Source organism: Cheilinus undulatus, linkage group 2 (genome assembly GCF_018320785.1).
Source record: "Cheilinus undulatus linkage group 2, ASM1832078v1, whole genome shotgun sequence".
NCBI lineage: Eukaryota > Metazoa > Chordata > Actinopteri > Labriformes > Labridae > Cheilinus > Cheilinus undulatus.
In genome coordinates this window covers 52,834,903-52,895,850 of record NC_054866.1, presented here as the reverse complement: position 1 = coordinate 52,895,850, position 60,948 = coordinate 52,834,903, and the positions used below count along the sequence as shown (strand labels likewise).

The 60,948-nt window shown below is 39.0% G+C and overlaps 4 protein-coding genes across 7 annotated transcripts; 2 read left to right on the top strand and 2 right to left on the bottom strand.

Annotated features, from left to right (window-relative positions):
• The first annotated feature begins 255 nt into the window (after positions 1–255).
• Positions 256–10,806, top strand: LOC121523201 (integrin-linked kinase-associated serine/threonine phosphatase). 2 transcript variants are annotated; one of them, XM_041807985.1, is made up of 10 exons: positions 256–573; positions 957–1,121; positions 1,239–1,356; positions 1,443–1,549; positions 2,173–2,266; positions 3,024–3,111; positions 3,199–3,335; positions 5,524–5,643; positions 8,547–8,628; positions 10,577–10,806. In XM_041807985.1, the coding sequence occupies exons 1-10, from the start codon at positions 531–533 to the stop codon at positions 10,715–10,717; spliced, it is 1,095 nt and encodes a 364-aa protein (XP_041663919.1). In that variant the 5' UTR covers positions 256–530; the 3' UTR covers positions 10,718–10,806. The 2 variants fall into 2 exon arrangements, with proteins under 2 accessions (XP_041663919.1, XP_041663927.1); XM_041807993.1 differs by lacking the exon at positions 256–573 and having other exon boundaries at positions 981–1,144.
• Positions 10,807–11,971: 1,165 nt separating this feature from the next.
• zgc:162872 (BAR_ACAPs and ArfGap_ACAP domain-containing protein) lies at positions 11,972–41,120 on the top strand. Of its 3 annotated transcripts, XM_041806816.1 has the most exons (23): positions 11,972–12,381; positions 12,487–12,544; positions 14,942–15,061; positions 15,324–15,377; positions 15,519–15,577; positions 17,055–17,238; positions 17,336–17,380; positions 18,828–18,884; positions 22,314–22,409; positions 22,545–22,619; positions 23,013–23,116; positions 23,233–23,284; positions 25,964–26,064; positions 26,149–26,260; positions 26,543–26,736; positions 28,263–28,332; positions 30,966–31,060; positions 31,270–31,346; positions 31,546–31,700; positions 32,298–32,407; positions 32,491–32,601; positions 32,976–33,037; positions 35,280–41,120. In XM_041806816.1, the coding sequence occupies exons 1-23, from the start codon at positions 12,329–12,331 to the stop codon at positions 35,465–35,467; spliced, it is 2,232 nt and encodes a 743-aa protein (XP_041662750.1). In that variant the 5' UTR covers positions 11,972–12,328; the 3' UTR covers positions 35,468–41,120. The 3 variants fall into 3 exon arrangements, with proteins under 3 accessions (XP_041662750.1, XP_041662760.1, XP_041662770.1); XM_041806826.1 differs by lacking the exon at positions 18,828–18,884; XM_041806836.1 differs by lacking the exons at positions 18,828–18,884; positions 32,491–32,601; positions 32,976–33,037; positions 35,280–41,120 and having other exon boundaries at positions 32,298–32,411.
• A 799-nt stretch (positions 41,121–41,919) lies between these two features.
• On the bottom strand, positions 41,920–43,069 carry LOC121517216 (trace amine-associated receptor 13c-like). The gene is made up of 2 exons (XM_041798820.1): positions 42,897–43,069; positions 41,920–42,739 (listed from the first exon to the last, which is right to left on the bottom strand). Exons 1-2 carry the CDS (start codon positions 43,067–43,069, stop codon positions 41,920–41,922), a joined length of 993 nt encoding a protein of 330 aa, XP_041654754.1.
• Positions 43,070–57,408: 14,339 nt separating this feature from the next.
• On the bottom strand, positions 57,409–58,558 carry LOC121517210 (trace amine-associated receptor 13c-like). The gene is made up of 2 exons (XM_041798807.1): positions 58,386–58,558; positions 57,409–58,228 (listed from the first exon to the last, which is right to left on the bottom strand). Exons 1-2 carry the CDS (start codon positions 58,556–58,558, stop codon positions 57,409–57,411), a joined length of 993 nt encoding a protein of 330 aa, XP_041654741.1.
• Between the last annotated feature and the right edge of the window lie 2,390 nt (positions 58,559–60,948).

The following is a 60,948-nucleotide window of genomic DNA, read 5'->3' as shown; positions in this document are numbered from 1 at the left end:
CATACTATACAGTATATCTACATAATATAGGGTTGTGCGTACATGAGGAGAACTGTGTTTTTTAGTTTATTATTATTATTATTATTATTGGTTTGTTTTATTATTATTATTATTATAACATTGTTTATTGTATTTTAGTGTTTTGTTTCTTGATATTTTTCCGTGCCCTTCCAAGGTAACGTTTTTTATTTTGGGGGGTCTTTTATTATGAAGTCTTCCAGCGGAAATACACATTCGCGTTGTACATAAGTTGATGCTAGAGGCAGAAGCTAACCAAGTGTTCATGCTGGAGCCACCCAGCAACCTATTAACATCTGAATTGGCTTAGTGTGCATTAGAATTGACTCTTTAATTTATCATAAACATTTCTAACGTTTTCCAACTCCGTAACAGACCCCGTTAGCCCACACACAGATACCGAAATACAGGTGTGTGCATCGATGGTGCAGACAGGTAGCTAGCTGACTAGCGTTAGCTCGTCCTACCATTTAGGTCCTTCATTTTCTGTAAACTTGAGATATTTTAGCAGAATGGATCTATTCGAAGATCTACCAGAGCCCACACAGACCAAAGGTGAGTACTAAAAAGTAAGGAAAATGTTAATATTAACCCTAAATATGAATGGGTAGACGTTACTGCTACGTCTGTATAACACACTTTCTTAATGTTAGATACCATATGATGATCTTTGATACAATACTAGCAGAAATCAAATAATATTGGTTCTTGCTTCAGTCACAACAAAAATAAAATTGGACCCAACATGGACCCTTGCGGAGCACCTATTTTAATGCACATGCAGATCATTAGTACTATTTTATGTTGTGTATTTATTCACCACCTGCAAGTTAAAATTAATGTTCTTCATATTTATTTTCTTCTATTGTTCACACTTAAATCTGTCCTTTAATTTTTCAGCTGCACAATTTCTTGTGTTTGTTTTGATTGTCTCTCAGGTCCAGTTTCAGTAGCTTCTCCAAAGTCCACCAAAGAAGAGGAACACAAGGGGGAGGAGGAGAAAAGACTAAAACGAAAGCATGGTGATGCAGACTGCCACAATGACAACAGTGAGAGAAACGAGGCCGAGGAGCAGGGGAAGATCAAGAAACTATGCAAAGAAGGTTTTCCGCTCTTCCACCCCAATGTTTGTTTGCTCTTTTTCCTCAATCTAAGCCTCGGACTAGTTCAGTTATGACCTGATGGCGTGTGTGAAGACTGACATGTTTGTTGTGGTCCAGGCCTCCCTGTGCTGAAAGGATTTGTGGCAGCGAGACGAGGAGAGCGGGAGGAGATGCAGGACGCTCATGTGCTGCTGCCGGACATGAGTGTGTGCCTGTCTGCTCTGCCTGGACACGTGTAAGACATCAGACAAGCTGCTGCCAAACGGAACCGTATCTATAGAGAGTATGTGTGTCTCTCTGATGTTTCTTTTTGTCCTGCAGGTCTCAGGTGTCCTACTTTGCAGTGTTTGATGGTCACGGAGGAGCCAGAGCATCTCGATTTGCTGCAGAGAATCTGCACCATAACCTGGCCAAGAAGTTCCCCAGTGGTCAGTTTTAACGCTTGGTTTTCGTTATCAAAGGGGGTTTGAAAGTTCTCTGATGGTTGCGTTCCGCTTTTATCCTTGTCTTTCAGCGACTGCTTGTAGCCTCATTCAAAGAGTACCTTGTATTAAAGCTGGGTGAAAAAATCATATAATCAAAGTCCAGTATTCTTTATCTAAATGGTTATATACACTCTATGGGAGGATATTTTATTTTTAAATTAATTGGAAATGTTTGTTACAATACCATTTTTTAATTTGACTTGATTGTTGTAAAAATCCACTTAGATAGAAGTTGGAACACCAAATATTGTGTTATTTATTATTCTTAATTATCATTTATTGTAGACAAAGTCCTACACACTGTCTAAATTGAACAAAAACATTGGCAATATTTCTGTAAATCAGATTTGTCAGCCTTTTTTGTCCTCTTCAAATACCATGTGTTTCAAAATGATCACATCTCGACTAACCAAACAAGAGTGCTACCTCATACCTACTCTTTCTCAATCAAGGAAGGTCTACCTCCTAAATTTTTTAGCTTTTTAAGTATTCATTTTCATGGCGATGTAAAAAACAACAACAAAGTAATTCCTTTTCTAAAGGTTAAACTGCTTCCTCTCTTCCAGGAGAAAAGGAGAATTTTGATAAGCTGGTTAAGAAATGTCTCCTGGACACTTTCAAACAGACGGATGAAGATTTTCTGAAGAAAGCCTCCAGCCAGTAAGATTGTGCAGCTTTACATCAATCAGCTTGCAGTAATATAGACTAAAGCTCACAATTATCTGTTATAATTTATCACAAATGAACACACATAAACCACTCACAAATCAGAGGAAAAGGACGCCCCAGATCACACACTTTGAATGGTATTTATATGAATGAATTATCTGCTTAAAAAAAAACAAACAAACTATGAAATTATTTCCTGTTTAAGAAGCGTAGGATCTGTACTTCCATGATTTAGCATGATAGAGCTCCAAAAAAGGAATAAAACAAATAATAGTGTAACACTAAACTGTATTGGATATTAAGAAGGAGAACTGCCATAATATTAAGAGGAATTACTGGATGACTATTACTAGGTAAATGCTTTCTTAATATTTCCAAGTTATTACTTGGTAAAATGCAAACTTAATAGTATGTAATTATCACTTACTACTATAAAATTACTATGTAATTAAGGCCCAGTAAAGGTGCGACCAATGATAACAACCAGAGTAATTTTACTGCCTTTCAAATACTGATTAGGCTGCAAACAGGGGTCATATGTAGCTATTGTACCAACTTTCACCAGATGTTAAAAAATGTGGGCATAAATGGTTGTCTGGGTTTTCTTTTCTCCTCCAGTGTCATCTTGTTTTTTACATCAGTGCCCTCCCTTAAACGGCTATAGCAGCAGATGTTGGTGACATGTCCCTTTTTCTTACTTGATACTGTACTGCAGCATCATTTGCTCTCTGTCCATGTTGTTGAACAGGAAACCAGCATGGAAGGACGGCTCCACCGTGACATGCGTGCTGGTGGTAGACGACATGGTGTACGTGGCCAACCTGGGAGACAGCAGGGTATACTGGGATTGTATTTCTTTATCACATCAGCTTGAACATCAGTTGCGTAGATATGTGAAGGATGCTGTGGTTTTGTGTTTGCAGGCGGTACTGTGTCGGATGGAGGCGACAGCGGGAGAAGACGGGCAGAGGAGGTCACTGACTCTGTCTCTGAGTAAAGAACACAACCCGACCATCTACGAGGAGAGAATGAGGATCCAGAGAGCAGGAGGCACCGTCAGGTACAGAACCCCCCTTCACTAAAAGAAACAGTCCTGCTGAGCCATGAAATGTTCAAATGCAGCTGAGAAATTTTTTTATTTTAATAGAAGAAGAGCGTGGATCTTCAGCCTGGTTATTCATAATCAGTAATGGGATGCTCTTCTTAAATATAGAAGATTCTAAGCATATCAGACTTTCATGCCAGATGCAACCTTTATGTCCTCCTCAGTGACACAGACACCACCAGGAGGAGGGCAAGATATCACTTTGAATCACACAGCATCTGTTAAATATTAGATTTCTTCTCTGTAAATCTGTTTTCTCAAACAGTATAATGCTTTTTATGCTTTTATTTTGAAGGAGGGTGAAGGCTTACAATAGAATTCAGTTGATTTTTCTCTCACGCATGATGAAGACATGCAGTCAGAACACACTGTAAAGTTTTTTTATAGCCCACAGCAGCAAAGATACAAATACTGAAAAGATAATTTCATACTTCCATAAAATCTGATTTATAAAAATCTATTTTAAAACCTATTTTTTCATACAAAAGTTGGCTCTATCCTGTATACTGCTGCAACCGATTTGCCATCCATTCCTCCCTTTTTTATTTTGAGAGACCCCCCTAAAACAGACTGGAATTTATAATCTAGATTTCATAGTAGGGACCTTATGTAGTCATTAAATATGGAGGTAAAACACCTCAAATATTTTATAAATTTGCAGCTCTGTAGAAAATCTCTGAAAAGTTGTGTTTCCAGGATTATTCACATCAGTAATTAACAGATTCGAACCATTCAAACATCAAAATCTTCAACTAAGTTAGGATATTGCCACAATGGCTTTTCTCATTTATATCATTCAAACTTTCTGAGATATTCAGAAATTTTCAAAAAAGTTGGGACTATTGGAATGAATGGATTTAAAGTTCAAAATGGTCACATTCTCACACTTTATCACCCTTAAAAACTCAAGCATACTTACACTAAGAAAATCCATTCAACCTTTAAAATATCCCCAAGACATTAGGCTATTCCAGTATATTTCAGCATTTCCATGTCATTCTGCATTTTTTCACAGAGACCTTTGAAAGTTGATTAACATTTTCTATTCTTTTCAATGGCAAGGAATGTTTAGATGCACCAATGGGGCATGGAATCATCGGAGTGAAGAGGTTGTTGTGAATAACCGTTAACTTAACAAACAAATTACAAATGAAACCACATATATGTTTAAAAAAAAAAAAAAAGCATAAAAGTGTAGGCAATCTTGTCCTGCTTGTGTCGAACCAGTGACCAAAGTGATAGAGTGTCCCTTTTGGCCGGTAGACAGCCAACTGTCTCAGGAAAACCACCAACTCCCCCATGTACCTTCATGGAATATTTTGGCAGATATTTCAGAAGGACACCAGAAGAGAGGACTCCTATGTACCTACATTTCTCATACTTCTATAAACATGAAATTAACAGGACTGTTTCATCAAAGCCCTTTGGTGCTCCTGGTGCAATCTGTTTGATGATACTAGTTCTGGGTTAAATGCAGTGCTTTGCAAAGTTTGAGAGTGTGTCTTCAAATGCAACATTGCTGAAATCAGTTTAGTTGCCGGGCGGATTAGTAGCAGTTACCATCAGCAGCTGTGAGAGATGAGCTAGTAAATGCCCAATAATGAGACAGACATTCTTCAACATTCAACATGACACATTAGCAATTTGGCATCAGCTCTTCAACAAAATATTAAACATGTTTAAAAGATTGTTTCATGGGCACGCAGATGGTTTAGGGGTTTAAGGCGCTGCCCATGTACGTGGGCGGCCCGGCTTCAAATCCGGCCTGTGGCCCTTTGCCACATGTCTCTCCCTGCTCTCGCCCCCATTTCCGACTCTATCCACTGTCCTCCACTATCCAATAAAGGCACAAAATGCACAAAAATAAATCTTAAAAAAACGAAAGATTATATCATTAAACCTTCAGTAATGTGTCTACTTATTCAGTATGTAGTATTCACAGCACAGTTTTTCAGAAACTCTCCAGTTTTGCTTTTTTTTTTTCCCGAACAACCAAATAGCATTTATGAGGAGATTTTTTTAACTCTTTTCTCTCTTTGCAAAATGACTGATTATAAAAATATTCTCTGAGTACTTTCATGTTCATTCACCAAACTAACACTAAATATTTGTGTGTATGTGTGTGTGTGTGTGCGTGTTTCAGGGACGGCAGGGTGCTGGGTGTCCTCGAGGTGTCTCGCTCTATCGGAGACGGTCAGTACAAACGCTGTGGAGTCATTTCCACCCCCGACCTGAGGAGGATTCAGCTCACAGCCAATGACAGGCAAGAATACGTCCTCTAACTGCCCATTGGTTTAAGGATAAATATCACCACCTCCAAGGAGAATGAATCATCAGTCCTGAAATGAGTTTACCTACATCCTGGTAGAGATCTCCCTCCCATCATCTCTGTTCTTCTGATGATGATGAAGTCTCAGCAACCAGCTTGTGCTGTGCCTGTCCATGTAAATGTCTGCTGCATGACATATGAGGGGCACCTTAAATTCATGTGGAATTTTCCTGCTTTATGAGGGCCACATTTGTGCAAGATTCCTGCAATCTCATGCCAGAATCAAGGCCTTGTTCAACTATATTGGGCTTAAAACAAATGAGTTTAAAGACACCTTTACCAGGTAGAGCAGTTGCAGCACTACTCATATGATACAGAGTCAAATCATCCAAGCACACAGTCAACTGTAAACATTTGACAGTAGTTCTGACACAGTGTAGGAGAAGTGTCCTTTGGTCAAACAGTGAGTAGGTCTGCACTGTTGTGTTTGTGAAGTTGGTTGAACAAAGCAAAAAGACGGGACTCAATTTTTGTCGTTTACCATCAGAAAATCGTTCTCTGACTTTAGTTTTATTTAAGAAAATTCCCCTGACACTGCTCAAAAATAGCCACATTTGACTGGTGGTGGGTGCTAATTTCCCACCCTTGGTCTGTACACTGTGTTTGAAACTAGCAATCAACATGTGATTATTTCCTTTCTTGGCCAGGACACTCTTGCAAATGAGATTATTAATCTCAATGAGGTTTTCCTGGTTAAATAAAAATAAATAAATATAATTATTATTCAGGTTCCTCATCTTCTAACCATTCTATATTATAACACACAACGCTATTTCCCCAGAAATTTATATAGAATCTCCCAAAATCTACAAATAAATGTTCAAAATTTCTCAGAAAGTAACTAAAAATTAAAAACCTGCCTCCCACCAAAAAAAATTAAATCAAATTCCCCAAAATGTAGAAATAAATTCTTCAAATTTTCATAAAAATACCAAAAAAAATTTAAAGCAACGCCTCCCTAAAAATACTAAATAAACTTCTTAAAAATTTACAAATAAATTTCTCAAATTTTCATGAAATTACTGAAAAGTATCAAAGCTAATTACCTTAGAAATTTGAATCAAATTCCCCAAAATTTACATAAATGTTAAAAATTTCCATAAAAATACCTCAAATTTCCAAAGAAATTCAAAACACTTTCCCAAAAATTTACAATAAATTTATCAGATTTTCAGCAAAATCCCCCTAAAAAATTCAAATCAAATTCCCAAAAATTTACAAATAAGTTTATCAAATTTTCAAGAAGATGCTATACATTCTCAAAACAAATTCCCCTCTAAAAAAATTCTAATCATATTCCCAACAATGTACAAATAAAATACAGTACAAATACATTTTCAAAGCACCCCCCCCCCCCCAGAAAAAAAACCAAATCAAATTCCTGAAAATGTGACAATACATTTCTCAAATTTCCACAAAAATATCTTAAAATTTCTAAGCAAATTTCTCCCCAAAATTCAAATCAATCCAACAAAAATCTTATTGCAATTATTTTGTCCTATATTGTAAATTTGATATGGATTGTAATGAAGGGGGTGATGATTCTATGGATTTCTTATTTGGAAGAAGACAAAAGTATACAAGGAAAGTAGGAATTTTGGTCAGTTATTCTAGAAAATATTGGCACTTGAATGTTTGCATGATGTGTAGAGCAAAACACCTCTGCCTCAAAAAATATATTAAACTGGTATTTAAAACTCATTTCAGGTCAAAGAAATATTGCACCCTCTGCAATTTGAAAATTACAGTAGGTCATATTGCGATTTAATCTACATTTCGATTAATTGCCCCACCCTATTTGAAACTATAGTGGAAACACGGTTTCAGTCCTAACTTTTCTCCAGTCCCTCATTTATGGGTGCCCCTTGGGACTAGTGTGTCACATGAAAGGCTGCAATTATTTTAGTATTCAGTAGTTCTTGAAAGGTTTACAAAAATGCCTGCAGAAGCAGAAAGGACTTTAAGTTTGCAGTAGTGCTGCTATTGCACTTTGTATAAGTAGCTTTATGATCAGAGAAGATGTTTTTAAAATATGAATTTATTTTGAAAGCAGCATTGTAAAACCTCAAAGTTCCATATATTTATGCGAATTAATATTTGGTTGTTTTGTGTTTTGAAACACACACTTTCACCATTCTCTGCATTTTCCTTGATAACCATGAAGTAGAATCATGATAGCATTTACAGATTATATAGCAAAAATGCCCTGCATAATCACAATTGCACATTACAAACTGTGCAGGATAACTTGGAACAGAGTTAAAGGGTTAGTGGTGAAATCTTCCCTGATGAAACAGGATGACCACTTAAAACCCGGACACGCCATTAGTGGTCAGCATCAGCATTCACATAGCCATCAGTGTTACCCAACATTTCTGGCATGCCTTTCTTCAGCTGTGGTAATTTTTATTGCATGGCTTGTTTGCATTCTTTGTGGTTGTCAGTAGCAATTCAGAGACTTGCAAAGAGAAGATGGCATGTTAAAAGGCCTGGCAGAGTCAGCATGTGGTATGATGGATTTGTGACTTTCCCCTAAACACTTGATTTTAAGCATGCCTCTCTAAATTCTTCATTTGAAAGTCTATGTAGCCCTGGGACTATCCCTGCCCCTACATCTTATCAAGAACCTGGACATCCTACCCCTAGACTCCAGTGAAATTACTCTGATTAAACACGTAGATTGTAGAGGTAGGGCTAAGTCGTAGGCACAAGGGGTACATTGGTGCCGAGCCATTATGTCTCATTTGTAAAAACAGATTTTTCTGATCTTGTCTCTTCCAGAAGCTCATGAGTTTTTTTTCCACAGTTGACCTTCTCTCTGTCTGTCTACTCTGTAGGTTTATCATCCTGGCCTGTGACGGTTTGTTCAAAGTGTTTTCTGCTGATGAAGCTGTGAAATTTGTGCTCAGCATCCTACAGGTTTCTCTTTTCTCTTTCTTTGATGATTCTAACTGTTTAACACCTCTTTTCTAAATGTTGTTCCAGCTTTAAGATAAATACAATGCTATAGTTTGATGGTTGCCAATCTTGAGCCCACCAGGATCGACACAAAAAGAAGTGATACATTTCTGGCAGATCTTTACATCAGTTTTTGATTGCTTTTGTCCTAAACACAGATTTATCTTTATGTTAAATGAAGCTCAGCATTAGTTCTTGCAGGACTTGCTGTGATCAGCTGACGGCCAGTTGATCCCAGTTATTACCTCCCAGCTCCCACAGCCAACCACAGCTCTTTCTCTCAACACAGCGGTGCATTTAAATATAATATATTTTTCACTAATGCTGATGCACCATGCTGCTCATCCTCCTCTACCCCAGCCTTCTCTTTAATAGCATAAAGCTTGCACCTTCATTCATATAAATGCTACTATGGATTAATTGCTTTAGAGCTCATTTAATTCATAGACATTGTTATAAATGTATCAGTCCATATGGGGGTTTCTAGCCACGTGCTGCTCCCTTGAAAGTCAGAGCATGCTGCTTGACCAACCCGTGGAGCTTACTTTGAACAGAGCCTTCTCCACCAACTATTCTAAAGAGAAAAGATGATTAATACATGAATGTTATTCAAGCTAGAATATCACTGTTGCATGAAAGGAGGGAGAAAGAGCAGAAAAAATGTTATTTTAAGTAATTTATTAATTCATAACTTAGGTTTTTATCCAAGAATCAGCCTTTTGATTATGCAGTAATGACTCTACTTTAGACTCTATAACACTGAGTCATGATTTCAGCAGTGTAATCAGGAAGTGGTCATCTGAGAGCCTTTAACTTCATGAAGAACATCCAGAAATACATTTAGTGATTGCCTAAATTGAAGTCAAATTAAGTTCTAGAATTGATTTACAGTTAAAATGATTCAAGACTATGATTAACATTCTTTGTTACTTTATTCTTTTACTGTGGGGATGATCTGAAGATGAAGCACAGGTAAAGTGGGGAAGGAGGATGGATTATATACATAAATAAATGAGTCTATAGGCACTATAATATGGTGCATATTTAATTGAATGGCATTGTTTTGTAAATAAGCATACAAATTAGGGATGGGAAATAATCTAATTGTGATTTTTTTCCCCAATATTGTGATTGTGATTTGATATGCGACTATTCCCTAAGTTCCTCATCTTTTGTATTTTCCAACAAATACAAGCAATAAATCTTTCTATATTATAACAAACACAACATTACGTTAAAGAAGGGCTGAACACTTTTGAAAAATATCTAATTGTTGAAATTTTGACTCGTATTGCAAATTGTTTATGAACTATCGTTTTGAAGGGAATGATCATTTTTATATCATGGTCATATTTAATCAGAAAAATGTACAAAAATGAAGTAGGATTTGTTGTACACTATTGTAAAAAATGGGCCATGAATGATTGCATGATCTGTAATGCTTATCATCTCTGCTGCAAAAAAAAAAAAATTAAATTGGTATTTTGACTTACATTTCAGGTTAAAGATATATTGCAACTTCTGCGATTTTAAAATTGCAGCAGGCCGCATTGTGATTTCATCTGATTTTTGATTAATTGCCCAGCCCTAATTAGATGAAAAATCTCTTTAGAAGTTCAGAACATGCTGGATTGCTCTTTGCTTTTAATTTGTCTTCTGCATTGAAGTATTTCAGTGAAAGTTCTCTGTTAATCTACAAAAAGTAATTAAGCAGAGGTAGAAAGGAACATTAATACACTTCCTGTTTATATCCCCCAGAGCATCATGGTTACAGTAGTTTATGTGCTTTTCCAAACAAATGGCCAAAGAGGAGAGTTGCAATGCTTTTAAATTAAAGTGAATGTTTGGTTTTGTGCAGATTGTTCTAACTGCCTCCCTCCCTTCCTCTCCCGTCTCCCCCCATGTGCAGGAGGGCGGTGTGGAGCAGAAGGAGGGCCTGACGGAGGAGGAGCTGCGGTTTGAAGCTGCCTGCCAACAGCTGGCAAGTGAGGCGGTGAGGCGAGGCTGTGCCGACAATGTCACTGTGATTCTGCTTTCCATCAGCTTCTGAAATTTGCATCTATATAAACGTGACGACACTCTCACAGAAATGTCTCCCAGCTGTTTCATCTGTTTCCCAATAAAAATCCCTTTTCTTTATTTCTGCTGTTGACGTGATTTATTCATCTGTTTGTGTTGTTTTCACTGTTCGAACACTGTACGTCACAGAACAACAGCGGTGCTGTTTAAGATCAGCTTGATAAACAATACTTGAATAATTTTTTAGTACAACGGGGTATTCAATGATGCAATCTCCCTATTTTAATGATCAATAGTATTTAAATGTGCTTAAACTTGACTTCTTTTGTTTTAATCTTTATTATTACGGTGAGCTCACAAAAATCTAGCTCAAACTATTAGAATATTGTAGAAAAGTCCACTTAGCAAAGGATTCCTGAGCCTTCATTCTCTCACTCTGGTTCGGCACAGTCAACCACAATCCAGAGGACAACCGTTAACACCCTCCACAAGGAGGGTAAACCACTGAAGTCCATTGGTGAAGAGGAAGATGAGAGACACCAGACTCAACAATCCAGACAAGCTCCAGGCTGCTATCAGAGCAACCTGGGCTTCCGTTACACCTGAGCAGTACCACAGGCTGATCGCCTCCATACCACACCGCATTGATGCAGTAATTCATGCAAAAGGAGGCCCAACTGAGTATTGAGTGCATAAAAATCAACATACTTTTCAGGCGCCTGACATTTCTGTGTAAAACATCCTTTTTTTTTAATTGATCCTATGTAATATTCAAATTTTTTGAGACACTGAATTTTTGGTTTTCTCATCTGTAAGTCATAATCATTAACATTTCAAGAAATAAATGCCTGAAATATTTCACTCTATGTATAAAAAGTATATATAATATATGAGTTTCAAGTTCAGAAAAGAGTGACAAACAATATTGAACTTTTTAATGATATTCTAATTTTTTGAGATCCACCTGTTTATTTTGAGATAGTGGATTTTTGGTTTTTTTTTTTTTTTTTGAGGAGTAATTTGTAATCATCAATATTAAGATAAAACAAAAAGTCTTGATATATTTTACTTTGTATAAGAAGAATCTAGAATATCTAAAAGTTTCACATCTTGATTTAAATCACAGAAAAAGTGAACTTTTTCATATTCTGATTTTTGAGATGCAGCTGTAATGGCCCTGCAGTACCACCCCAAGCCGAAGGGTGTCTTTGTTTCTCTCTTCTTTGGGCCGTCGCCGAACAACCCGGATATTTGGCGGAAAGGGTCAGTTCAGTATCAACAACAGCAGAAGGCTGCAGGATGAACAGACAGCTGTTATACTAAAAACACAACAATTAGCAATTTTGTTGCAAACTTTATCCAAAAGTTACAACATGCGTGGCAGACAGGAGCTCGTGCACGGAACCTGATCGATCAGCCGTGAGCGGAAGTATCGATTATTCGGTTTAAATTGGTTTCTCGGCCGTGTTTGTGGAGAGAGTTTATCATGAGGAGAGGCGTGAATCATCAGAGAGGGAGTGGAGCTGCTGAATGGACCAGACATCACAGAAAACCCGCTAACAAGCTAACAGGCTAACGAGCTGCCATGGAGAGGTTCCAATAAACTTTATTAACAGTTTAACTCGGTGACAGTATCAAAGAAATGGACGCACTGCTGGACTTTGAGGAGTGTGTCAAAGACTCACCTCAGTTCAGGTAAGTTAAACACGTTTACTCAGAGCATCTCCAGACCGCGCATGTGCAGACGCTGTGATGATGGATTACTAATGTTTTATTTAATGACTTGTTCTTTGCGATCAGGCGAAAGCTGGAGCTGTTTGAGGCTGATGTGTCTACGCTGGAGACTCAACTAGAGAAGGTACAAATAAAAACCACTGAATGAAGTTACAGTAGCAGGGCTTCATACTGACTGTGTTTGCCAGTATCCCCGAGCAATCCTAAAAAACTATCCTAACCACCCTGGAGTTATTCTGAACCGCCTCCAAAAGTTGTCTCTTTATTTAACAGTTAAAAGGACCACTATATAAATTGCCTTTACCAAAGTGTCCCAAACCTTTTAGTTTAGGATCTTGCAGAAATATGTCACGTTTTACCTGCAATCCTGCTTTGTTATCCTGAGAAAATGAGAAAAATACGTCAAAATCCTGAGAAAACCTTAAGTTGCCTGTTAGCAAATAATGATTAAAGACCAAAATATGAAAATGTGACATAAATGTATAGATATGCGTGTTCACTTAGGGCTTCCATACAAAACTGAAACTACAAAACTGTAGTCATGATATCGTATCAGTGGTAAATAACAGCATGAATTTGCTGTAAATATTGGTCTGTATCAACTGGAAATATAAACCTATATATGTACTGTGACTGTGGACCCATATCAGCTATAGATATCCATTATCAGCTGTAAATATTGGCCTGAATCTTCTTTAAATACCTGCCTTTATGACCTATACTTATCAACTATAGTCTGCTGTAAGTATAAGGTTATATCCGCTTTAAAAATAGCCCTGCATCAGCTGTAAATATCAGCCCAGGTCTACTGTAATGTCAGCCTGTATAGGTTGTAAATACTGTTGTGTATCATCTGTTTATGTCAGCTTAAGTCAGTTGAAAAGATCGATCTATAGTGGCTGTAAATATCTGCCTTTGTCTACTGAAAATATCAGCCTATATCAGCTATAAATATAAACCTTTATTCTGCTGTAGGTAATGGCCTTTAAACTGCTGTAAATATCAGCTTACATCAGCTGTAAATATCAGCCTATATCAGCTGTAAATATCAGCCTATATCAGCCTGTATTAGCTGTATATATCTGCCTATATCAGCTGTAAATATCAGCCTTTATCAGCTGTAAATATCAGCCTATATCAGCCTATATCAGCTGTATATATCTGCCTATATCAGCTGTAAACACCGGCCTATATCAGCTGTAAATATCAGCCTATATCAGCCTATATCAGCTGTACATATCTGCCTATATCAGCTGTAAACACCGGCCTATATCCGCTGTAAATATCAGCCTACATCAGCTTTAAATATCAGCCTATATCAGCTGTAATTATCAGCCAATATCTGCTGAAAATTTCTGCCTATATCAGCTGTAAATATCAGCCTATATCAGCTGTGAATATCTGCCTATATCAGCCTGTATTAGCTGTAGATATCAGCCTATATCAGCTGTAAATATCAGCCTATATCAGCTATAAATATCAGCCTGTATCAGCTGTAAATATCAGCCTATATCAGCTGTATATATCTGCCTATGTCAGATGCAAATATCTGCCTATATCAGATGCAAATATCTGCCTATATCAGCTGTAAATATCTGCCTATATCAGCTGTAAATATCTGCCTATATCAGCTGTAAATATCAGCCTATATCAGCTGTAAATATCTGCCTATAACAGCTGTAAATATCAGACTATATCAGCTATAAATATCAACCCGTTATCTGCTGTAAGCATTGGCCTTTAACTGCTTTAAATATCAGTTTTCATCAGATGTAAATATCAGCCAAGGTACACTCTAAATATCTGTGTATATTAGCTGTAGATACTTGCCCATATCAGATGTAAATATCAGCTGTAGTCTGCTGTAAAATATATTCATACATCGCCTGTAAATCAACCTAGATCTGCTGTAATGTCAGTCTGCATAGGTTGTAAATACCATTTCATATTTTCTGTTAATATTAGCTATAAAAACATTACCCTTCATTGGCTGTATTGGCTTTATACTGCTGTGGATGTATATATCAGTCTATATCAGCTGTAATTGTTGTCCTTTATTGGCTGTTAATATTGGCCTGTATGGGCTGCAAATATAGGCCTTCATCAGCCGTGAAATATTGGCTAAAGCTGGAAAAGACAGCTTATATTGACTGTAAATATTCTACATCAGCTGAATATATCTGCCTGTATTAGCTGTATAAAATTAGCCTGTATCTGCAGTAAATTTCAGCCTATCTGGGCTATAAACAATGACCCATATTGGCTGTAAATATTGGCAAGTATTAGCTGTTATTTCCAGCCTAGATTGGCTGTAATTAGCAGCTTATGTCAGCTGTAAATATTGGTCTACTTGATTGAAAATATTGGCCAGTATCAGCTGTAAATATCAGTGATAAATATCAATTTATTCACATATACCACTCCTGCAGTCATTAGTATCCCTTTAACCACTATTAGTATTATTACGGTTTACACTACAACCATTGCTATCTATTAAACTGTTGCTAATCTGTCCAATCAGGTCATGAAGCTCTGCAGTAAGATGGTGGAGGCGGGGCAGGCCTATAATGCCGCCAATCAGCTCTTCCTGAGTGGTCTGGCTGATCTCACCATGAACCACAAGAATGACAGCGTCATCACAGTAAGGAGCTATGTGATTTGAAATGGGGATGGGAGTCATAGGCTCATTCATGACAGCTATCGCTAATTTCTTGTCCTTAGCCAGACCGTATTTGTGATTGCCAAGGATTTAGCTCAGAGCCCCGTCCAGAGTTCAACTTCAGGTTCTCTTTGCTTAAAGGGTGGTGGTGTCAGTCTGATGGCTGGAGGTCGCTGTTCAAGCTTTTCTGTTTCCTGTTTTCCTTTGTAATGTTGGTCGCTGACTTCCTGTTTCCTCCCCTCAGAACTGTCTGAACCAGTTTAACCAGGGCCTACAGGAGATGGTCAGCTTTCAAACTGTAAGCACACATCCTGTTTTCTCTTTATACTGTAATAGTAGGGGCCAGGACATTTGGACTCCTTGGACAGAGGCTGGTCATGAGGCTGCAACCATAGAAGAAGTTTTATTTGTTGTTCATTGGTCTGTGTTTTGTGCTCAGATGTTGCTGGATCAGACTCAGAGAGCAATCAGCCAGCAGCTCACCAACCTCTGCACACAGTAGGTCCAACACTCACACAATGAACACAACACAGGCTCAGCTCTAAAACTCTGACACGATACAAGTAGAAATCAGATGACAATGAAGATACTCGTTTGATACCACAGCAACAAAAACAGAAGTCCTAAATACCAAATACTGGTTTATTTATAAGCAAAGATTGTAGACAAACTCCTGCTTCTAAACTGCACAAATGCCCTGGGAATGTTTTGGTTCTTTTAATTCAAGGGTGTCAAACTCAAGGCCCGGGGGCCAAATCCGGCCTATGGATAGATTATATCTGGCCTGCAAGATCATATCGTATTTGTATTATAACTGGCCCACCAGTATGAGGTCTGCAGATTTCCTCCAGTGTAAGTTGTTAAGCTATAAAAATCTGAAAAAGTAAAGAGTAAAAAAGATTTCATAAGAAGTCAAGAATGTGGGGAAAGAAATTAATTTGTGTTTTATTTCATATTTTCAATTTTGCATCTCAAGATTATGACTCAAACTTGTTAATTTGGCTTTTCATTTCATACTTTGACCTTTGAACTCATGATTTGGACTTTATATGTCACATTTTTATCTTTTAGATTCCCAATTTAAAATTTTAAGTCATATTTTGACCTTTTCAACTCCTTACTTTGGCTTTTTAATCCCATATTATGACTTTTAAACTTATGATTTCACATTTGTTTCTCATATTTTGACATTTTGAATGAAAAATTTTTACTTTTTATATCATATTTTGACCTTTTAGACTCCCAATTTATAATTTAAGTCATATTTTTAACTTTTTAAGTCATCATTTTGAATTCCAGCTCATATTTGGACATTTTCAACTCCTTATTTTGCCTTATTAATCACATACTCCTAAAACTCACAATTTAAAATTTTAAGTCATATTTTAAATTTTAAACTCATGATTTCAAATTTGATCTCATATTTTGACATTTTAAACTTATGATTTCAACTTTCTCCTTGTATAGTTCCTCTTCAAAAATGTTATTTTTCTGTTTTTAATGTCGTGTTCTGATCTTTTGAACTAATTCGTTTAGTAATTTTTTTCTCAGATTTGAGCCTTTAAACTTATCATTTTTACTTTTTTGAATCTCCAAATGATTCATCATTGGTGCTGGTTTTTTGAAATTTTATTACTGGTGAAAATGAGGTTGACAGTTTATGGTTAAATGTTGACCCTGTTAGGCTCTTGGGTTAGACCTGAATCTAGAATCTGGGCCTGCTGTGATTGAGTTTGACCCCCCTGTTTTAATTCTTTTGGGGTGACTGTGTCTCAGTAGGTGTTGTTTGTTGTCTTGGAACTGGAAGGTTGTTGATTCGATCCCCACCTCCTACAGTCATATTTATGTGTCCTTGGGCTGATGATGGAGGACGATGATGATAATGATATAAAGGAAGATGATGAGACTATTTGTCGTGAATAAGACCCTGCTGCTGATGATGATGATGATGATGAAGATGTCCTGTATCTCTGAGGTTCCTGCCTCAGCTTGCGGAGACGAGGAGAGAGTTTGTCCGGATCGGCGAGGATCTGGAGACGGCGGCGGTAAAGAGCGCTCAGGTGTCTCGCCACAAAGCTGCAGACGCCGAGCGGGCGAGTCATCTGCTGCTAGCCACACGGAAATGTTACCAACACTTCGCCCTGGACTACTGCTTGCAGGTAAAGTCCAACCACAACACATTCAGCCAGTTGAAACCACTTAGACGTCAAATTTTCACATCAACTAAAATATTCTTCATGTTTTTTTTTCTTGCAGCTCAACACCTTCAAGACTCAGCAGAGGATCGACATCTTAAACTCTGTGAGTTTAACCATTTAGCTTTTAAAACAAAGCATTCAAACATGCTGACCTGTGACTGACCATGATTCAGAACGCATTGGTAGTGCATCCTGTGGCCTCAGCTCACCCATTTGGAGTCTGTTTTTAATGGGGGTGGGTGGTGAAATAGCAGGGAGTCACTCCCCTCACTGTCATATTTTTTTGCTGTTTTGACCAAGAGCTCTGGTGGATCCTCTGGTAGAGCTCTGCTCAACAGTCCCTATCTGCAGGCTCATGGGCAGCAGTTTCAGGACTGTAGAACCAGGACCCCTGTTTTGTCACAACAGCGCCACCAGTGAAGTGGAGGAGCATTGCAATTAAACAAGTTACAGCAGGTTCAGATGGACTGCAGTTTCAGGACTGTAGAACCAGGACCCATGTTTTTTTGCAGCAGCGCCATCCAGCGAAGTCAGTGAGCTTTAATATTAAGAATACATTTTGTTCTTAAAGCACTTTTCAAAAACTCAAAGACACTGTACAATAATAATAAAATACATTACACAAAAAGAAAAAGCCAAAAACAGGACAATCACAATCAAGCAGAGAAAACAAGCAAGCAAGCAATCAAAGTGACAAGACAGCAACAGAATCCAGTGTTAATTTTGGCAGCTGTTTTTATTTTTAGTTTTAGTTTTGGTCTTTAAATGAAATTTCTTTTAGTTTTTGTCACATTTTAGTCATTTCTATCCTTTTTAGTTTTAGTCTAGTTTTAGTTGATGAAAACTCTAAACATTTTAGTGTAGTTTTGGTCCATAAAAAGTCCTCACATTTTAGTCTTTACTTTCAGTCCAAGCATTTATACTCTTGCCTAAATCTGGAACCAAATAATGGTGGTGTGTTCTCTGCACTCTTCCAAAGCTTGGGTCCCTGCTTGCTACAGCTGAGATCTACAGATGCATTGCATTTTGACAGATTTCCCCACAGAGCAATAAAACAGATTTTGAATGTCTGACGAAAACTACATTGCATTTTAGTCTAGTTTTGATGAAAACTAAACTTAGTTTTTGTCAGTTTTAGTCATCACAAATCTATTTTTGTCAGACTTTGTCTAGTTTTTGTCATGGAAAAAAAGGCTGTCGACAAACATTTTTAGTCATGGTTTTAGTTGACGAAATTAACACTGACAGAATCAAACATTAAAAGCCAGTTTAAAAAGGTGAGTTTTGAGCAGTGATTTGAATGTGGATGAGTCCATACAGTCTTGGATGTGTTTGCATTGCTGTTAAGTTGCTTGAGTTAACATTGCTTTGATTGGCAGGAATTTAAAGTTAACTTGAAGTACTTTTTTGTGATAACTGTTTTGTTTTGTTTTGTTTTTTTCATTTTATAGAACTGTTTTATACATGATAAGCCATCATTTCCCCAAAGTCTTTGATCCCCATTAAATTCACAAACTTTTTTCTCCAAACGTTTCTTTATTTTCCACTAGATACAACATGAAAACAAGAGAACAAACAGAACATTTAGAACAGAACCACAGGATAAGGTGGGTACAGGGCTTGCTGAAGGCTTCAGGGACACCTGAGGGAGGGAGAAATGCAAGGAAATATAAATATACTATTGAGGGTAATGTTACCTAATTTCTAATGACCTGTGTAACATTATTGATTACAGTATTGATAAGACCATTATATAACATGATTGTTGTTTTATCAATAATGTTACCAAATCCCATACTGCAACATGTTGTTCATTTTACTTAGATTAAATATATATCTTGTTTTAAACAGATCAAACTTCTGTATTTAAACAAATGCTCATCAACAACATGCATGTGCGCAAGCAGGGTCCTAGTTCTACAGTCTTGAAACTGCAGCCGGCGAGTCTGCAGATACCCCCTTCTTGCTCTGCCAGCTGTTCCAAGGTTGAGGCTGAAAACCAAGGGTGATCAAGCTTTTTTAACAGAGCCTTTAGACCAGTGTTACTCAACGTGTGGCTCCGGAGCCACATGTTGCTCTTCTGTGATACTTTGTGGCTCTTTTATGGCTTAATTTTAAATATTATTCCCCCAGCAATCCTTGAAAAAGGGGAACTTTTTTGCCCCTTTTTACCATTTTTTGCCACTTTCCCCCATTTAAGCTACCTTTTGCCATTAAAAACAACTTGTTTCATTTTTTTTCCAATTTTTGCCTTTTCTTTTTACCATTTTTTCCCATTTTTTTGCCCTTTTTAACCATTTTTTTTGCCAGTTTTCACCCATTTAAGCTACCTTTTGCCATTACACTGCGTTCCACATTATTATGCAAACGACATTTTTCTCTGATTTTCTAAATATCAATGCAAATGACAGTCATAATATTTTTCAAGTCATCAACAGTTAGAGAACAATTCAAATTTTTTTGAACAAACTTCATAATGATAACCATTATTTTTTTTTAAATAAAATCCTCAAAATGCACTTTTCCACATATTCCACATTATTAAGCAGGCCACAGGTTTTAGCAATATGGGAAAGATAAAGTATCTCTCTGCTGCTGAAAAGTGTCAAATAGTGTAATGCCTTGGACAAGGAATGAAAACATTCGATATTTCAGGAAAAATTAAGCATGATCATCATACTGTGAAGAAATCTGTGGCTGATTCAGAGCACAGACGGGTTTGTGCAGATTAAGGCATAATGAGGAAGGTTTCTGACAGACAAATTCATCAGATTAAGAGAGCAGATGCTAAAATGCCATTACAAAGCAGCAAACAAGTATTTGAAGCTGCTGGTGCCTCTGGAGTCCCACCAACCTCAAGGTGTATGATCCTCCAGAGGCTTGCAGTTGGCATAAACCTACTATTCAGCCCCCCCTAACCAGTGCTCACAAGCAGAAATGGTTGCAGTGGGCCCAGAAATACATGAAGACTCATTTTCAAACAGTCTTGTTGACTGATGAGTGCTGTGTAACCCTGGATGGTCCAGATGGAGGAGTAGTGGATGGTTGGTGGATGGCCACCATGTCCCAATGAGGCTGGGACATCAACAAGGAGGGGGCGGAGTCATGTTTGGGCCGGAATCATGAGGAGAGAGCTGATAGGCCCCTTTAGGGTCCCTGAAGGTGTGAAAATGACCCCTGCAAAGTATATAGAGTTTCTGACCGACCACTTTCTTCCATGGTACAAAAAGAGAATCGTGCCTTCTGTTGCAAAATTTTCTTCAAGCATGACAATGCTCCATCTCATGCTGCAAAGAATCCCTCTGTGTCATTGGCTGCTATGGGCATAAAAGGAGAGAAACTCATGGTGTGGCCCCCATCCTCCCCTGACCTCAACCCTACTGAGAACCTTTGGAGCATCCTCAAGTTAAGATCTATGAGGGTGGGAGGCAGTTCACATCAAAACAGCAGCTCTGGGAGGATATTCTGACATCCTGCAAAAAAAATTCTAGCCGAAACTCTCCAAAAACTCACAAGTTCAATGGATGCAAAAATAGTGAAAGTGATATCAAAGAAGGGCTCCTATGTTAACATGGAACTTGTCCTTTTAAGACGTTTTTGATTGAAATAGCTTTGATTTCAGTAAATATGACCCCCTGATGCTGCAATTTCTACAAATGACCATTTTCAGTTCTTTACAACCTATAAAATGTTTTAAAAAGCTGTTGTCCTTAATAATGTGGAACAGCGCATCTTGAGGTTTTTAATTTTTTTTAAATAATTTTTGTCATTATGAAGTTTGTTTAAAAACATTTGAATTATGCTCTAATGGCTGATGACTTGAAAAATATTCTGACTGTCATTTGCATTAATATTTAGGAAAATCAGAGAAAAATATAATTTGCATAACAATGTGGAACGCGGTGTAGATACTCCAAGTTTCCTGTATTTATGACTATTTTTGCCACTTCTTTTAGGCACTTTTACCCCATTTTTGCCCTTTTCACCATATTTCGTCCATTTAAGCTACCTTTTGCCCTTGAATACCACTTTTTTCCCCTATTTTTCCCCCAATTTTTGCAAAGTCTTTTAGCCACTTTTTCCACATTTTTTGCCACCTTTTTTTTTTAATTTTTGCACTTTCACATTTATTAAATCTACTTTTCCCCCATTTAAGCTACTTTTTCTCCATTAAATACCACTTGTTTCATTTTTCCTAATTTCTGCCTTTTCTTTTTGCCATTTTTTCCCAATTTTTGCCCCTTTTCACCATTTTTTGCCACTTTTCGCCCATTTAAGCTGCCTTATGCCATTAGATTCTATAAGTTTCCTAATTTTTGGCACATTTTTGCCACTAATTTTAGGCGCTTTTATCCCATTTTTGTCCTTTTCATCATATTTGGCCCATTTAAGCATCCCTTTGCCATTAAATACCACTTGTTTCCTATTTTTCCCATTTTTGCCAATCTTGACTGCTTTCTGCCCATTTTAGTCACTTTTAACTCTTTTTTTTTGCTACTTTTAGACCATTTTTTGCCACCTGTAACTAATTTTTTTGTCACTTCTCACCCATTTTTGCTACTTTCTGACTCTTTTTCCACTTTTTCTCCCCATTTTTGGCCCATTTAATCCATTTTACAACTTTTTGACCATTTTTGCCACCCTTAACTTATTTTTATTGCTACTTCAAGACGTTTTTGCCACTTTCCACCACTTAGATTGTACTCTTGCAAAGGTATTTTTTCAACAGTTTGGCTCTGTGGTTTAGCTGGGTTGAGTAACGCTGCTCTAGACTTTGGAACAGCCTACCAGACTAGCAGAGTATGATTTATTCTGTGATTTTTTTTAATAATTCGTGTTTTATCTCTAATGCTGTTGTTTTCTTTTTATATTGCTTGCCTGTTTTATTTTATGACTTTGTCTTTTATCTGTCTCCTTTATTTCAATACATGTTGTGTAAAGCACTTTTCTTGTTTTGGAAAGTGCTATACAAATAAAGATTATTATTATGTATTATGTTTGTGTCCACACTGATGAGTGTTTTTGTCCATTCTCAGGTGTTTTCTTTCGTCCATGCTCAGTTCACCTTCTTCCACCAAGGCTTCGACCTGCTCAGAGACCTGGAGCCCACCATGAAAACCATGGCAGCTCAGGTGATCATCTCTGAGCTCGCTCTGCCTTTAAACCAATCTATCCACCCTCTAAGTGTCAAAATGAGCACTAATCAATCCTCTGCTGGTTTCTCCTCCTCTCTGGTGAATCCTGTTGTGTCTCTGTTTGGTCTGCAGCTGTCTCAGTTATCATCGGAGTGTAACGCTAAAAGAAAAGACCTGGAGAACACTCATCTGCTGGTCCAACAGAGGGTAAGAACCCACCCTTTAGGGGGCCAGTCACACCAGGTCTAGGTGGCCGGTAGCATCCTGAATTTTGAAGCCCCACAGCCCCCTGCTGGCCTACAATTACATTTCTCCATGCCATAGCAGGGCTTTGCACTGATATATCATCATGTCCTATGAAGATGCACGTTGTTTATATTAACCAGGGTTCCTGTAGATCCTTGAAAGTCTTAAATATGACGTTGAATTAAAATGTTGAATGTTTTAGTTTATTTGAAGGTCCAGCCCTAACAGTATCTACCAGGAAAAAGGGCTAAGCCTCTGTACAGATGTAACTGATGACCCCTGCTCTAAAACATCACTGAGGAAAGGTCCAGTACATAAATATGCTAAAACGATGATATATCTGCTCTTGTTAAGGATGCTTCTGGTGAGCCGATGGTCAGCTCGTGTACCGAGAGCGATGCCATCATCCAGGGTTACCTGTTCAAACGCTCCCGCAGGAAATCCAAAACCTGGAAGAGGTAAGAACATGGTTTTACTTTTTCTACTGCTACCTCCATGTGTGTATGTTTATATCATGTGTTTGAAAAAGATTATCGTAGTTACAGTCATTAATTTTGCTGTTGTCTGGTTTCAGATGCTGGTTTTCCATCAGAGACAATCAGCTGATCTACAGAAAGTCACACAAAGTAAGAACAAACACAAACCAGATCTGGGATAGTTTTTTATTTTAAAGGAAATTCAATAATAATGTAGTGCTGTTATATTAACCTTTATCAAATTAAAATGAGCAGTTACATTTGTCTCTTATTATTGGGACACATTTCAAATATAAAAACTTTTTCATAACTTAAAGTACGTTATTAATCTGTTAATTGTGCTGCTACCTGTTTTGGCCAGGACACTCTTATAAATGAGATTATTGATCTCAATAAGGTTTTCTTGGTTAAATAAAATTAAATAAATAAAAATAATTAAGATGGTTCTTGTGCTAAATCATTCTGCAAATGACAAACAACAATGCTAAGATCTACATCGTGCTTTACCTTAAACACCAAAAGCAGGGAAATTTGCACCTTTGGAATAAAGAGATCAGGGCTGCAGTCAACAGTTCTTTTTGTAATTGAGTATTCTGTCGACTCTTCTGTCAATTAATTAAGTAATCTAATTGAGGCAGTTTCATGCTCTGTATTTTTGAATTTCATCCCTTTTGCTTCATTCAAGAGCAATTGCACTAGACAAATGAAAAATGAAGATTGGTCTTTAAAGTGAATTCCCAACTTTTTATTATTCAAAATTGCTTAGATTGCACATGAGAGGTTTTCTAACTTTTCTCTACCTCAGCCACTGTTTGTGGCAATAACGTGTTTCTGTTGGATTGCAGGAGTGTAACAGTTTTTGTATTTGTGGGTTCGAGGGTCACGTTTCGGTTCACGTAATCCCATGATGAATACATCCAAACCATTAAAAAAACATAAGAAAAGAAGACAAGTGTTACAGTATTTATCCGCCAATCCTGGTGGCGGTAATGCTAGTAAGTGTGGTCGCTGACTGCTATTAAACCAACAAAGAAGAGGAAGTAGCCGGCATATTAAAACACATGAAGAGGAAAAGTCCGCTCCTGGCTTCCTCTACAAAAGTGACTGAGCAGTGAGACCCACTGCCCTTTTCTCCCTCTCCTCATCTCCGGGCTGTTTTAAAAGGTGTGAAAGCAGAGATGGTTGAAGATATTATCGCTGCTAATACATTTTAAAGGCTATACACAGACAGGCAGAAGAGAAAACAGCAACAAGAAATGTTTATTTCCCAATTTTTGCCCTTTTTCACAATTTTTAGCCACTTTTTGCCTTATTTTGCCATTAGAAACTATAAGTTTCTTATTTTTTGCCTATCTTGACTGATTTTTGCCCATTTTAGTCACTTTTAACTCATTTTTTTTTGCCACTTTTGGAAAATGTTTTGCCACCTATAACTCATTTTGTCACTTCTCACCCATATTTTGCTACTTTCTGACTCTTTTTCACTTTTTCTCCCCATTTTTGGCTCTTTTCATCCATTTTGCTGCTTTTTGAACATTTTTGCCACCTTTAACTTATTTTTATTGCTTCTTCAAGCTGTTTCGCCACTTTTCATCACTTAGATTGTGGTTCTTGCAAAGGTATTTTTAAACAATTAGGCTCTTTGGTTGAGACAGGCAGAAGAGAGAATAGCACCAACAAATGTGTATGCAAGTGCTCTGCTCAGACTCGTAACGTCCCATCCTGTCTTTACATGAGCAAGTCTGGGATCCTTCACCGACACACACAGGATTTTGCATGAGGAATCTTTGCACCAGCTTGTTTTTTATTCAAAACAGTGTTACAGTACTCTTCATAAATCATAAATATGAGCCATTGCTCTAAAAAGCATGTATTTCATTTTTCAAATGTATTTCTTTTACTTTTTTAAAACAGGAGATATTGGGCTTTGTTTTGGTTTGCTAATACCTCACAGGCTGTACCAGCTATCACTAGTTGTTAATAACACTAGATGGAACAAAGTATTGATGGATTGAAACTTCTGACTAAAAGATTAGCTGCATTAACATTAGTAAAAGAAAAATAATAGTAAGTGAGGGAAATCTAGAATTACAAATCTGGTACTTTTCCCTTTTTTTTAATCTATGAACCAAACACGTACCAAACTGTGACCTCTGTGAACCGCTACACCCCTATTGGATTGGTATCTATTCATTATCAGTATGTAGACTTTTTTAATTCCTTAGGATGCTAAATCCTTTTAAAAACACCCTGTAGCCAAGATTGAATAATAATTTACCATTTTAACGACATATGAATGCGGATGAGAGACGGATTAAAAGAAGGGACCAGAAGCCTGTCGGTGCTCTGTTTAACTCTCGGGTCAATCGGTGAAGTTTAGAAAATCCTCTGAAGTCTGCAGACACAAACTGATCACTGTCTCATATCTACAAGTCCTGCAGGCTGCGTTAATTCTGAGATTTGCGTAGTACAGCCCACGCAATCTCTTTACTCCATGGAAAAAAAGATTGAACCTTTCAACATTGCTGCATCATCTTTTCTCCTTCATGATTTTCAAGCCTTACATCACTTTTACTGCATCTTATGCCAATACAACGGGATGTCCATACTTAAACCATGTACATAAATGGATATTGACTGATTTAAACAAAGCCTGGAGGCAGAAAATCTCCTCAAAGAATTTTTGTAACTGAATGTTTTGTAACTGACTTGAATTACTCGAGGAATCGTTTCCGCCCTAAAAGAGATGTGTGTTATGTTGCTGTCTGAATTAAACTCGTGATGAAACAAGCCAGAAGAAGGTTTGAGTTTGCTGTGTTTCGTCTGCAGGAGGAGAACATGGTTCTGTTCGAGGATCTTCGTCTGTGTGCGGTCAAATCTCTGGATCATGTCGACCGGCGGTTCTGCTTCGAGCTGCTCTCGGTTCAGAAGTAAGACTGTCTAACAAAGTAGCGTGGCGTTATCGTTTCAGGTTTGTAAACATAGAGAACCATGGTTGTTTGTGCTCTCTTTAGGTGCTGTGCTCTGCAGGCCGACTCAGAGCAGCTGAGGACGGCGTGGCTCAGCGCTCTGCAGGGCAGCATCGACCTCGCCTACAGGGAGAGAGCTGAGCCTCAGCTCACACAGGTATATTCATCCACACTAACATAACACCAGTTGCCTTATTGTTTTAGTTTGTGCATTTAATATTTTCCCTGAGATCACCAGAGGAGCATCAATGAGAGAAAAACCCAGGAATAAAAGAGGAGACCAGAAACTTCTGAATAGAAAGTGAAAATTTATCAATTAAACTAAAGAACTGCAGGAACCAAAAACGCTTCATCTAAAAACTTAAAACAGAAGCTGAAACTTTCACTAAATTATTATTTAAAAAACATAATGAAGACATTTGTATCATCGTCCCTGCAGCCCAGAGAGCTTCCCCCTCCCCCATGTGGTGGAGACCCCTCTCCAGGCCCCCCTGCTCAACGGCCCCCGGCACTTGGCGTGGCTCTCAGGGGCCCTGGAAACAACCGGTGCTGTGACTGTGGAGAGGAAGAGCCTCGCTGGGCATCAATCAACCTGGGTGTGACCATGTGCATCGAGTGCTCGGGTATACACAGGTAACACAACACCTCTGAAGACATCACAGACTCACCTGGTAGCCATGATTCCACTGTAGGTCTTTAAAACCCATCTATCTATCTATCCCTTGATTACCACTGTTTTTAACGGAAACACTTGCATAATTTCTTTTTTTAAATGGTGCAGTGCTTAAAATTTAGCTGCTGTCATCGTGTGGCACTTGTATGTTACCACAGATACTCTTCATACACTGATAGGAGGAGTTTAAACATCTGTTGGTTTTGTTCACTGGTGGGGATAGAATGGACCAGACTGGTGCAGCATCAGCAGTTTTGCAGGCGCAGTAGTGAGTCGTCCAGTGAGGAGGGAAGCAAAGCCCCCATAGAGAAGCTGGAAGATGTTGGGAGAGAGAGATATATCCGGGCTGACTTGGTTGGCTTGCTGCCACTGTGACTCGACTTTGGAAACAGGAAGGGGAGGAGGAGAGACCAAGGCAGGCTGTCTTATTGATCGATCCTGGATGGTGTTTATTTCTAAGATGAATAAAAAATAGAAATCTAAAGGCCACATAAGCTACGTTCACATCCCAGGTCAAAGTGACCCAAATCTGATTTTTTTTAGCTCATATGTGACTCTCATATCTGATTTTTTTCTGATAGCACAGTTCACATTGAATCTGATCTTTTCATATCAGCCCCAGGGCCACTTTCATATGTGGTTCCAAATGTAATACACATCTGATCTTTTGGAGTTTAACCACAGTCTGAACGGCCAGGTCGCACTGAATCAGAGTTAATTTTGGCAGCTATTTTTGATTTTAGTTTTAGTCTTTATATGAAATTCATTTTAGATTTAGTCCCATTTTAGTCATTTCTACCCTTTTTAGTTTTAGTCTAGTTTTAGTCAACAAAAACTCAAAACATTTTAGTCTAGTTTTAGTCCATAAAAGTCCTCACATTTTAGTCTTTACTTTTAGTCCAAGCATTTATTTTCTTGCCTAAATTTGGCACCAAATCATGGTAGTGTGCTCTCTGCACCCTGCCAAACCTGGGGTCCCTGCTTTCTACAGCTGAGAGCCAGAATAGTTACAGATGCAATGCATTTTGACAGATTTACCCACATTGGAGAAATATCACAGATTTTGAATGTCTGACGAAAACTACATTACATTCTAGTCTAGTTTTAGTCATTTTGACAAAAACTAAACTTAGTTTTTGTCTAAACTAAACTTAGTTTTTGTTAGTTTTAGTCATCACAGATCTATTTTTGTTAGTTTTAGTCTAGTTTTTGTCATGGGAAAGAAAGGTTTTAGTCATAGTTTTAGAGGACAAAATTAACACTGCACTGAATGTGACTTCGATGCTTTTCTGAAAGGGACTCGCATCACAGTTCTGCACCAACCAGCAGCAGAATTGGTGGAAAGGCAGAAGAGATAGAAGAAAAACTTGAGGGGGGTCATATCACAACCAACCAGATTATTTTAGCAGCCCTACACATTATATAATAAATCAAACAAACATGGCTTAACCATTTGTATATAATCATGGCATTATCATGTTTTCAGGAGCCTTGGTGTCCACCTGTCCAAGGTGAGATCTCTCACTCTGGACTCCTGGGAGGCTGAACAGCTGAAGGTGAAGAACACCACACACACAGACATAAAAACAAAGACAGCACTGATGTATTAAACATTTCCTGCATATTATTAACAATAATTCTGGTCATTTAATGAGAAAAAAACATTAAAGTCTCTTTAAAGTGAGATCCAGAATTTGTGATTAAACACACTATACATGTTGGATTAAGGTGTTTATCTATGTGTGACTGATATTTGGACTTAAAAAGTTCGAAAGTGGGAACGTTTTTCACCAATCTCGTAGTTTAGTTAAATTTTGGCGGGGCATATACAGCGCTTAACAAATTTTTTAGACCACCCTAACCAAAGTAAGGTTTATGCCACAGCTGCCCTAAATTAACAGCATTGATAATTACCAAAATCAAATTTTCTGTTTCTGCAATGGGTAATACATCAATATGTAGAAGCTCTTGAACCGAAATTATATTTTCAATGCTAAAATATAATTATTATTGTTATCTATGAATTTTCAAATTAACTAATTTACAAAAAACTGAAAAAAATAGTAAAGCACATTATTATTTCTTGATTAATATGTCAAATTATAGTTATTTACTTGCATTCCTGAACAGAAAAATGAGTTTTAGTTGTTGAATGTTATGCTTGATTAATTTCTGACTTCTCAGAGAAGCCCAGTGAGCCGGCTCAAATTTGGGTGAATTCAGTTTGAAATCCCTCATTCCTGTTCAGAATGGTAAAACATGGAGAGCTCCCTGAAAATGAAAGAGTCTGCATTAAAGCATTTCATGATGCTGGATGGTCTTTGAGACAAATATGACAGGTGGTCTAATAAATTTGTTAAGCACTGTATATGGACCAATGACGTCACAGGACGCTATGTGAATTGTCCCGCCCCCCCCAAAGGCTACCATGATATAAAATCCCTAAGCAGTTTATCTCAGTACAGTCTGTTGTTACCTGATTTTACTGCCTTCATTGAAAGCTAACAACCACTTACATGCTGTTTTTATTCATGGTGAGGTAAATTTCCCAAATCTATCAGCCACAGTGGCCTATGGGTCACTAAAAGTATCACAATGGAGAGATTTGTGACAGAAAACACTAAAGGTCAGGAGGAGGGCTAATTGCTGGAGTGCTTGTCTTTTTTTCACTTGAACCAGATTCAGCAGGAACGAACATCTTACCTGCTGAAGTTGTGTTTTATACACAGTTCACTTTTCTTTAGTCCTGAATGATTAAAAGAAGAAAACTGTGGCTTTGTCTCTCTCAAAGCAGCCACAGTTCAATCCCTCCTGTCTGGTAGTGTCCCAATGCTAAAGTTTAGCACAGTATCTAATGATAGACACGGTCAATTCCTGCCAAATCTGTCACAATAAAAGCCTTAAATGCTAATCCTCATTAGAATACTTTTATTTTGAAAAGCAACATCAGGAAACTGTTTTCAGCAGCAACTAAACAACAAAGATGTCTCATAAGCAGGCAAAAGACTTACCTTCACATAACTCAGAAAATGAGCTATGAGGAAAACCTGAAGCGTTAAAAACAGGATGAGAAAATGAAACTGAGACTTTTTAGCTCTAAACTGTCTTTTTGTCATGACATAAATGTTTCTCTAGTAGCTGACAAAGAGAGTTGACTGTTCCAGCATAACAGACAGATGATTCCTCCAGTCAAGTTGTAGTGTTTTAAAGTCAGAGAGGATCGTATTTCTCCTCTTTCGCCTCTTTTTTCTTTTTTTTGCAACTTTTAATCAATTTGTTCTGCTTTTTGCCAATTTTAGCCACTTCCTCTTGCCACTTTTATGCTTTGTTTGCCTTTTTTCACCAGTTTTTGCCACTTTTCACCCAATGAAGTGGCTTTTTGCTATTAATTCCCTTTTTTTTTTTTACCCATTTTGCCCATTCCTCCCACCTTTTTGTTGCTTTTTACCCCTTCTAGTCACTTTTCACTTGTTTTTTTTTACCACATTTTTGCCACTATCTGACAAATTTTGTCATTGTTCACCCACTTTTTGCCATCCTGTGCCCACTTTCGCCCATTTTCTGACACTTTTTTTTGCCACATTAGCCCATTTTTGCCACTTTTCACCACTTAGATTGTGGCTCTTGCAAGGGTATTTTTCAAAATTCTGTTCTTTGGTTGTGCAGGGTTGAGTAACACTGCTCTACACCATGGCTATACAAAAGCTTACAGTGTTGATTTATTGCAGAAGTATAAATCAAACTTATTATGTATAGGCTGCTCCTGTTTTGTTATAGAAATAAAATGTTGAGTAAGAAAACACCAACAGAAACCCTCAATTAGGCCTAACATACACCGGACAGTTTCAGGTTTTTAGTCTAGTTTAGAACTTGGGCTGCACTTCTGCTCGCTGTCACATTGTTTGTCATGATCTCAGCTCGATCAGCTGCTTCCAGCTGCTCTGATACAGTTCTGACATGTTTGATTTTTGGCATACACCTGCACACACAAAGATAGATGACAGTGAAAGCAGAGCCCCAGATCCCCAACTCCAGGGCATTTTTCCTTGAAATCAGTCTCTCTCTGTTTGTTGCACTGACTTTGTAAATAATCTTGCTCCACAGAATACTGAATTTATTTTTGCAGGTCAGAGAAGATCTTAAGTTTCCTCTAATTTCTCCATGTATTTTTCTTCTGTTTCTTCATCAGTTGCTGTGTGTGCTGGGAAATAATTTGGTGAACCAGATCTATGAATCACGATGTTCAGAGGAGGGGCGAGTCAAACCCACGGCCGACAGCCCACGGTAACATCTCTGATATTTATTTTTACATCTCTGAGTTTTGAATCTTCTGTATGAGACCATAAAATGATTATCAATGACAGAAAATAAACCAATCATGACTTTTTGAACCTTTTATTCTCACTTTAGAGAACGAAATAATGAAATAGATGACTTAAAACGGCAGAACAAGAAGAATGACTCTGATACGTAGCTCTTGATTTTGTTTTCAGAGCGGAGAAAGAGGCATGGATTAAAGAAAAATATGTGGAAAAAAGATTTGTGCAGAACAGCCGATCAGACGGAGATCGTGAGTCCAAATGTCACCTGAAGCCTCCTGTGTGGAGAAAAATGAAGATTTGTGAAAATTCTGAACGTGCAGTTAGGAAATGATATGTTCCATTTTTAAATACTAAACAGGTGTTTGAGTGGGTGTAATCAAAGAACTATAGGATTATTGATACATTTATGTCCTTAAAGGCCATTAAAGGTCTCTCGTTCTCTGTCAGGTCACGTGAAGGCTGATGCTGGGCTGCGTCTGTATCAGGCAGCATTGACAGGAGACCTTGTCGCCATGGCGGTAGCGTTGGCCCAGGGAGCGGAAGTTAACGGGAGCATCGCCGAAGAGGGAGGACGTACAGCATTAATAGGAGCTGCTGTTGGGGTAAGGAGATGCTATAACATATTGGTTATAGAGGATATACACCCAAATTGGCTGCATATCCTCTCTTATATCAGCTGTAAATATGGTCTTAATCAGTAGTAAATGTTGGCCTTAGTCAGCTGTAAATGTCAGCACAATGAAGCTGCAAATGCTAGCTTTAATGCTGTAAACATCTGCTTAAATCAGCTGTAAATATTGGCCTAAATCAGCAGATGATTTTGGCTTCAATTGACTGTAAATTTCAGCCTAAGTCATCTGTGGATGTGGGCCTAAATCAGTTGTAGATATTGGCCCCAATTGGCTGTTAATTAAACTCTAAATTAAAGTCAAAATCAGTAGTACCTATTTGCCTAAAATGGCTATAAATATCAGCTGTAGATATCACAGCCCATATTGGCTGTAGACACTGATTGTTGATCTAGAAGTAGTATGTATGGTTTTTTTTTCTTATGAACCACAGATCGATTGGTCAGTGTGTGGGTGTAGTTTAATTCCACCAGGTTTATCTTCAGTTGACTACATGTACCGGTTCCAGCAGTGAAAAGTCTTCCCTCATTTTCTATGATCATTGATTGTTATTCTCCTCTCTGCCTGCAGGGGTCACTGCTGGCCTGTGAGTTTCTGCTGCTGAACGGAGCAAACGTGAACCATCGAGACCAAAGAGGACAGGGAGCTCTGCATGCTGCTGCCACCGCTGGCCACACCGGGTAATCGCACTCTCATGACAAACACAGAGATCCTGACTAAATAAAGTGGAACGATCTTGGCTGATTGTCACTGGCTCTTGTAGACAGGTGTGTCTGCTGCTGAAGAGAGGAGCCAATCAGTACGCTGTGGACGAGAGAGGACAGGACCCATTGGCCATTGCCGTGGAAACAGCCCACGCTGACATTGTCACACTGTGAGTCACCACTGAACAAAAAATATGAATATTTAACAGAGATTTACATAAACGTCATGTAGTCGTAGTAAAGAAGGGAAGTAGGGGTTGTGAGTGTGTTTTTGAGTGCTAATGAGGCTGTTCAGTTCCATCCACAGAGGAGAGAGACTGGTCAATTTAAATCGTGAGTTTCCTTAGATATTCTCTGATAGTTGTATGTTTTTTAAAAACGCTTGATGAGTGGATTAACTTGTGTTTTGAATTTGTAACATAAATTCCTGTAAGCAGACAAACTTTGTAAGCATTTCTAGCTCCTACACAGTAAAATAATGGTTTTATTTAAAAGTTATCTTAAGGGTTTTATGAGCAGCTGATGTTTGTTTCTCATGTTTCAGGCTGAGGATGGCTCGCATGAATGAAGAGATGAGAGATTCAGAAGGACTCTTTGGAGCTGTGGGTCAGTAGACTCAAAACACACCAACATTTATGCTGTAAAACTCACATTCTTGTTAATTCTGTTGAGAGAAAAAAATGTAATCAATGAATTAAGACCCCCTTCTCTTTTTCAATTTTTTATAGCTTGATGCTACAGTTGAAAAAAATAATTTTATTATCAATCTACACTCACTGGTACCCCATCATAACAAAATGAAAACAGAATTTTTGAAATAAAAAGAAAAATCTGAAATATCACATTGACATAAGTGTTCATACGCTTTCCAACAACACTGTAAATTGGTAAACTGGGTCTCAAAGAGGAGCCAGTTTCTGTTATTCATATAAATAGCTGTTTCATTAAACTGGCTCAGCCATGACAGACATGTCATGACTCGGTCTCTTACCCCGTAAGGGTTATTTGCCTTACAGTTTATCAGCATTTCCATTAAAAGCATATTTGTAACAAAAGAATGGAGAAAAGCTGTTAAAGAGGCGTAGCTAGCGTCTTATCGAAGTACACAACTTCTCTAGACTCTGGTCTCCCTTCATCTAGCTAGACGTGTTTTAGGAGGTCTGCAGGGCTGGTTAATTTGTGATGTTGTCCACCTCCACGCCAGGTAAATCTGTAAACTGTGTAATGTTTTGATAGTAACTGCAGCATGTAGGTCGACCTGGAGCTTTAACGGACTAACTCTCCTCCATTCAGAGTTCTGACTAGGGATGGGGATCGTTAATTCTTAATGATATTGATACCCTTATCAATACTCCTTATTGATCCGAGTCCTTACCGATATTACCATCGATATTTTCTATAGTTTGGTGGTAAGTCAAAATCAGGGCAAATATTTAAACTACAAGTGGTCTTAGCTGAGTAATTCTTGAGTTAAAAAGTTATGATTCAGTCTCTCACATCTATTTTATATCCCTCAAATATAAATGCATTCTTATTTACAACTGTATTTATTGAAGTTTCTCGTCAAAAACAAAATTTTCCCATTTTTATGACACTTCAACACATCATAACATGTAGAATGTAGTCGTCTAATTTACGGAGGTTACCTAAAGGCATCATATTTTCCATCTTTCAGCTGTTAAGTTTGCTAATTAACTTTAATTCTGCTGACTCCACCATGGATTTCTACTCTGGATTAATATCGCTAACAAACAGGACTTGCTACAAAGTTTGGAGCACTTTTGAGCATTTATCTGTGCAGCTAAAGAAGAAAACTGTCCTGAAGCAGCTGAACTAGTGGTATTGAGAGTATGTTACTCCCAGCGCAGGCGGATATGATTGCATGCGACTCGCAGGAGGAGTCTTTCTTCCTCAAGCTGACAGTTGAAGGTACTTCATTCTGGAGATGGACAAAACCGATGTGCTTTTAGTTTATGTTCCCCCTGAAAGAACTGATGTATTTTTTGCACCAGTTGTATCTTAAAATGACGTTGCGTCACAGAGCCTGTGAGACTCGATAGCAGTATGGCTAAGCGTACGGACCCGGGTTTCGATCCCCATCCCTAGTTCTGACTAATGTTCATCACTTTCTGGCCCCTATCTGACATTCGTCAGAATCATGTGAACAACACATATCCATAGGCATTAATGAGCACCAGGACAAGATGCTGCTGATAGCATGAAAATATTCACTGAAGATTGGGCTCACATGATGATTCACGGTGCATCTGTAACAGCAGCATCAAAGCCTGTAGCTTTTAGCTTGATGATATTTGCATGTACAGTGCTAAACAAATTTATTAGACCACCCTAACCAAACTAAGGTTTATGCCACAGCTGTAAAATATGATTATTAGTCATCCATGAATTTTCAAATTTACTGATTTACAAAAAAACCTGAAAAAATAGTAAAGCACATTAATATTTCTTGATTAATATGTCAAATTATAGTTATTTACTTGCATTCCTGAACAGAAAAATGAGTTTTAGTGGTTGAATGTTATGCTTGATTAATTTCTGACTTCCCAGAGAAGCCCAGTGAGCCGGCTCAAATTTGGGTGAATTCAGTTTGAAATCCCTCATTCCTGTTCAGAATGGTAAAACGTGGAGAGCTCCCTGAAAATGAAAGGGTCCACATTAAAGCACTCCATGATGCTGGATGGTCTTTGAGACAAATATGACAGGTGGTCTAATAAATTTGTTAAGCACTGTACATTCTGTTTTCACTGACATTTTACACAGTGTCCCAACTTTGTTGGAATTGGGTTGTACATTAAATTTATTTTAAAAAACCGCTGTTGTTCCTCAGGAGACGACGAAACGTTTCAGGACATCTTCAGGGACTTCAGCGACATGGCGTCACACACTCCAGAACGACTGAATAGACGGCAGTTCAGTCGCGGAGGAGAGGAGGAGGAGGGGGACGATGGAGGAGGAGGAGAGGAGGAGGGGGACAACAGAGGAGGAGGAGGAGTGGTAAACAGTCGACACACCTAATGAAAAGATGCCAGAGTGACAGAAACTCAGACTTAATGCCCTGCCGACTGCAGACTGGAGGACCACTCCTCCATCACTCGGTTGCTATGGTAACAGCATGGCTGGACAGTGCTTATTTCAACTTAGAGAAGAGACGACTGACAAAGCGTTATCAGATTTATTAATGTAGATTATTCTTAATATTAACAGTGAAAGTACAAGGTTACTTTATGAACAGTTACTGTGGATAAACTGAGTGTTACAAAGGGATCATGGAGGACGCAGCTGCAGCTATAAGTGTTTATTTTATTATAAATTAATCTACAGGATACTTTATTTATCATGCTGTTGGTTTTTTTTAACATTTAAAGGAAAAGAAAAAGTAGAGAAAACTAACTGTCAGACAGTTAGTATGTTAAATCAGCGTGTTCTAACAGCAGGCAGTGTGAGAAAATGTTGGGGACAAAGTCACTTTAAAATAAGTTTGATTATCCTAACAGCTCATGAGCAATGCATCGTAAAGTAATATACTGTTTTAACCACATTACGCCTTTTGCATTTTCTTTCATGTTGCTCACATTGGGCCTCATTCTCTAATGTCTTAGGACTAAAAAAAACAAGTCCTCAAGTTTCCCAGAGAACCTCTGTGGGATTTATGACACGTTCTTAAACTGCATCATTGTTCTCACCTGTGTTCTTGTCGATGCTGGAAGCACGTGCACATTTCTCCTTATTAGCATAGAGAAACGCCCCTTTTATGCCCATGTAAGGGCATGAGACTGCAGGGTAATGTGCAAACACAGAAAGCACACATGAGTGAGAGGATGAGAAGCAAAATATCAATGCTGTTTAAGTTAGATAAACAGTAAAAACAATCACAGTACTTTGAAATGTTTTAATAATTTTAAAGTAGTAAAGTAATTCTATTTTTAGCACCAGTAGTGGATATTAAGTATATGCTTCAAACAGATTTATTGAATGAAATCGCTGGTTCGAGCGATAAAGAAAATGACACTTTCAGATGAGTTAAAAACAGTTAAATGAAGAATAATTTTGCACCTTGGTTTGGATTTTTTAACTTGTCTGTCATCTTAAAGGTTTCTAAGTTTAAAAAAGTGTTGGAAATGCTCTTGAAAATCCCCTTAGCAGGCTGTACCGCACAAAAAAGATCATACCAATCAAGGCAGCAGCGGAGCAGCAACCCCAGACTCTGAGAGGAAAAATTATAGTTTTTGTCAGTGGGGTCTGATGACTTTAAGGAGAGAGATTTAACGCTTGTTTTCACATACAAAAAAAAAGGGATTTTTCTCTTTACGCCTATCCAGAGCCGTCCCGTGCTTCCTGCATAACCAGAATTGTAAACATTGATGTGATAATGATAAAAATCACTCACTCCTCTCCTGCACATCTTTTCGTTGACTTTTTTTTTTTAAGCTTTGGTACTTTTTGTTACCAACAATCTCTGATTCCAAAACATTTGAAAACCTTACATTGCGCTCCTTTATTACACAGATGCCGTGTCATCTTTGTTGCTACCTCTGTTTTCACTGTAAGGTAGAAACACCCTTGACTCCTTGGCTTCTGTTATTTTTTTGATTGAGATCCCCCCTGGTGGCTGCATTTACGTTCTTAATTCTAGGTCTGGTGCCGTTGTTCCCTGCCTGGAAAAGGTGGATTGCTCCTTCTGGGTGGTGAGTGAGGTTCTGCCTCTAGTGAAGGAGTTCAAGTGTTTTGGGGACTTGATCAAGCCTTAGATATAAAGGGAGCATGTATGGAGTCATTGCTGTTGCAAAAATCAGCACATTTTAACATTGTGAGAGCATGAACTATTGATGTGGGGCTCAGATTTTCCTATTAACTGGACTTTGCGCACTATACTGCCTCCTTGTGTGTCGACTTTCTCCGTTTGTGCTCTAATGTCTGCTTGCTCTCAAATCTTAAATTGCTTGCTCAAATTTCTGCTCTCAGCCTCAAACAATTCTCCTCTCATTCAGGATGCTTCTGCTTGTTTTTGAAACTGCCACTGTCTGATTTTTCTTTATGCTTTCGTATAAAACTTTCACTGTATAAACTTAAAACATGACCCAACCAATAGAAAACAGGTAGGGTACAGGACCGACCAATCATGTTGCGGTTGCTCTGCCTGTTGTTGCTATGCTGTTCTCCAGCTATGATCTCACTCCCAACATTCTATCACATACACATATTCTCATTCTACTTCCAAGCTGTATAACTCCAACTCAGTTCCTCCTAAAGACTACTTTTTTTTTTTTTAAGATTTATTTTTAGGCATTTTTGTGCCTTTATTAGATAGAGGAGGACAGTGGATAGAGTCGGAAACAGGGTCAAGAGTGGGGGAGAGACATGCGGTAAAGGGCCTCAGGACGGATTCGAACCCCGGCCACTCGTGTACATGGGGAGCGCCTTTAACCACTAGGCCAATTGCTCCCCCTACAGACTACATTTTTGCTTTAACAAGTAGACAAATTATTCAGCTATGTATGCTGGATTCACTTTTTGCTATCTTTTATGTGTTTTTTTTATCTTTAATGATTCAGTTGTTTGAATGAGAGGAGAATGATTTGAGCAGGAAACTTGCACAACTTGAATAAGCAGCTAAAGATTTGGGATCAACGAAATATTTAGAGCACAAAGGTAGATTTACTAGAAAGTTTAAAGAAAAAGCTGAGCTCAAAATCAATAAATCATGTTCTCAAAATGTTAAAATGCACTCTTTGAGTTTTGCCCGGGATGCGTATCATGAGGACTCCTCCTGGTGCTTCCATTTGGAGGTCTTCCAGGCCTGCCTAACTGGGAGGACACCTCATGGCAGACCCAGAGCTCACTGAAGGGATAATACATCCTGACAATTGCGTCACAAGCTATGACAGGTGCTTCAAACAATCATTAAGAGCCTTTAGGAGGTAATAAAGAAGTACTTTAACTTTGGCCTTAAAATTAGTTCTCTTATCAGTCCTCTTAGCGTTCAATCTAGCACCACCACCAGGTCAACTGTATGATCCGTCCAATACTTTACTGAACTGATAACATTCCCATTAACCTGAGCTGTGAGCTGATTACTGAAAACTAGCTTATTTTAGCTAAATGGCTAACACTGCTAACATCCAAACATCAGGGTGTAAACTTATGACACTGTGAGCATGTTAGCATTAAGCTAACACTAGCCAAACTTAGACTGTTAGTTCTGTTAAATTTCTGATCAATTAAAAAAACAGGAAACTTGCTAATTATCTGTAGGATTATTTGGTGTTTTTTTTATGCAGAGCAAGGCTCTCTGTGTCCTTTTACTATCATGCTAAGCTAAGCTAACTTTGTTTACTCTGTAGAAAGAAGAGTATATGTATAGTACTGTGCAGAACTTTAAGGCATGCTTGGGTCAAAAATTGGGGCTGAAGTAAGGCGTAGATGTGACAGTAAGTCACCTGAGGTCACCACTGGTCAGGTTACTTTCTTATTTTTGTCTCTTTTCATTCATCAAACCTGCTGAAAATACATTTATCAGATCTGTTTGTCCAGAAACTTGATGTTGATGAGCAATGATAAAACTAAAACTAAAGGGTTTAATCTAATTAACTCACCTCTATTGGCAGATTAACTTTAAAGAAAGTATTAAAAGTCCTTATTAGAATAGTCCTGTTCCAGTTTGAAGGCCAGTCAGTCTGCATGGATTTAGCCAGATTTGGGCCCGACTGCTTCATCATAGCTTAGTGTCACCAAGCCATAATTCTAGCACTCTCATTGTGATATAATCAATGATGCGTCCATGAATCAACAAGACCGGCATTTCAGAATTTTCTAGCATCTTCAACAGCATATTGGGGCCTCTCTAAAAGCTTAGTAAGATATATGTGGATCCAGTACTGACCAACAGGAGAGCTTTTGTTCCCTGTCTTTGTGTGGTCATTCACCCAGTGATGCTATACGATTCCCCACATCCCTACAGGTATCTGCTAGCACACAGCAGAGCTAACTAGGTTTACTTTCTTAACATTCATACCTCAAGCTTTCCCTGAAGGATAAACAGTCCATAACATCTTCTTCTTCATACATAAGGATGAGTCCATGGTCGTGTTGTCTGCTGTTTTTCAGGACTGCTAGCATCACATGCAGCGCCTCTTTTGTAGCTGTGATTTATACTCTGATGTCCGCCCAGTCTCCCTCACTGTGATGGGAAATCTGTCTCTTTTAAAGGTCTAGATCATTTGGCTCAGCTCTGTAGAGCTGGTTGTTTGGTTCTCATATGGCTCTTCATTTGGTAGCAGTTTGGCTTTTTCAGTGGGGATTAAATAATGGTAAATCTGAGCAAAGAAACCTGGCCCTTAGATGGGAGCTAGCTACTGTGGTCTACACTAAAGAGTTGTAGAGACATTGGACAGCAGAAAACATCACGATGATTGGTCGGAATCATGTTTCTAGTGCTGCCAGTCTGTCGGTCACCTCCAATTTGCCCACACAGTGACCGTGCCGCAATCCACTGGCAAATCGTACTGAGGAGCCCATCACTCCCTCTCTAGTCTATCAGTTCAATCGGTCGGGCTCTAGTACTCACTCAGTGGAGAGAGCAATAATATTATGGACTCATGCCAGAGTGGATGATAAATTAACCCCAAAAGGTAAAATCATTCTACTCCTGTGTGATCTCTGCCCGCTGATCAGGGCTGCGCTCTAACAGTGGGCGAGGTCGCCCCTGCCTTCAGTCGGACCAAACCCACGGCGCTTCAGTGCAGGGCGCAGTTTTCCTATGTGGAAACTGCGGATCAGACAGGATGAGAGTTTGGTTTTTAGTCTAACATGGCACCACTGTTAGAAACAAGAGAACAGGGAAGTCTGATCTGGCCTTTTGTCCTGAAGTCTATTAGAGATAAAAATGTTTTATTTTTATTTTTTGCCTCAGTTTACATTCAAGAAAAAACATGAACAGAATAAATAACATGACTGATTTTATTTAACTAAAGATGCATGACATTGAACCATCTCTCTCCTGAGATTTATTATCAATATATCAGCCACACATCTCAGCAGGATATATGAATGTTACAGCCAAGTGTAACGTTTGTGGAGTTTTAAGCTGAATCATGTTTTAGCATTGACACAAACAAGACTGGTAATAGCAGCATGATATATCAGCACAAATCCAGGATCAAACATCCCTATGTAAAATCTAACTTTAATCCTGCTTTAAACTGAGATGCCTTTGTGGCCAAGTGTCCTTGAACTCGTCCCGTTTTCCTCACCAGGATTTAAACCAGAGACTCTGAGATCCGGATCCATCAGACAGCCATGTGTTCCAGGTTTTTGAAATCTGTTGTTTTTGTGTTTTCTCATTTGTGTTGAAAGGGATTTAATGTCCAGCTGCTGGTTTAAAATAAAAGCAGTTTTTATCTGTTTTTAAAGGATTAAAGCTAAAACGGTGTGATCCCGTCAGACTGGGCTGTTTGCTGTGAGTTTTGACTGAATGGACCTACAGGCTGTAGCAGAACTGCTGCTGTCACATGGAATCTTGTTTTACTGAAATATAAAGAATTTAAAGAGTTATCCTATCTGTTGAGAACATGTCTGTATCATTTCAAAATGGTGGATTTTTTCCTTTTTACTGAGACATTTCAGACTGTTACTAATGTGATGCTACTGCTTAATAAAACCACTAAACACATGCTGTTGTGTCTGTTATTAAGGCTCAAGCACTGACCTCAGTCAGAGAGGATCCTTTTGTATCTGTAGGCGTACATTTTCTGTCAGAAGTATCACTAATTTGGGGGCTTTAGCATGTTTAACTAACTCAACAAACTTTACAGAAAACTGACCCCCTATGAGCATTTTGGAATTTTAGTGAAATCTTGCAAGTCCAGTGTGAGATAGGGGACTGGGTAAGACCCAGATGCATGAAACTTGGTGCACATGTGTGTCAGGAATGACCATCCTGTCAATGTCATCTCTCTGTCCTGAAGTCAGAAAGGATGTACTGCTGTAGATCAACAGCAGAGGGAGACAAAGATCACTCAAATTCTCTCTGCGGCTGCACATCTGCTTTCATGTCTGCAAAACGATATTATCCTTTATGTAGCACATAAACATGCACAGTTTGTTCATTCTGATACAAATTCTGTGACCAGCATTATGATTGTGTGATATTTAGTTAACTGTTTTCTGTGTGAATGCCTTCATTTCAGATGGCCAAATGCTGCAGAAAAATCATTTTAGTTCAGGCAGATATTGGTGAGTTTCTCCCTTTGAACTCCAGATAGGTTCAGTTATTTAAGTTGATTTAAACATTTTGACCTCAGATGAAGATGGCACAGGGGCCACTGTATCTTTTTTGTTGACAGTTACATTGAGTCCACGTTTACCCTGTCACTGGTTTATCCCTCTGACCCAAGACAGTAAAAGTGTTCATGAAGAGAGACAGATGGGTGATAACTACAGCGAAGTGAGGGTCTGATTTTGGGCTCAGTTTACAGTATGTTGGCATCACAGGAGTCAGGCTGCAGTATCTTCAGAGATATGATGAGTTTGACTGACTTCCTAAACCAGGGATAGAAAAATGCATAAATCAAAGGGTTCAGACAGGAGTTAAAATAAAACAAACATATAACAAAAGCAGAATGTGAAGCATTAAGCTGGATACCTTCACCTGAGAAAAACAGACAAAAACCAGGGCAGGTACACAACAGGAACACAACCACAACACCACCAAGAGCCCTGGCTGCTTTCATTTCACTTTTTCTAACAGTTTGGACTCTAGACTGCTGGGGTTTCACAGTGATACCAATACGAGAGCGCATGGCCTGAGCCTGAGATAAAACCACCACAAATACCCTCATGTACAGAACAACAATAACAGAGATAGGGAGAAGAAAGGTGCAAATTAGATCTGCAATGGCACTGATGTCATCACCAGAAAATACACACTCTCCAACACAAGCATGATGCCTGCCTGGGTTTTGGAGGTTTCCCATATTTATCAGACTTTGGAAGATGGTAGAGAATATCCAATAGAGATAAATATAGAACTGAACTATCTTTGGTGTCAGTTTTGAGGAGTATTGTAAAGGCTGGCAAATGGCCACATAGCGATCATAAGAAATAAACATTACAGTCCCTGTTGAAACATTAGTGATGATTAAAGATAAATACTGATAAAGAGCACAAACAAAGTCACCAAATAACCAGCAGCCCTCTATGAGCATGAGCTGGAAGAACATGAGGAAACCCACACATAAATCTGCTACAGCCAGAGAGAGGAGGAAGAGGCAGGTCGGAGTTTGGAGCTTCCTGCAGAGGAAAAAGGAAACACATTTTCTTTTCTGTCAGTGAGTCAAAAGTAGAAAGAGCATGAAGAACATCACTGGTTATAATAGAATATATCAGATCAATAAAAACATCCTGTAACAACCAAACAGCTGACATAATAAGAATGATGTTTCTGTACTTGAAGTGAGAGATGGAGATGATGACCAGCAGGTTCAGACAGATAGTAAGCAGTGTGATGGAGGACAGCAGGAAATAAGCAAACATGGTCTCAGAGTGAGTTTGGTGTTTTGCCTTCCTGCAGGAGGTGTTGAGCAGTTGTGGAAAGCATAATTCAGTTTCCAGATTCTCCATCACTTAGGACAGAGGAGTCTGCTCATCTGAGAGCTGACTACCTGTGCTCTCAGTCATAACCCTGCCTTATCTTCATCCTCCCTGATCTTCCCTCCTGGGGAGGCAGCCTCAGACTTTCTCTCTGAAGAGTCTGCTTTCTCTTTGAAGAAAGTTAGTGTGGTTAAAGTTTTCCAAAAGCTCTTGAGGGAATTTGAAGGTATAGAGCATCTCAATAAACTAGAATATTGTGGCCATCCAGGAAGCAGTCACCTGGAGCAGGGACTTCTGGGATTGTGTTGTGCAAAAGAATCTGTTCTTCTACTGCTCCATAATGTTCATGTTTCATTGCAAAGTTGATAATTGTGAATGGTTTCTTTTCAGAACCTGCGCCTCTGAAAGTGTCTGCAAAGTTTGGTGTCTCTTAACTGTTTTCAATTTTTGCTGTATTTTTTTCATATTTTTGTTGTGTTTTGTCAGCTGCTGATGGAAGTTTCTGCTGGCAGACGAGTTTATTCAAGAGAGGAGCTTCTTTCATCGAGACAGAACAAATCTGGACAACAACATCCAATTCCAGTGGACATCTTGAGGTGTTTTTGTGGTTGCCGTGCTGGTGCAAAGGTGAAGGCTAGGAAATGGAGATATAAGCCCTTTCTGTGGCTGAAACACTCATTCATGCTTTCATAACCTCCCGCCTGGACTACTGTAATAGAGTCCTGTCTGGAGTTCCCAGCAAAACCCTGGACAGGCTTCAGTACGTCCAAAACTCTGCAGCTAGAGTTCTAACCCGTGCTAGACCCTGGCAACACATCACTCCGACCCTCATCCACCTCCACTGGCTCCCTATCAAATACCGTATCAACTACAAAGTCCTCCTCCTCACATACAAATCTCTTCATGCTCGGGCTCCCCAGTACCTTTCTGATCTCCTCCATCCATACACACCATCCCGCAACCTTTGATCTTCAGACACCGGCCTACTTTCCATGCCCAAAACCAAACTCCGAACCTATGGAGACAGAGCCTTCAGTGCTGCAGCTCCCACCCTCTGGAACACTCTTCCTGCATCCATCTCTGGACATTTTCAAAAAACGTCTCAAGCACCACCTGTTCACCACAGCCTACAGTCTTCACTAAACCAGCCCTTACACTCATCCTACCCCTCACATAGTTTGTCCGTGTCTATGTGTTCCTGTAAAGCGTCCTTGGGTTTCTTGAAAGGCGCTATATAAATTCAAGATATTATTATTATTATTATTATTATTATTATTATTAACCAGAGATGGTGTAACTCCTCACACATAACTGTTAAGGAGAAGTTGTGTTGTCCAGATATTGAACTGTTGGCAGTTGCCCTTCGGCCATATTATGCTCCAAGGGAGTTCAGTCATACCATAAAAATACTTGTATACATTCTACCCAAGGCAACTGATTTGGTTCCGTGTGATGTTTTGCATGATACTGTTGCTAGGATACAGACTCAACATCCTGAGGCACTTGTAATAATATCAGGAGCTTTCAACCATGTCACCCTCTCCTCTCACCTGACTGGATTTACACAGTTTGTTAACTGCCCTACCGGAGAAAACAAAACCCTAGACCTGCTGTATGCCAATGTCAAAGAAGCTTACAGAGCTACTGCCTTACCACCACTGGGCAGGTCAGATCATAACTTGGTTTATCTGCAGACCTGTTACAAACCTTGTGTGCTGAGGCAGCCTGCAACTAAAGTAAAAATCAGAAGATGGACTCCTCAAGCTAGTGAAGCTCTGAGGGACTGCTTTGAATCAACAGACTGGAATGTGCTGCTGGAAACAGATGAGGACAGTATGAACATTGCCAGACAGGTTGATTGTTTTACTGAGTACATCAACTTCTGTAGACCTGCAAAGACTGTTTGCTGTTTCCCCAATAACAAATCCTGGATCACAAGCGACATAAAGGTAATCCTCAACCAGAAAAAGACAGCTTTTAGAGACGGTGACAAAGAACGTCTCAAAGAAGTGCAACATGAGTTGAAGAGGAGATTGAAGATGGCAAAGCTGGAATACAAAAAGAAGATAGAGAGGAATTTTCAACACAGTAACATCCGTGATGTGTGGAGAGGAATCAGTACCATCTCTGGACACAACAATAAAAAGAAAAGGGAGCCAATAGTGGGTGATGTGGGAAGAGCTGATGAACTCAACCTGTTCTTCAACAGATTTGACACTGTGGACACACCTACTTCCACTGCTGCTCCTCCTTCTTCTCCTCAACATATGGACATCCCCACTATAGCCTCCTTCTCCTTCTCCTACACATGTCTCCACAGCTGCAGCCACTTCCCTTCTAGCACCTGTACCCTTCTCTGTCACAGAGACAGGGGTGAGGTTGGAGCTTGAGAGACTTTGCTCTGGGAAGGCAGCTGGCCCAGATGGTGTGTGTCCAAGGCTGCTTAAAGACTGTGCTGCACAACTGTGTCAACCTCTCCACAGGATCTTCAACCTGAGTCTACAGCTGGGGCAGGTGCCTGCTCTATGGAAAACATCCTGTATTGTACCAGTACCAAAAATCAAATGTCCGGCTGAACTAAATGACTACAGACCTATTGCCCTAACCTCACACATCATGAAAACTCTGGAGCAGCTGCTTCTACGCCTGCTGAGGCTTGAGGTCAAAGACAAACTCGATTCCCTGCAGTTTGCATACAAAGAACACATTGGAGTGGATGATGCCATCCTCTTCATGCTTCACCGTGCCCTGTCTCATCTGGAGGAACCTGGAGTTTATGTGAGAACCATGTTCTTTGATTTTTCAAACGCATTCAACTCCATCCAACCCACCATACTCAAAGACAAGCTCACGGAGATGGGAGTGGATCCTTCCTGTGTTTCTTGGATCACAGATTACCTGACAGGAAGGCCACAGTTTGTTAGGCTTGGAAACTGTGTTTCTGGGACATTAATGAGCAGTACAGGGGCTCCACAAGGGACAGTCCTGGCTCCATTCCTGTTCACACTATATACATCAGACTTCAAATACAGCACTGAGTCCTGCCACATCCAGAAATACTCGGATGACACTGCTATCGTGGCATGTATCAGAAATGGACAAGAAGCCGAATACAGGGATCTGATAAGTGCCTTCAGAGACTGGAGTCACAAAAACTGCCTCCTACTCAACACCTCGAAGACAAAGGAAATGATCATAGATTTCCACAGATCCAAACCCCCTCTTTGGCCAGTGAACACTTGTGGCGTGGATATCGAGGTGGTGACATCGTATAAATATTTAGGTGTACACCTGGATAATAAGTTGGACTGGTCTGAAAACATAGACTTCATCTACAAAAAGGGGCAGAGCTGCCTCTTTTGCCTCAGAAGACTCCGATCAACAGACATCTGCAGTAAGATGCTGCAGATGTTTTATCAGTCTGTGGTGGCAAGTGTTCTGTTTTATGCTGCTGTCTGCTGGGGGTCAGAAGGCAGTGTAAAATGCAAGGATGCAAGGCGTCTGAACAAACTGGTTAAAAAAGCTGGCTCTGTGGTAGGAGTCAAATTGAACTCATTGGAGGATGAGGTGGAGAGACGCGCACTGAGCAAGGTAGAGGGCATCCTGAGAAACATGGATCATCCACTTCATATCTCCCTCAATGAGCAAAGAAACAATGGTGGTGGACGGCTCCTATCCCTGCGCTGCAGGACAGAAAGATTTAGAAAATCTTTCATACCATCAGCTATTAGACTTTATAATTCTACAGTAAACAGATGAGAATACCAGATGATTGAATTTCCCTTCGGGGATAAATAAAGTTCTTGTATTGTATTGTATTGGTTTGGTAATTAGTTCATGTTTTTAGTGTAAAATGTTTTACCAAGTGTGACACCATGAGTGAGGGAGTCGCTGCAGACTAGGCTGTCTGTATACCTATATCTGTTGTTTGATCATTAAGATAGCTGCTCCTCCTCACTGCCTGAGGGCTTGTTAAAATCACTGGACTTGTCTCTTGGCCAGTTCTCATCAGTCTGCCACAATAACATCAAAAATTTGATTTGTTTTAGTAATTCCATTCAAAAATTGAAACTCGTATTTCATAGTCCTTACACACAGATGAATAAAGTTTATTTCCTTTAATTTGGATGATCATGGTGTACAGCTATTGAAAACCCCAAATTCAGTGTCTCAGAAGGTTAGAATATCATGAAGAAGTTCAATATTTTTTGTCACTCATTTCAGAAAGTGAAACCCATGTATTATATAGAGTCATTACACATAGAGTGAAATATTTCAAGCCTTTAATTCTTGAAATTATGATTATGGCTTACAAATAATGAAAATCCAAAATTCAGTGTCTCAGAAAATGAGAATATCATGAAAACGTTCAATATTGCAAAGTCATGGTGTCACACTCTAATCAGCTAATGAACTCCAAACACTTGCAAAGGTTTCCTGAGCCTTTAAATGCTCTCTCAGTCTGGGTCAGTAGGCTACACAATCATGGGGAAGACTGCAGACTTGACAGATGTCCAGAAGACAGCCATTGACACCCTCCACAAGGAGGGTAAGGTCAAAGGTCATTGCTAAATAAGTTGCTTGTTGACACAGTGCTGTATCCAATCATATTGAGAGAAAGTTGAGTGGAAGGAAACAACAGGATAATCCAACAGGATACCCTTAATGTCAAAGAAAACAATCAACATGGCCTTGAATTTGGACTTGCTTTGTGCTGCTTTCTTCATCTTTTTTAGAAGATTTATTGTTGGGATTTTTTGATAGGAGGAGGACAGTAGATAGACCTGGAAATTGGAGAGAGAGTGAGGAGAAAAGGGCCACGGGCCATTTCATTTCATGTCATTTATTTGGATCTCCATTAGCTTTGGCTAGGGCCATTGCTACTCTTCCTGGAGTCCACACCCAACACAATTGTCTTGTCAGTGCAGTACACAATTACATAAAACACACCACACAACAAAGCAACAAAAACAACAACTAAAAACAACTCACAACAATTTACAAAACAAAAACAACATTCATATAGTAGGACCTAGCTCCACTTAACAGTGCCTCCAACATGTGGCTTATAACATCAGATGATCAGTTTTCTAACACTTCTAATGGATCTCTTCTTCACAGGTGCATATTTATTAATGATTTCCCCAAAAAGTTTATTAAAACTTTCTACTGCACCATCAGGATCATGTTTCTCTAGCACACTGTACTAACAAATGTTTCTCACATCTTCAATAAAGTTGTTTACATTGAAGTGTTTATATGATCTTTTAAAGATAATTTTGGGTCCTGCCTTAAGTGCCTTTGTTTTCCTCAGAACTGCTACCAGGTTGTGATCACTACACCCCACTGGTATGGATATTACTTTAGTGCATAGTTCGGCTGAGTTGGTAAAGATGTGATCTATGCGGGTTGAAGTTCTAGACCCATCTCTTTTAACACACACTCTAGTTGACTCAGTTACCATTTGTGTTAGATCACAAGCATCTGTGATTGAGAGAAGCTTATTTTTCAGTGGACAGTCTGTTGCGCTCCAATTTATGTTGAGGTCTCCCAGGAGATACATTTCATAATTCAAGTCACATACTTTGTCGATCATATCACACATTTTATCCAAATAACCAGAATTTGTATTAGGAGGCCTATAGCAACAACTGACTAATAAAGGTTTTAAATGGGGGATATGCACTTGCAGCCATATTACCTCAATCTCATTTGACATGAGGTCCCTCCTTATTTTTACAGGTATGTGATCTTGAATGTAGATAGCGACCCCAACTCCATATTCATTTCTATCCCTTCTATATATACTATATCCATGTATGCTTGCTGTTGAATCAATAAATGTAGAGTCAAGGTGAGTTTCTGAAATCGCTAGAATATGTATGTTTCCCTATGTCAGAATGTTAGTAATATCAATTAATTTATTTCTTAGACTACATATTTTGATATGAGCTACCTTTAATCCCTTCTTAGGTAATTTAACTGAAATCATTATCCAAACCCATTAAAATCATCCAACACATTTATAAACAGAACCATCTGATAAGTGCTACCTCTACAATTAATCATTAGATCATATTTAGGCCCAAACAAAACTTGAGACACTGACAACCACCGACAAGAACAGATCACACACACATACATCCACATTAAACACAAAACACCCTTGCGGTCCCAATGATTGGTGATCATTGAGAACAGTAATAGCAGTGTCCCGCTTTCCTATCACGCCACTTTAACAGCAAAAATGTAATAACTACCATAGTAAAGTAATGAATCAAACTGAGGATCCCCTCTGACCCAGCAATATTCTATAACTCTAGAGTCTTAAAGAGTCTTAAACTAAGGCTTGGCACGACACCGCTCGTCAGTATTATGCGGTCACGTGAGAGAGACCATCCAATCAGCAGCATCTCCCATCACATGACCAAAAATTGTCAACCAAAATAAAGTTCTCGTGGTAGCCTCTGCTGCACTCAGTTCAGTTAATGTAAAAGAAACAAAAGAAAAAGTAAAATTGGTCAACCATGAGAGGCAATAATTACCATATTTAGCATTTAAATTGAAAATGTCTTCACCTCCACTCGTGCTTTTGACTTCACACCAGACTAATTCGGCTCCCAACTCTTAAGAAAGCCTTCCAATTTGTCAGGATCATCAAAGAAGTTGTGTTCATGGCCTTTGGATATTTTCATAGCAGCCGGATAGATCAGAAAAGCGTGGAAACCAGCCTGGCGAGCCTTTTCCATGGCAGCGTGGCAGCGTAGCAGGATATACGTCGGCTCCTGGTTGCCGCACTGTAATCCGCCGTAAAATGGATCTCCTTCCCTTCCATCTTCAGGGGTGAGTCTCTTGCTGCTTTCAAAATACGTGCTCTATCCGTGTATCTGAGACACACAAAAATCAGCACTCTTGGCTTGGAAGTGGTGTTGCATCAGGAGGGTCCAATGCGATGTGCTCACATGATCTCTGCCGGTGCGTCTCTCAGTGTTGGGAACCACAGTGGCAGTTGGTTTGTGAGAAATTGTGTGACATTAGGACCCTCTTTTCCTTCAGGGAGACCATCAACACAGATGTTCCTCCTGCTGCGGTCTTCAAGCTCAGCTAATTTAGCTTCCATTGAAGTTAATGACTTTGATTGTGAACTGAAAGAACGTTCTACTTTTTCTGTGCGCTTTTTCAAAGCTTCGTTGTCTGCTCTCAGTGCTTTAGTTTCCTCCTTGAGGGATGATAGATCTGATTGAAAATAATTAAATCATCGCTCCAGGCAGATGAATCTTTCCTTGGCGACAGCTTCAGCCTTGCTGAGAATGCTTCTCCATTGCAGCTTCAATCAGCTTAATTGCCTCAGTGGAATCCATTGTTGGCATGTGCTCCAAGGTGGATGACTTTGTGCTGTTTTGGGTGTGCCTTGGCATCAAACAAAATGTTCTCAGAAACTTTTCTAGCAGTTGTACCTTTGCCTTAGACAACTGATTGAGTTTAAGAATTAACAACTTGTAGATATTTCAGTAGCTTTTGGGCGTGCGGGGGAGTTCAGGACACACGACTACACCTGGGCAGCCATCTTAGTCCTTCAGTTGCCAGATTCGAAACCGGGCCGCCCACATATATTGGTAGCGCTGTAGACCGCTAGGCCATCTGCACAACAGTAATGGAGCTTTTCAATGCATTGAGTGCTGTCTTTACTTTAGGATCATACTGGAAGATCCAAGTTTCATCAAATGTAATCATTCCTAAAAAAACGGGTTTCCTTTTGTGATTCCGGATCTTTGTGTAGCATGTTTCACAAACATAATCATGTTATACTCCTCTGAAACACTGAAAAAATCTCACACTAGTAAAGAAAAGCCAAATGAAGACTGGTTAATGTACACCATATTGCCAAAAGTATTCACTCACCCATCCAAATAACTGAAATCAGGTGTTCTAATCACTTCCATGGCCACAGGTGTATAAAATCAAGCACCTAGGCATGCAGACTGTTTCTACAAACATTTGTGAAAGAATGGGTCGCTCTCAGGAGCTCAGTGAATTCCAGCGTGATACTGTGATAGGATGCCACCTGTGCAACAAGTCCAGTCATGAAATTTCCTGGCTCCTAAATATTCCACAGTCAACTGTCAGTGGTATTATAACAAATTGGAAGCCATTGGGAACAACAGCAACTCAGCCACGAAGCGGTAGGACATGTAAAATGGTGGAGCGGGGTCAGTAGATGCTGAGGTGCATAGTGTGCAGAGGTTGCCAACTTTCTGCAGTCAATCACTAGTTCATGTGGCTTTTAGATTAGCTCAAGACCAGTGTGTAGAGAGCTTCATGGAATGAGTTTCCATTGCCGAGCAGCTGCATCCAAGCCATACATCACCAAGTGCAATGCAAAGCGTCTGATGCAGTGGTGTAAAGCACGGCGCCACTGGACTCTAGAGCAGTGGAGACGCGTTCTCTGGATTGACGAATCACTCGTCTCCATCTGGCAATCTGATGGACGAGTCTGGGTTTGGTGGTTGCCAGGAGAATGGTACATGTCTGACTGCATTGTGCCAAGTGTAAAGTTTGGTGGAGTGGGGATTATGGTGTGGGCTTGTTTTTCAGGAGCTGGGCTTGGCCTCTTAGTTTGAGTCAAAGGAACTCTGAATGCTTCAGCATACCAAGACATTTTGGACAATTCCATGCTCCCAACTTTGTGGGAACAGTTTGAGGATGGCCCATTCCTGTTCCAACATGACTGTGCACCAGTGCACAAAGCAAGGTCCATAAAGACATGGATGAGAGAGTTTGGTGTGGATGAACTTGACTGGCCTGCACAGGGTCCTGAACTCAACCCCATAGAACACCTTTGGGATGAATTAGAGCAAAGACTGAGAGCTAGGCCTTCTCGTCCAAAATCAGTGTGTGACCTCACAAATGCACTTGTGGAAGAATGGGGAAAAATTCCCATAAACACACTCCTAAACCTTGTGGAAAGCCTTCCCAGAAGAGTTGAAGCTGTTATAGCTGCAAAGGGTGGACCAACGTCATATAAAACCCTACGAATTAAGAATTGGATGTCACTTTAGTTCATATGCCAGTCAATGCAGGTGAGCAAATACTTTTGGCAATGTAGTGTATGTTTAGTCTACACTGCCTTCTCTGCTCAGCAGTGGCTTCTCCTTATCTAGGCTAAATGATGGGCCATGCACCGTTACGCCACCTACTGTTCCAGAATGCATAAAAACACCTTTAATATCGTGGATCTTATCGGTTAAAATTAAATTACTGGTATAATAAAATTATATAAAATACTTGCAATATTATTATTCAGTTATCAGTACTGATAATTAGCATGCTTGAATTTGTTCCAAATGTCTCCACAAATTTCTTTGTGTTTTCTTTTTGATCAGGAGTCAGAAGTTTAAGGACAACTTTGGCACACACTTTTGTCTTGGTCAAATTTTCTGGACTGTCTCTTTGTCAGTGGAGACCATTTCTGCTATCATTCTTATACTGGGTCACTGATTATTTCCAACAGTCTGTTCAATATGTTGAATGTTTTCACGAGTTTCAGTGCTTATTTCTATTCTGACAGATGCAGCGTCTCACTGTAGTGGTCTGCGGCCAGATCAGACCGAGTCATTTTGTACATGCACTCCTGCATAAAGATCATGTTTTTGGGGCTTTTGTTGCCTAAGCTGGGCAGGACAGCTGAAGAGGGGCAGGAACTGTGGGGCCCTGTTGCTTTACACTGAACTAAACTTTGAAAATCAATTTAAAGCTTCAATGCTTGGAATTCATAGTGTGTTATGAATAAATGTATTATTGATTTATTTGATTATATTATTATATTATTTTGGATTCAGATTTTATTTTTCTTGTCTGTTCCATTAAATTATAACTGTTTGGGTGTTGTTGTTGATTCTTTATTTCCAATCAGAAATCAATCCTCATTTTATGAGGAGAATTCAGACCCATATCACTCTGATTAGACCAAGAGAAAAGTAGAAGATATCAGTATATTAAAGTTGTCTTTTGCTTTTCTCTGTCACACATTTGACAAGACAGACCAAAACCCACCAGACCGGATTCTTGTAAACGCTAACATCCTTTGCTGTCGTCATGGATTCACCCCTCCCTGATCTGATGGTTGCAAAAATCCAATCTCAGAGGGATGGAGCCAATCAGAGGTGTGAAGAAAAACAGCAACAATCTTCACAGCAACACATGATGCTGACACTGAGGAGGCAAAACAATGAAATATATTCCAAAACAGTGTGATGCAACTTTACCAAAGAGACCAACAACTTTCACTGTAAACAAAAGAAACTTCAGGTTTTATCTGGTGATGCTGTGTATTTGATCCTGCACATAGATCAAGTGCAGATTTAAGGTTCAATCAGTTTCCAAAGATTCAAGATGATTAATTTGTTGTGTTTCACGCTTACATGAAGGTGAATGATTATAAAAAACACACATTGAGTCCATTGAGAACCTCTGTCACTGGATTTCCCTATTTTACTTTTATCATTTAGGAGTTTGACAGCTGGAATGTTTCCATATGAACAAACAACATGAAGTCCCAGTGTCATTCAGCAGCTCCACACCCTAAACAGGATGTTTGTAATTGTTTCAGACTGTTTCAGGAGCTGTCAGACACAGATAATGGCTGCTTTTGTTGTTCCTTGACATCCTCTTTGTCTCATAAAGTCAGCTGAGAAGAAGCTTCTGTGGCAGCTATAACTGGACTTTTTACTGCAGTAGAAAGAGAATGATTGACATTTCAGGAGCTGTTGTCATTCATTCAGTTATTTGGACCACAGTCATTTTTCATTACTTACTTTCATTTGTAGCTGTTGTCAGGAGTCGCAGAGTTTTCCTTTTGGATGTTGTTTTAAACGTGCTTTATAAATAAAATTTGAGTTGAGTTGAGTTTAATCATTATCAACTCATACTGTCATCCTTAAAAGAACTAGCGTTGATCTTACATCACACTTTCTCATCATCATCATCACATCAGGGTGTAAACTTATGACACTGTGAGCGTGTTAGCATTAAGCTAACACTAGCCAAACTTAGACTGTTAGTCCTGTTACATTTCTGATCAATTAAAAAAACAGGAAACTTGCTAATTATCTGTAGGATTATTTGGTGTTTTTTTATGCAGAGCAAGGCTCTCTGTGTCCTTTTACTATCATGCTAAGCTAAGCTAACTTTGTTTGCTCTGTAGAAAGAACAGTACATGAATAGTACTGTGCAGAACTTTAAGGCATGCTTGGGTCAAAAACTGGGGCTGAAGTGAGGCGTAGATGTGACAAGGAAATCACCTGAGGTCACCACTGGTCAGGTTACTTCCCAATTTTTGTCTCTTTTCATTCACCAAACCCGCTGAAAATACATTTATCAGGTCTGTTTGTCCAGACCCTTGATGTTGATGAGCAATGATAAAACTAAAACTAAAGGGTTTAATCTAATTAACTCACCTCTATTGGCAGATTGACTTTAAAGAAAGTATTAAAAGTCCTTATTAGAATTGTCCGGCTCCAGTTTGGAGGCCAGTCAGTCTGCATGGATTTAGCCAGATTTGGGCCCGACTGCGTCGTCATAGCTCATCATCACTAGGCCATGATTCTAGCATTAAGAAAGACAAACGTTCTCAGTGTGATATAATCAATGATGCGTTCATGAATCAACAAGACAGGCATTTCAGAATTTTCTAGCATCTTCAACAGCATATTAGGGCCTCTCTAAAAGATTAGAAAGATATATGTGGATCCAGTACTGACCAACAGGAGAGCTTCTGCTCCTGTCTTTGTGTGGTCATTCACCACAGTGATGCTATACGATTCCCACATCCCTCCAGGTATCTGCTAGCATACAGCAGAGCTAACTAGGTTTCCTTTCTTGACACTCATACCTCAAGCTTTCTCTGAAGGATACCTAGTCCATATCATCGTCTTCTTCATACAAAAGGATGAGTCCATGGTTGTTTCTTCTTTGCTGTTTTTCAGGACTGCTAGTGTGGCCTTTCCTATCTTGGTCTGTTGCTGCTGTGCTATAGTGGACAGGAGGCAGAATGAATGGAGCACTTGGTCTGGTTTATTCTGCAAACATGGGACAGCACACACACAACCACAGTTGTGAGAATTAACAGCAAGTCGCTCAGACGTCTGTTCCCGCTCAGACCACAGCATAAGATCGTTTGCTACTGCAATCGTTTGCTCGAGCACCGACCTCACTGACCCCTCCTGTGTGTGTGTGTGTGTCTGTGACTCTTAACAGGTTTCTTAATACAAAGAGTGATTATTTTTTATAGATTCTATTCTGTTATTGGATACAGCGAAGGAGAGATCAGAGACAGACAAACGATATTGGCTGTCTAATCTTCAACAGAAAAATGTAAAGTAGGTGGTCAGAATACTTGTTTTGTTAAATTCTCCCCTGGTAACTATGGTTACTATTCACACCAATAAAACATCTTGAACTGGACTGTTAATTGACATAAATTTCAAACAAGTTAACCTGTTAACCAGTTCAGATGAAAGTAACAGTCCTTGGAAATTAAGCTTTAATAAAAAAAAAGATTTCTATTGTTACAATGTGCATTTTATGTTTTCTTTCTTACAGAGTGAAAGAAGACATGAATGCAAAATAGAGCAAAATCTCTAAACTGACCAGAACATGAAATCACAATGTTTTAACCTGTAGAGTCCTGTCTGAAACAGCTACTGCATCATTCTGACTAAAGGCTCCTCAGCTAACAACTATTCATTCAAAAGTCAAAATGGAGCTCAGGGCAAAACCTGAACCAGCAACTGATCAATGGACTCTCCTGGAGTTTATTCTGGTTGGTCTGCTGGCTCCGACGCTCCTGTACAGCTGTGGCATCACCTTGTTCTGCATCAGAGAGTGAATGTAACAACTATTAGTCCAAGTGTCTTTAACATCTTCATCTGTTTGTCTGTCAAGCTCCATAAAAATGCCCCTCCTTTAAATCATCTTAGATTACAGAAGGAAAGAAACCATGGATCTACCATGTTGATTTTTTTCACTGAAAAATATTAATTATATTTTAAATTTATACACAATTTTACACACAGTAGAACATAAACAACATACCAGATGTTAAGACTGAGGCAAAATGAAGTTTCTGAATGATGATTTTATTTATTGAGGGGAAAAAAAAGAAATCCAAACCAACTTTTCACTTGTTGCCACCCTGGCTATTGTATCAATTCTTTCAGAGTCTTCCTGCATAAAAGCAACAGCACTGATTCTTACTGTAACCTCTTTCAACAGAATAGCACCTCATATCAGAGCCTGTAAGCTAGTGTGCCATTCAACCTAACAGGGACTATTTTTCTGTGTTACAGAGCAGTAAAAGTCATCCTTAAAACTTCATGTATGTGGAAATGAGGAAAGCTCCAACACAAAGGGATCCAGACTTTGACATGATGTGCTACGGGCCGCTGAATGACCCCACCTCAAACCAAATCCCTCCACTGGTGGCTTAATACTGATCAAAATGACAAGAAAAAACATGGACATGTCAGGAATGACCATGCTGTAAACCTCTTCTTCATGTCATGAAGTCAGAAAGGATGCACTGCTGTAGATCAACAGCAGAGGGAGACAAAGATCACTCGAATGTTCTCTGTTGCAGCACGTCTGCTTTCATGTCTGCAAAATGATATTATCCTTTATGTGGTGCATTAACATGTACAGTTTGTTATTCTGATACTAATTCTGTTTATTCTGGGACCAGCATTATAATTGTGTGGTCTTTAGTTATGCTCATAGTTTTAGAACATTTTAAATCACTGTTAAAAACTTATCTTTTCTCGTTGGCTTTCAATTCAGGATGAGATTATTTTATCCCAACAGATTTTAGATTTTAGATGTTACTGTAACTTTTACTGTAACTGTATAATCTATTTTTTTTTATTATTTCACTATTTAATAGTGATGTATTCTTGTTTAATGTTTTGCTTTTATACTGTGAAGCACTTTGGTCAACTGTGGTTGTTTTAAATGTGCTATATAAATAAAATTGAATTGAATTGAATTTTGTGTATGTTTTTATTTATTTTCTGTGTGAATGCCTTCATTTCAGACGGCCAAATGCTGCAGAAAAATCATTTTGGTTCAGGCAGATATTGGTGAGTTTCTCCCTTTGAACTCCAGATAGGTTCAGTTATTCAAGTTGATTTAAACATTTTGACCTTGAGATGAAGATGGCCCAGGGGCCACTGTATCTTTTATGTTGACAGTTACATTGGGTCCACGTTTACCCTGTCACTGGTTTATCCCTCCGACCCAAGACAGTAAAAGTGTTAATGAAGAGAGACAGATGGGTGATAACTACAGTGAAGTGAGGGTCTGATTTTGGGCTCGGTTTACAGTATGTTGGCATCACAGGAGTTAGGCTGCAGTATCTTCAGAGATATGATGAGTTTGACTGACTTCCTAAACCAAGGATAGAAAAATGCATAAATCAAAGGGTTCAGACAGGAGTTAAAATAAAACAAACATACAACAACAGCAGAATGTGAAGCATTAAACAGGTTATCTTTACCTGAGAGTAAGAGACAAAAACCAGGGATGGTACACAACAAGAACACAACCACAACACCACCAAGAGCCCTGGCTGCTTTCATTTCACTTTTTCTAACAGTTTGGACTCTAGACTGCTGGAGTTTCACAGTGATACTGATATGAGAGTGCATGGCCTGAGCCTGAGATAAAACCACCACAAATACCCTCATGTACAGAACAACAATAACAGAGATAGGGAGAAGAAAGGTGCAAATTAGATCTGCAATGGCACTGATGTCATCACCAGAAAATACACACTCTCCAACACAAGCATGATGCCTGCCTGGGTTCTGGAGGTTTTCCATATTTTTCAGACTTTGGCAGATGATCGAGAATATCCAATAGACATAAATGTAGAACTGAACTCTCTTTGGTGTCAGTTTTGAGGAGTATTGTAAAGGCTGGCAAATGGCCACATAGCGATCATAAGAAATGAACATTACAGTCCCTGTTGAAACATTAGTGATGATTAAAGATAAATACTGATAAAGAGCACAAACAAAGTCACCAGATAACCAGCAGCCCTCTATGAGCATGAGCTGGAAGAACATGAGGAAGCCCACACATAAATCTGCTACAGCCAGAGAGAGGAGGAAGAGGCAGGTCGGAGTTTGGAGTTTCCTGCAGAGGAAAAAGGAAACACATTTTCTTTGCTGTCAGTGAGGTGAAAGTAGAAAGATCATGAAGAACATCACTGGTTATCATAGAATATATCAGATCAATAAAAACGTCCTGTAACAACCAAACAGTTGACATAATCAGAATGATGTTTCTGTACTTGAAGTGAGAGATGGAGATGATGACCAGCAGGTTCAGACAGATAGTAAGCAGTGTGATGGAGGACAGCAGGAAATAAGCAAACATGGTCTCAGAGTGAGTTTGGTGTTTTGCCTTCCTGCAGGAGGTGTTGAGCAGTTGTGGAAAGCATAATTCAGTTTCCAGATTCTCCATCACTTAGGACAGAGGAGTCTGCTCATCTGAGAACTGACTACCTGTGCTCTCAGTCATAACCCTGCCTTATCTTCATCCTCCCTGATCTTCCCTCCTGGGGAGGCAGCCTCAGACTTTCTCTCTGTAGAGTCTCCTTTCTCTTTGACGAAAGTCAGTGTGGTAAAAGTTTTCCAAAAGCTCTTGAGGGAATTTGAAGGTACAGAGCATCTCAATAAACTAGATTATTATGGCCATCCAGGAAGCAGTCACCTGGAGCAGGGACTTCTGGGATTGCTTTGTGCTAAAGAATCTGTTCTTCTACTGCTCCATAATGTTCATGTTTCATTGCAAAGTTGATAATTCTGCATGGTTTGGTTATTAGTTCATGTGTTTAGTGTAAAATGTTTTACCAAGTGTGACACCATGAGTGAGGGGGTCATTGCTGCAGACTAGGCTGTCTGTATGTGTCTTTAGTTATCTATGCTCACTGCATAAAGTCTTATTACACTCATTGGTCTTGACTCAGAGCCAATTGCCATCATGCATTGCCACAATATAATCAAAAATTTGATTTATTTCAGTAATTCCATCCAAAAATGAAATACATATTTCATAGATTCATTACACGCAGATGGATAAAGTTTATTTCCTTTAATTTCGATGATCATGGCTTACAGCTGATGAAAACCCCGAATTCAGTGTCTCAGATTAGAATATCATAAAAAGTTCAATATTTTTTGTCACTCATTTCACAAGGTAAGCCCATGTATTATAAAGAGTCATTACACACAGAGTGAAATATTTCAAGCTTTTATTTCTTGAAATGTTGATGATTATGGCTTACAGATAAGGAAAACCCAAAATTCAGTGTCTCAGAAAATAAGAATATTGTGAAAAAGTTCAATATTTGAAAGTCATGGTGTCACACTCTAATCAGCTAATGAACTCCAAACACCTGCAAAGGTTTCCTGAGCCTTTAAATGCTCTCTCAGTCTGGGTCAGTAGGCTACACAATCATGGGGAAGACTGCAGACTTGACAGATGTCCAGAAGACAGTCATTGACACCCTCCACAAGGAGGTAAGCCACAAAAGGTCACTGCTAAAGAAACTGCTTCTTGACACAGTGCTGTATCCAAGCATATTCATAACAAGTTGAGTGGAAGGAACAAGTGTGGTAGGAAAAGGTGCACCAGCATAAGGGATAACTGCAGCCTCGAGAGGATTGTCAAGAAAAATCCATTCAAGAATTGGGGGAGCTTCACAAGAAGTGGACTGAGGCTGGAGTCAGTGCATCCAGAGCCACTACGCACAGACCAGTCCTAGACATGGGCTAAAAATGTGGCAGTCCTCGTGTCGAGCTACTATTGCATCGGCATTGTTCTTGCTATGCACTTATTTCTGTGATGGTTATGTTATTGTAAAATAAGAGGTGTAGGTTTAAATAAGCTTCTGCCTACGCCCTTTCAGTTAGCTTGGAAATTTAGAAATTTCACTTTGATCTTGTAAATTGCTTTATTTGTTGCAAGTGAACCGAAAGAAATTTCTTTCAATTATTCTTTCATTCATTCACTTTTTCTGTCAGTTTTTCTACAACCTGGTTGTAATAGTGCCGATTCACCATAAACCCTTCTGGAACCCACTCCTCCAACAGGATACCCTTAAAGGTGCAGTGTGTAAAACTGAATATCAACATCTAGAAGTGGGTTCTAGATTGCAGGTTGAATTTAATGTGTATCTGTAATGTGAATACAATACAATACAAAAACTTTATTTATCCTTTTTTCCTCTATGTTACCATGGAAACATGTAAAAATCCGAGATGGCGGCCTCCGTGGAGGGAACCCCTCCAATGTATGAATTAAAGATTTATTCTGAGTTGTTTTTTCAAAATAGCTATTTTTGAATTTAGATGACTAAACACTTATTTAGATAAGTTAGACCATGTTATAAATGTTTTGCTTTATTTTACCAAGTTTGTTGAGCTAAATGCTACTAGGCTAAATATTACACACTGCACCTTTAATGTCAAAGAAAACCATCAACATGGCCTTGAATTTACACTTGCTTTGTGCTGCATTCTTCATCCTTGGTGGTAATGGTGTTTTTCTTTTTTTCAAAGATTTTTTTGTGCTTTTATTTGATAGGAGGAGGACAGTGGATAAAGCCAGAAATGGGAGAGAGAGCAGGGAGAACCATGCGGCAGAGCCACAGGCCAGATTCGAAACCGGGCCGCCCGCGTACATGGGTAGCGCTGTAGGCCGCTAGGCCATCTGTGCACTGGTAATGGTGTTTTTCAATGCATTGACCGCTGTCTTGACTCAGGATCATACTGGAAGATCCAAGTTTCATCAAATGTAATCATTCCTAAGAAATGGGTTTCCTTTTGTGATTCGGGATCTTTGTGTAGCAT

Excerpts from the sequence above, each read along its gene's own strand:
- LOC121523201 (XM_041807985.1), top strand. The coding sequence starts at position 531 with ATGGATCTATTCGAAGATCTACCAGAGCCCACACAGACCAAAG. Across the intron at positions 1,122-1,238 it reads CAAGAAACTATGCAAAGAAG|GCCTCCCTGTGCTGAAAGGA; the intron begins GTTTTCCGCTCT and ends GTTGTGGTCCAG. Across the intron at positions 2,267-3,023 it reads CTGAAGAAAGCCTCCAGCCA|GAAACCAGCATGGAAGGACG; the intron begins GTAAGATTGTGC and ends GTTGTTGAACAG.
- zgc:162872 (XM_041806816.1), top strand. The coding sequence starts at position 12,329 with ATGGACGCACTGCTGGACTTTGAGGAGTGTGTCAAAGACTCACCTCAG. Across the intron at positions 28,333-30,965 it reads GGGAGGCTGAACAGCTGAAG|TTGCTGTGTGTGCTGGGAAA; the intron begins GTGAAGAACACC and ends TTTCTTCATCAG. Across the intron at positions 32,408-32,490 it reads GCCACCGCTGGCCACACCGG|ACAGGTGTGTCTGCTGCTGA; the intron begins GTAATCGCACTC and ends TGGCTCTTGTAG.
- LOC121517216 (XM_041798820.1), bottom strand. The coding sequence starts at position 43,069 with ATGGAGAATCTGGAAACTGAATTATGCTTTCCACAACTGCTCAACACC. Across the intron at positions 42,740-42,896 it reads ATCTCCATCTCTCACTTCAA|GAAGCTCCAAACTCCGACCT; the intron begins GTACAGAAACAT and ends TTTCCTCTGCAG.
- LOC121517210 (XM_041798807.1), bottom strand. The coding sequence starts at position 58,558 with ATGGAGAATCTGGAAACTGAATTATGCTTTCCACAACTGCTCAACACC. Across the intron at positions 58,229-58,385 it reads ATCTCCATCTCTCACTTCAA|GAAACTCCAAACTCCGACCT; the intron begins GTACAGAAACAT and ends TTTCCTCTGCAG.